At 35.3% G+C, this 60,948-nt stretch overlaps 2 protein-coding genes across 10 annotated transcripts; both read right to left on the bottom strand.

The window, feature by feature from the left end:
- Positions 1–1,157: 1,157 nt before the first annotated feature.
- LOC126688729 (uncharacterized) lies at positions 1,158–18,901 on the bottom strand. Of its 9 annotated transcripts, none has more exons than XM_050383529.1 (8): positions 18,667–18,901; positions 10,708–10,850; positions 9,905–10,395; positions 9,468–9,686; positions 4,329–6,564; positions 3,362–3,477; positions 3,085–3,197; positions 1,158–1,531 (listed from the first exon to the last, which is right to left on the bottom strand). In XM_050383529.1, exons 3-8 carry the CDS (start codon positions 10,365–10,367, stop codon positions 1,397–1,399), a joined length of 3,282 nt encoding a protein of 1,093 aa, XP_050239486.1. In that variant the 5' UTR covers positions 10,368–10,395; positions 10,708–10,850; positions 18,667–18,901; the 3' UTR covers positions 1,158–1,396. The 9 variants fall into 9 exon arrangements, with proteins under 9 accessions (XP_050239486.1, XP_050239487.1, XP_050239490.1 ...); XM_050383530.1 differs by having other exon boundaries at positions 10,708–10,763; XM_050383533.1 differs by lacking the exon at positions 10,708–10,850 and having other exon boundaries at positions 9,905–10,108; positions 10,175–10,395.
- A 21,218-nt stretch (positions 18,902–40,119) lies between these two features.
- On the bottom strand, positions 40,120–46,861 carry LOC126688728 (uncharacterized). The gene is made up of 6 exons (XM_050383527.1): positions 46,298–46,861; positions 44,345–44,507; positions 43,577–43,753; positions 43,382–43,465; positions 40,793–40,874; positions 40,120–40,684 (listed from the first exon to the last, which is right to left on the bottom strand). The coding sequence occupies exons 1-6, from the start codon at positions 46,669–46,671 to the stop codon at positions 40,251–40,253; spliced, it is 1,314 nt and encodes a 437-aa protein (XP_050239484.1). The 5' UTR covers positions 46,672–46,861; the 3' UTR covers positions 40,120–40,250.
- Positions 46,862–60,948: the final 14,087 nt, after the last annotated feature.

Genomic DNA, 60,948 nt, shown 5'->3' with positions numbered 1-60,948 from the left:
CACACTATTCTTCACTAACACACTGACAAACCCAATCCCAAACCCAAACCCAAACACATAATGTACCCACAACACTTAACTGTTCTTTTCCTCATTTTTTTTTTTTTTTTTTTTTTAGAAAGAACTGTTCAGTCTAGCAATGAGGAATGTGGATTTACAAAAAAAAATAGCAGGACTTTATAGGTGTAAATTACAGTTCGTATTATCAAATAATTCTAGTTAGCTGCAGTCTCCAAAGAATTCTGTATGCTATTCACCATTTCTCCCAATTTGATAATATGAACTGTAATTTACACCTATCAGAAAAATAAAAAGGAAAAAAAAATCCCCAAATTTACATATATATATATAATGACAACAGAGAAAAATTGAGGCTGAGCACTAACTTGATTGAGAAAACTTCATTTCCCCAAATTTGCAAATATATAGACTACAAAGTTCGGGGGTGGGGGTGGGAACACTGAATATTGCCTTCACTAACCTGAAAGTCAGAAGGAAACATTGAAACAGTTGGTGGAAATTCCTGTAAAACACAAGACCAAAATATCAAACAATCAAAACAGAGAGAGAGAGAGAGAGAGAGTTACCTGGCATTGGCAAGATGAGGATGACGATGAGTTGTTGAACAAAAAACGACGATGGTGATTGGCTATGGAGAGAGGAGAGATGGAGACCCAGAGGACAAAGACATTGACAGTGAGAAATGAGAAAAATATAGAATATTTAGACTTTAGCACTCCCAAATGGTGCCAATGCCTTGTAGCTCAATTAATTGACACCTCCTAGTGTTTTTAAGATATTCTAAGGTTCAAATCTTTCCTCCCTATCGTAATCGTCGCATTGAAAAGAATATAAATAAATAAAATAATTCTCAAATGGAAATCAAAACTCGTTTTAAGTATGCATAAATACGATGATGGTTTTCTTCGAAACTCCAGTTGTCTATAGAATTCAAAAACCCTAACCGAGCACCAAATCAGTTGATGTTGGTTTTGCCCAAATTCCGTTAGCAGTGAAACTGAGAACCTTCAGCAGCCATCTGAGGCTCTATCATTTCCGATCAGCTGCTGAACACCCTAAATTGTTGTGTGTGAAATGATGGTCACTATGGCAGAAAGCAATTCTTTTATCCACTTAAAAATATAGGGTAATCACGCTTAAAAAGATTCCTCCTTCACATGTTCAAGATGACATTCAAAATAGAATTTCCTACTTTCAACTAGACATTCATGTTTCACATGTACAATGTTGCAAACATAAATTTTTTTTTTTAAATTTTTACATATGCTACGTAAGAATGCTCGTTAACTGTCTCACTTCTCACTTTGCATTTGTGTGAGCTAGAATTTTAATTGCCGACACTAACAAAGATATGATGTCTGAAATCAGGAGATTCCTAGAAGCCTAAAACTTTTCTCTTTTTGACTTTCAATCTTAAATCTTCTTCAGATGGGATCTGGGCACTGTCACTTGAGGTTGCACTCCACCATGCCATAAGCTCATCCTGCAAAATGTGATGGCAATTTAACCACTTCACATTGAATGGGTAACAAGCAAGATTCAGAATATTGTCAATCTCACTACTAGGATAGAACCTTGCTAATCACCATCCCTCAACTTTGTGTACAGTAATTGACCCAATTGATCTAAACATTAAGAGTGACCATAAAGGTGAAATGTAATAAAAATTAGCAGTTGATATTATACTATATAATAATCCATTAAGAGATTTACATGATATGTAGCATTTTCAAAGAATTATGTCATCCAGTTCTTGAACTGATCATCATGAGGCATTTTTGACATTATACCGTTAGAATTTGCCAAGTTTGAGAGACAACGCCTGAACTAGCTTTAAGTTGCGACTCCCATGATTTTGAGATTCCATAATCGCTTCCAGTTCAAATGTTAAATTAAGCATTTATGGGTCAGGTTATACCCTTTTTTAGGGAAAAAAACAATTTTAGTCCTTAAAGTTTGGTCCATTTTCTAATTGGTCCCTAGAATTTCAAAAGTGACAATTAAACCCTTAAAATTTGTAATATGATTCAATTTGGTCAGTAAAGTCTTCACCGTTTTCCAATTTAGTCAATAGAGTTTCAAAAGTTTGTAAAATGATTAATCCCATTTTTTCCCCTTTTATATTCTTGTATTTTCCTCACATATTCTCATAAACCAAACATGGAATAGACAATTATTAAGCAGATTCATATTCAGAAAGTGAAAATTATTATTCTATTTTATTTTATCGTAAATTCCATGTGGTAATAATGAGCCATCATGGTTGCTACATGGCAATTTCTATCCACTTGGACTATTAGCATGTAATTTCTAAGCTACATAAACTTTTTTTTATTACATGACACATTAATGTCCAACTTAGAGTGTGGACCAAATTGGATAATTTTATAAACTTCAAGGATTTGATTGCTACTTTTAGACCTTTAGAGATCAAATTGGAAAATGGAGCTAACTTTAATGACCAAATATGGTGTTTGCCCCCCCCCCCCCCCCTTTTTTTTTTTTAAAATGTATACATCTATACCATATTTGACTGAAGGAATCCAAAACATTGCTTTGATGCAGATATATATATATATATATATATGAGATGCTTCTCAAAAATAAAAATAATAATCAGATACATATGAGATGGTTAATACACGCAAAATCAAATATACAAAGAGAATTCCAGATGGATGGTATTTTTGGTGTCATCAATGAACTGGATAAAATGATAACTAAAACTTTAGAAACTGTCGTACACAAGGTTCCCTGACTTGGAAACAATGTGCCACTTTAAAAGTACTTCGGAAGGGGGAAGAGAAGTAAAAGAAAAAACATAACTATTATTTGACTTATTCATACCATCATGCATTCTAAACACGTGAATGGATGTGTCAATAAGGGAAGAAAACCTCAAGTAGCCATATAAATTTTATGTAATGCTGTTAAATATTTCAAGCTTGAAAGATCTAGAGAATAATAAGTGAATTGAGCTTGAAACTGAATACTAGTAGCTTAGAAGCATATCGACAAATATAGTGTGAGGAAAAACTAATATGCTGTCAGATTATTACTTACCTCAAGGAAATCATGGTTGGAGACATATTGACTCTCAACCAAACCTTTGATTCCCCCTAAGTTTACATAGATAGAATTTTCTGCATTTTGTGGCGCATTCTCTCTTTGCTTCCCTGTGCGTCCAGAAAAATAAAAACGAGTCAATTATAAAAGTAGGTCTTAAAGAAGTGCATTATGATGATCCACAAATTTGTTAACAAGTATGCAAATTATCTCCCTATCAAATTGATTAGTTATACAACACGATAACAAAATAAAGAATTAGTTCAACTTATACCAGTTATGTAAGCCACATGGTATCTAGTTCCACCTAGTCCTTCTTGCCACTTCCGAAGCCGTAGACGCAAGAAAAAACCATCAAGAGGTGATAGTGACATATGGGAATTCATCCATCTGGTGGCCATGCAACATAGAAAAAATCATTTTTTTTTTTTCATTGCACATAGAGAATATCAATTACAGAGACGATGTACTACAGCAAGAATTAAGTTTCGAAGTCAGCCCTTGCAAGTGCAGTACTCTAAACTATGCATCTACTAGAAGAACGAGTTCTACCACAATAAACCAAAATTCAAGATTGAAGAAAGAGGCAATTTGTAATTTGGTTGATACCAAAAAGGTATTTTTGGAAGACAAGCATTTCATTAAAATTGAAGAGTAGCAATTAAAATTAATCCTCCCACTGATAATGGGGTTTCTGATGTCCCTTTTTGTCATGTAGACATGCAACAGTTTTTCTAGACCGCTAGTATTACTATGTCATCCCAACCATAAAAATAGGCTTAATTTATGTAAAACGAAAAAAGAAAAGAAAAAAGTGCTCCAGAAAAATAGGAAAACTCTATTGCCTACCATATACAAAGAATGACACACAAGCACAGGTGTACTCATGACACTGATGAAAACTGAGGATCCTGAGGACTCAAAAGAATTGAGAAAAGATCAGATCAAAAGCACAAAAAAGACCACCATATCTGTTTAGCTTGAATTTACATGTTTGTAAATATCCTATGCATCAAACATACATTTATAGGCTGACTACTGTATGGCGTTCATATCATAAAGGGATAATTAAGCAAATTGTTAATTTTGCTGTATCCTTGAAATGCATGTGCAAACTGTCAGGGTTAATATCAACTGTAATTGAACATACTACTTGCCATATATAAACGGAAATTCCAATCAAACGAGTAATTAATAATGTGAGTTTACCAATGACAGGTTAATTAGTATGATCTACTTACTTTAGGATATCTGAGCGAGACAAACGAAGGCTTTTTATGGCGTTAAAGATTCCTTTTGGTACATCAGAAAGTTTCCTATTGATAGGCATGATCTGATTTTCTTTTGAATAGTTTTCCACAGGACTTGAAGCAATGTACTTCTTCAATGAATTTGCATTAGATCCTATTTCTTCAGGGGCTATCATTTCATTTGGTTTCCAATTAAAATTATGGTCTGATATTCTTAGAGCACTCCCATTACAAGCAGCTTGAAATTGACTCTTCCAACCAGTTAGCAGCTTTGAGTTTTCTTTACCTTCCGTTTTATGCTGCATTTCTCTAGGACCAACCAAAGAAGTACCAAATCTTGTTTGATGTTGCCCTCTTGAGGATGTACTGGGACATGCAACAGCCCAATGACTGAACTGGAAACATCTAATGCACAAGCAAGGCGATTCTTCTGCCCCAATATAGGAATCGATATTCCTTAGAAGATCCTCAATCTCACTTTCTGTTATCTCAGAACACTCTTGTAAATGGTGACCCTTTATGCCACAATAGAAACAGGTTACAGTATCTTTTACATCTGATGGTATGATGTGTTTTAAGGCATCCAATCTTCTTGCAAAGATAGAAGCCATTGCCTCTGAACTTTTAAACTTTGGAGAAGGCAATTTAGGGTTCAATTTATTTACAGATTTCTGATCATTGTGGCCTTTGATCCAATTAAAACCAACAACTGCGTCAGTATCAGCAGGACACTTCTGTGATTCCTTGCCCAAAGCAAGCATTGGACCTTCAGCAGAGAGCTCCCTTACTGCCACACTTTTGTGGTTTTTGGAAAAGCCAACATAATTCTCAGGACAAGGAAGAGGTCTTGTGCAATCAGTGGAGCACTCAAGACCGACACCAATACTCTGGATGCGATCATCCACGTTTAACACAGGGCCAGAAGTTTTTGCACAAAACCGAGTTATCCACAAGCTATTTCTGTGATCATTAGTTGTCTTCCCTTCAGCTAGCAGATCAGAATCAATGTTCTCAGCACTGATAGTTCTACGTTTACCCAGAGAAGAATTGGAGCTTATTCCATCTTTCTCATTTCCAAAGTCCAAGTTGCATGACTTTTTATTCTCCCCGGAGTTAATCTTGCTATCTTCCTTACTGGAAACAGATGTCACTGGAAATGTTTTAGGCTGGTTTAATGAATCTGCTCCATCTCCAGAGGTTGATTCATCAAGCTTATCATTTGGCAGCAGAATTTGTCTGCATATTTTATCACCATCCTCACAAATGGATATTGGAGTAGCATTAATGTTGCACATCTTGTTATCCAGCTCATGCTCCTTAGATCCTTCTCCAGTTTGATAATTGGCATTAAACAATGTTGTTTCTCCTCCTGCCTTTGGACAATATAAGGACTGAAAAATTGACTGAAAACCATTATTTTTGAATCCTGGATCATGATTCTCGTTGCATGTGAGAAGATTCTGATGTCCATGATCAGGATGTGCAATAGCAAGAGCACGAGCAGGTGCCTCACCTTGCATTGGTTTTGAGAAACCCTTCATCATGTTCGATATCCAATTCATAAAGGAGCTATCTTGTTTAACATAGGATGTTGAACCGGGTGTATCTTGAATTTGGCTTTTGATTCTTTTACTCCCAACAATCATGTGTCCTTCAACGCTCCACCTCTTCTTGCCTGTTGAAAACAACCCACTGTTGCAGCTTTCAACACTCTCATGGCTATCATCTTCCTCTTTTGACAATCTTCGATCAATATCTCCATTAGATAAAGCCTTTTCCTTGCCTTTCCTTCGAGGCATACGGATTCTGCTGTTAGTTAAGAAGACTTCAATCGGAACAGCCTTGTTTATGTGAAGTACAACTTTGTCTGGCTGAAAGCCAGTTTTACCTTCATTGAACTCTGATTCTACAATCTTATTCGCTGCACCACAAGCGCTATCACCAGTCAGAGTTCGTAAATCATTCTCAGCAGTGAACTCCAGCATTTCCAAAGGTCTTTTGCCTGGGGAACTAAGATTCTGGACTGAAGTTTCAGAAGCTTTGCATTTATCCACAGGGAGAACATCAGAGGCCAAATTGATATTCTTTCCCAATATTTGATTGCCACTTCCAAAATCTCTGCCTCCACCTCTAGAGTCCTCAGAAAATGGTTCATTTGCCACCATGTCAGGTTTAGGTTCATCTATTTCGGTTGGTATAATATCAGATGTTCCTCCATATACCAGACCTGTTGGTAAATCAGCAGGTTAAATCATGTCAGATGTCAGGAAAATAACGAATGCTCCATCAACTTTGAGAAAAGTAAGATATAAATAAAATGTCCACTTAACATGGAAGGAAAAACAGTTTGCATGGCTTGTGCGTTTGAGGCGAAATAGGAAGTGCCAAATATTTTGATGGTTCTTGCAGAAAGCATATGGCCCATTCCTTTTGTAAAAATAGAAATAAGAAAATAAAGAGATGTACAAGGAGAGAAGGTAGAACTGTAGAAGCAAGAAGAATTAATGTGGTTTAGCCTAATGGTACGTCCTTTGTGGAAAACCCATAGCAGCTACATTTTTGCCATTTAGAATTGTGTATTACAAGAATCCAATATAGGGTATATACACACAATGGTTGGCCATTGATTATGCCTGGGATCAAGGAACAGGACTAAGGTACGTACATAGTAAAACGTAGAGACTCAAACAAAGCATGTGCACATACTAACACCCACCTCAAACTCAAGGGGAATTATAATCTCACTAGCCGCGAACCCGCACGTGATAATTATTTTTATGGTGGTTTTATTAAATTTTTTTTTTTACAATTTAAACTAATCTAATATTGAGTAATGTATTTCGTAATTATATTTTTATTTATTATAGGAACAATCCAAAACACCAAAAAAACGCAAACTAAAAAAAATTAATACAACTTAACAATGATTAATTGAACCAATATTATGATAAAATTTTGTTTTTTATAATCTATTAAGATTATTTTCTTTGTAGAAATTATAATTTCGGCCACCCAAAACATATTATCAAATAAACAATTATTAGTAAAATCTAAGAATTAAATTTCTATACATGCATTGTTATAAAATAATAATAATAAAAATAAAATTAAAAAAGTTAAAATTTGTCACCTATCCGATTATTTTCATTTGGCTAACCTTTGCTTTTCTTTAAATAAATGGTATTATAGAGTACTTCTAATACAACTATTAAGAGTACTTTGTCCACCACAAAGGATTAGAAAATAAACAAAAATTAGTAAAGTCTTATAATTTAACATCTAAATTGAGCACTATAAAAAACCATGCTATGTAATAGCATATTATTATTTTTTTATATGCTATATTTAATTCTTTAGAATGCAATAATAGGATAACATTTAACAATCAAAAAAAAAAAAAAAAAACAACCTAAAGTACAACAACAATAGCAATTTAAAAAACAAAACAAAATCGTATTAATCCAAAATAGAGTTTTAAAGAATATAAAAAATTATCAACCTAAAGTAGAGATGCAAGAAAAATAAAAAAATCCACCAAAATATTTGGAGAGAGAGAGAGAGAGAGGGAACCTTTTTTTTTTTGTGCGGGAAAAACTATACATAGAATAGAAGAGATAGTGACAAATTTATAGTAAGAAGGTGTGAATAAGAAGAGACAAAAATAAAGGAAGATGAAGGGGAAAAGGAAGAATGATATTAATGTAGAAGGTAGTGGGGAGATGAAAAGGTAAGGGTGGGAGAAAGATTGAAGAAATAGTGGGGAGATGAAATGGTAAGGGAGAGAAAAAGGTTGAAGAAGTGTAAATATTAAAAAAAATAAATGTTAAAAACAATTATAAGAAAATTGAAAAAAAAAAAAAAAAAAAAAAAAAACCCAAAAGCTTGGAAGGCTTCAACATTTTGTTTGTTTGTTTGTTTTTTTTTTTTCCTTCCTTCCTTTAAGCTGAAAAGGCTCACACAAAACCCTAAAACTGAACTGAAAAGGTTTTGGGTTAGGCTTGATAGTGGAACTAAATAAATAAAAAGTGGGTTGGATTAATTATACAGATTTATTATAGGGTGATAGTGGAAGTAAATAAATAAATAGTGGGCTGCATTTATAAGGCTGAAAATTGTAAAAATCATTTTAAAATTATAAGACAAATTATATTTAAAAAAAAAAAAAAAAAAAATGACGTGGCAGCTGATGTGGCGCAACGTGAGAGCAGCAGCATTAAATGTTACGCTTCAGCTTTTAGTATTATATAGATATAGATGAGGAAAACCATGACCATGAATGACCGGATTTGATATAGAATGGACCAGGCATAATGTGGAATGAATGTGCGAAATGCTGACAATAGTTGATGGCAACTACCAATGACAATCGGCAACCAGAGAACAGTTGCACCAGTGACCAAAAAGTAGCTCCTATGGTCGAAGAATGGCTACACTGGTGGCCTGAGGAATATCAACAGAGGATAACATTGTGGTGAAGCATGTGAGCAATTTGGTGGGTTTCACATAGATTGAACCTAAAAAGAATGAGTGATATACCAATTAGTGTGACTTTGGAGCCTCAAATGGGGAGATAGAACCCAAAATCGGAATCTGTGAAAAATGGACTAGGAAGGAGGTTGGGACAGTGGCTGGCAATGACTGGTCCAAATGATGATCAGCAGTAGTATCTGAGCGATGGTCGGCAGTGGACTACTTGAATCTTATTTAAGGCCACAGAAAAGTGCCTCTCATACCATGCTAAAATAGAAATAAGAAAATGAGGTGATGTAAAAAGAAAGAAAGTGGAACCAAAGAGAATTAACATAGTTCAGCCTAACAACCTACATCCAAAGCCAAAACTCTTAGCAGCTACATTGCTATTCAGAATTGTGTATTACAAAAACCCAATACAGAATAAATATACACACAATGGTTGACCTATAGGGGCCATTGATTATGCATAGATCAAGGATAATTGATATATCTTGATTCAAGGTATAATAAAAGGCCATGATGAAGGTACATACACAATAAAACACAGAGAGCAGATACATTAAGTCGTATAAAATAAGCGCATATACTACCATGTTTCTAGAACAATAGAAATAGATCGGTTGTAGACCAAAGACCAGAGTAACTTGAAAGGACTACCTAGAACTATCTTCTGGGAAAAAAGAGTCAAAAGATACGGGCATGCACCTGGCACACTAGGAGAATTGTTTTCTCTGGTCTCAGATATTTCAGCCATTTGAATATTGATTGGGGCACAAATATCATCACCTTCACTCTTTCTTAGATCCTCCTTTCGAGTAACTTGTAGAACAGATGATCCTACCATGGTGTTCACTTCCTCCATATTACGAACAGGTCCTGCCAAACAAGAGTCCTCAGGTTTTGTTAAACAGGTTTCGAGGGGAAAACATGAAACAATACATATAAAAGATTGATCTTGATAGGTCCACATTCATCAGTATACAACTTAATACCTATTCATAAACTTTTTCTCCATTACTAAGAAAAATTTAGACCAAATATCTAGCCCAACCCCACGTACCCTACAATTTAACATAAAAAATAATTTACCTAACCTGTCTTATGTTCATGATTTGGCTGAAATTCTGGCATGCCACCACCAGCACTTGTAAGAGATGCATTTGAAGTAATTGCACCAGCAAAATCTTCCTTTGTATGACTTGCCACTTGTGGTGTAATGACTTCATCTACAGGTTTGTCAGTTGTAGAACTCCCGCCCATAAAGCTTTGAGGTGCTGGAAAATCCACATTGCTTGGTCCTGCACCCCACAGAAGTGAGGGTTTTTTATTGGCAAAGCTGGAATCAGCACGTTTGAGACTCAAACCTTTATGAGGAGACCAAACTAGTTCAGAAAGGGGACCAGAGGCCACAAATGTCATGTCTATCCTTGAACCTGCATTTGCACCTGCACCTGCACCTGAATCAATGTTCATTGGTCTCTGAATACACTGATTAGAATAACTCGGTGCAAGTCCTAATTCAGTCACTGGCTCTATGTTCTCATTGTCCACATTCATGTTTGGTTGGATGGATTAATAGGCAATCCTGAAATGCCAACAGGGACCAATTAGTCTGCTAAACATGTGAATCATTAACAATCACAACAATCGCCTTTTTTTTTCTCTCTCTCTCTCTAGTTTTTAAATGGGGAATGCAAGTATCACAATATAAGGTGAATAATTGGAGTTTCCAGATTAAACATACTGTAGCAGCATTGCTTTGAAATGTGTCTCGCAAGTATAGGAGATGAATTAATCTTAATCTGTTTGTAAACCTTTTAGACAGAAGGTTAATAAGATTACAAAGACCCTACTAAAGAGAGGTGAAACTTATAATCCAATTTATGGAAGGAGATGCCTTAGTAACTTTCTCTTCCTTCTCTTAAGAGAGAAGAGCCAGAAAATAAACAGGACCTATATAGCACATCGAAAAAACAAAACCTCATTAAAAGCATCTTCGACCGTGAGAACTTTGATATGCCAAGCGAACGTGTTGAAAGTCTGAAAATCAAATGTAAATGACATTTGACAAAGATGTTATCTTAGAATATTATAATGGCAGGAATTGGCATACTGACAACGTATTGAGTTTGTACAGTGAAAACAAAAACCCGTTTCAAGAAAAAACTTTGATTGAGACATAGATTAGTGTATTAATCACTAGATTGCATCCATAAACAGAGAGAGAGTGAATAGTCATATTAACAGCCATTGAGGATAATCATGATACTAATTTCTAATAAATGAAAACCATTAAGTCAACCCACAGTTTTCTACTATTCTGTTGCTCTCATGCATATAAGCAATAATCCAAATTGCTTATGCAATCATTTTCCATTTTACCTTCTCATTCAATAGAAGAAGCATTTCAGAGAAAAATGTTTTGAATAAATATGAAGAGAGTAATTATAATTTAGCATGTAGTACGGTGAGGAATCCTTAAGATAGTAGAGAAAAGCATAACTTTGAATTCGCACAGTGACATTACGATATCAAAATACTGCAGGACAAATAATTCAAAAAATAACATGGAGCATCTTTTGCAGACAGAAGTAAAAATTAAATTTAAATAAAAAAATAACAGACAAACATTAGGGGAAGTACGAAGGTCCCTTGAGGGTACACATTATCCTTTGAATAACAAAACATAGGACTAACATAAATTAATACTGAGGAAATTCATAGGGAAAGTTCGAAGATTTCAACAAAAGTATAAAAAGATTGTCTGAAAATTTTGGAATTAAATTAAAATAGCAAACATAGGAAAGGAAAAGGGATTGTGGCCATGCAACTTGATTCAGAAAAGAAAGTCATTCTTATATTAGTTAAGATATCCTTCAAACTTCAAAGGATACTATAAGTATTACTTACAAGTAATTTAATTGTTGGGAAATTTAGGGGAAATCAAATGAAAGAACACAAGAACAAACAGGCCTACAGGCACGGACAAATAATTATCTTGAAGAAATTATTTTCCCCCACTTGAATGAGTTTCCTAATGGGTTGCAGGCAAATTGTCCTTAGTATACAATAAGCCAAGATTTCTACAACAGCAAACTTGGAGAATCCTATGAATTTCTCTCTAATAGTGTGCAAAATCTGTAAAATCTTAAAATTCCTTTTTCAAAATTATGTAAATAAATAAATAAATAAATATAAATGCTTATTTATAACTAATGAAGAGTTGCCAATAAAAAGTCACCTTTGAAGTGTCACCCACGATAGGAATGAAGAGTTTCCAGAGAAAAGTCACATTTAAATGTCATTTAATAATGGGTTTAGCACCCTAAAACGTTGCCGATGCTATTACTAGCTGTTAGGAACTCAAACAGGTTCATTTTCCTTATTTTTCCACATAATTATGCTGAAAACATACTTTCTGCAACTATTGCGCTCAAGCAAGATGAAGTGAAAATGCACTTCGCTCGGGCAAGCTGCCCTGCTTGCTTGAGTGAACTCTTCAGTAACCAAAATAAAACTCTAACAAAAAGTTTCGCTTGTCCCTTGCTTATCTCTTGCCTGTCCCTCGCTTGGGCGAACTTCAATCTTGCTCAAGAGAGATTCTTAAAACCAGTTTTTTATTACCTTTAATCTTTTGCCAATCTTCTACTTTTCTAGTAGAATCTTCTCATGTATAACAACCTACACGTGAATATCTATATATACAAGTACAACAATCCCCCACTAGGTTGTAATATCCATATCCAACTTAGGTTGACACTATGTCACGCATAAAGAAGGTGTTTTTCAACTTAAACCTCCCACTAGTTTAGTGCTCTCATGACTCCAAGAAGACTCATAGAAGTTAATGATGGTCAAAGCTCAAAGCAAAACTATTTGCCTCAAAGCAAGAGAAAACATGCATATGAAAGCATCCTTTACACCAAAAACTCACATCTTGTTAACACTATTATGGCTATGTGCTACTCCATGGAATCCTAACTCTAGTTTAAAAATGGCACTTTATGCTCACATAAGTGGAATGTCCTATGATGTCCCTGTTACACAAAAATTTAAATGTATATTGACCTTCATTAAGAGAATAAAGTCACCCTCTATAACGTAACAGTAAGCATTAATCTATTTTGAATGTGACTTCAAAATTTTAGTTCTCAACTAACCACTTATGAACATACTGTTGCTACCCTTTAAACCTCTTTAGATTGGATCTATTTGAGGTTCATTTCTTGCTATTGGTAGTTCTATTCAAAGGATTTTAGTCCCATTCAAATGGATATGGTATACCAATTCTCAAGACACACAATTGATAGATGGGTCTATTAAGTTGGTTTTAGATTTTACATAGACAACGGATAATCCCATTAACTATTACTTTTCTAGTTATTCTTGTCTGAGATTCATATGTCTAAAGTTCATTCATTTAACTATAGTGGATGACTACACTAAATGCACATATATTTACTTAATGAAACATTAATCAAATACCTATTCGGCTATTCCCTTTTATAATCTTTTGTCCAACTCATTGAGTTGTCAAAATCATCCATAGCGATAACAGACCAAAATTTGACATTCCTTTATATCATTCCTCTAAAGGCAATATACATGAAACTAGTTGCACTACTCTTTCAGGGCCACCTACCTAAATATTTTTGGTATTTGATCAATAGGACATGCATAGCCCTCCTAAAATTGTTTTAGGTCCAGCCCTCTTATAACCACTTAAAAGTTTTTGGTTGCCTTGGTTTCGCCTCCACCCACTTCCAAAAACCCTCAAAATTGATGCATGTGCTTCGCAGTGCATTCTCCTTGGTTATCTTGTGGCCAAAAGAGAAATTACCTTTGTCTCTCGGGATGTCCTCTTTTTTGAAGACCATTTTCCCTTCTCTCTTACAACTTCCCCCTCATTATCACTTCCATTGTCCTTCCCTTTTGACAATCCCGACATCACCCACCCCACTAAGCACCATACTCATGACATCTTTACCCCTATCCCTGTCCCTCCCTGAAAATCATCATAATCCACCAAGCTTCCTACTTACTTGCACGTAGGGGGTGACAATTCATGTTCGCATTGTCGGGTTTGTGTTGTGTCGAGCCATGAGCATTCGGCTATATGGGTTGACCTGAACCCAACCTTTTTTAGTAAACGTGTCAGAAATCCTCAATCCTAACACTACCTGTCTATTAAACAGGTCAACTCGACATAACACGTTTAACCCGTCAACTCGACATAACACGTTTAACCCGTTTAATTAACAAGTCATGTAAAGGTCAATACAAATGACCTGTTTAATAACCTATTGGATTAATAGGCCATATCTGATTCAAATAACATGTTATCAATTCTCTAATATCTAAAATTAAAATACAATACAACAATAAATATAGTAATAAAAATATAATTACAACCATAAATTAAGCAGTAATAACAAAATAATAATAACAAAAGCTAATATATTTACACGCTAAATAGATCAAACGGGTTCGCATGTTGAACATAAACATGACTCGTTTATTAAACGGGTCAATCATGTCAACCCAAATATGACCCGAACCCATTTAACCTTAACCCATGACTTGTTTATAAATGGGTTAGTCGTGTCGGGTTTGCTAGTCATGTCGGATTTTCCCACCTCTACTTGCACAATTTCCACCTTGGTCAAGCTCTCTTGACTCGGCCCACTCCCTCATCCAACTTAGCTTTAATTAGCTCCTCTGGTATTTCTTACCCCTCCTCTCTCATATGATAATTTATTGCTCTCACCAGGCTTTCACATTTTATCTCTCTCTAGAAAAAACCTAAGTTTTTCTTGCAAGCTATGCAAGATCCAAAGTGAAAAAATGCCATGTGCGCCAAAATTGATGCCCTTAAAGCCAACAACACAAGGACTCTCACTGATTCTCCACCCAACAAAAAGCCCAATGACTGCAAATGAGTTACAAGATCAAGTACCATCCTTATGGCTCTATGGAATGTTATAAGGCTCTCTTGATTGCTAAAGGATACAATCAACAAGAGGTCCTTGCGTACTTTGAGACTTTCACCCTAGTTGCCAAGTTAGTCACTATCTGTGTCTTCCTTGTCCTAGCCACCACACACAATTGGCACCTTCACTAGCCAGATGTCAAAAATGACTTTCTATATGACGATCTTGATGAGAATGTCTATGTGCACCTTCCTCCTAGTTCTGAACAAAAGTGGAGATAAGAGTATGTAAACTCAATAAATCTCCATATGGTCACAAACAAGCTTCCCAACAATGGTTTGCAAAGTTTTTTTCAACTATTCTAGATGCAAGATACAAGAAATCCAAAGCAGATTACTCATTGTTAGTTTGATCCTACTAACATGAGTTTACCACTGCCCTTATTTATGTTAATTACATCATTCTAACAAGGAACATTTTGGAGCATATAAGAACTCAAGAAATTCTTAGGAGAACAATTCAAACTTAAAAACCTTGGAAACCAAAACAATTTCGGGTTTTTGGGGATAAAGGTTGCACAATCAAAGAAGGGAATATCCATATCACAACACAAATATGCACTTGAACTTCTTGATGAAATAGGGTTTCTGGGAGTAAAGCCATCCTAGTTCCTAGTGGAGCAAAATTTGCCACTCAATGAGTGTGAAGGAGACTTCATTATTGATCCCTCATCATACCATTGACTAATTGGGAGACTAATATGCTTAACCATTACCAAGCCAGATTTGACTCATATAATGCATATTATAAGTTAGTTCACGGACAAGCCTCGAATACCCCATCTAGCTGGGGCACATCAAGTATTGAAATACATCAAGCAAACACCAGGTTTAAGGAATTTTCAAGGATTCTGGTAAATTAGTCACTAGATACTAAATATTACTTGGCCAATCTCTCATTTCCGGAAGACCAAGAAATAAACAAATGTTTAACCTTCATCAGCTGAGGTAGAATACAAATCCATGGAGACTACTTGTTGTAGGAAACAACTCTTGGTAGACCCCAATGTCTCACACCTAAAACCATCTAAGTTATACTACGACAACAACCCCTTCATTCATTTAGCTTCAAACCAAGCCTTTCATGAATGCACAAAACATATCTAGAGAAATCGTCATGTGATGATAGAAAACTCCAAGTTGGCTCATCCAAATTGCACATCTCTACAAATCAACGGCTAGCAAATTTGTTCACTAAAGCACTTGAGCATTGACAAGCTGAATTTCTACTTTGCAAGTTGGGTGTCCTGAATTTTCACTTCAACTTGATGGGGAGTGTTGAAGATCAAACATATAAGCAAAACTCACCCACCAAATTTGTTAAGGAAGGCTAGATCAGTATGGAAAGTTCACCAACCACATCAACATCTCCATGTAATTAGCAAAATCAAGCTTATATGGAAACTAACGGCAATATCAATCAAAGTAGATTTCACAAGAGTAGGGATTTTGTTTGTAAGAAACATGTATATATCGAAACCTATAGAATAGAACAAAGCATTGCAAAATAGAAAATAACACTAACTTTGTGGATGTAGGCTTGGCTTTCATAGCCGAATTACGTGCTCCCTTTCTTCATAGTCATATATGTTTTACAGCTTCATCATTATTGTACCAGGAAAATGGCTCAGAAAGGTCATTACCACAACTCTATAGATCGGAACGAAAGAGTCCTATTCTATGGTTCTCTTAAGATAACCAAGAATTCTATTGATCGATTTCCAATGATCAACACTAGGATTATTGTACTTTGAAAGTTTGCATGCTGTGAAGACTATGAATAGGAGCATCCACAATAGTGGTGCTAAAAAGCTAAAAAGCTATTTTTAGCACCACTATACACAAAAAAGGCACTACAATAGTGGTGCTATAGGTAAATATTTTACCTATCTTGCTACAATACACAACTATATATGGTTGTGTAATGTAGTTGAAAGCTAAAAAAAAAAAAAAAAACTTAATTTTTTATTCTACCTTTGATTAAAATATTATTATTATTATTTTTTTTTCAAAACTCTCACAACTCTCAACTTTCAGACCTCTCATGCCACCGCCCCCCCAACCCACGCCGCCAACTCACGCCGCTACAAACCCAACTCGCTTGCCCAACTCCGACCCACCCCTTCTGCTGACCCAACTCGCCGACCCAAGCCCCGAGTCCCAAGCCGAGAGAGAGATGTACAAGTAGAGCGATGAGATCGAAGACTATGTTAACGTATTCGGAAACCAAAGCATCGGTGAGGATGTTGACAGCGTGGGCAGCATCAACGCGGGGTTGATTCTCCACTGAACCCACAGTAACATCAGCTACAGCTCGTCGCAGAACATCAATGGTAATTTTGTTTGTAATTGGTGATTTTGTTTGTGATTGGTGATTTTTGATGTCTGGGTTGAGGAAAAAGATTGGGGATTTAAGTTGGTGGTTTTTTTTTTCCTACCGTGGACTAGTGGTGGTGGTGGTTGTGGTGGTGGTTGTGGGTGTGGTTGTGGCTGATGGTGGAGGTGATTGTGGTTGGTCACTGAAGTTTGCTATGGATGTTTTTATTATTATTCTAATGAGTTATTTGTATTATTTTAATCAAATAGCTAAAAATACAGATCCATTGATGTTGGGTATGAAGAGGTAAAATAGATAAAGTGGGTTTTATAGGTGCCAAATAGCTAAATTTTTAACTCCACTACTGTGGATGCTCTAATATGGTACAATGCATAGCATACACCATGCTACCTATAGCACTAGCATACTTGAGATTTACTATTACCCTCCAACGATTCTCACTTAACTTACTTTATGCTGGAATCAAAAGGTGTATTCACCTCTTTTATCTTGAGATATTCAGATCTAGTAAGCACTTTCTCAATATAATGAGATTAATATAGTGAAAAACCTGCACTATATTTCTTTACTTTAATTCCCATAATAGTATCCACTTCAGTAAGATCTTTCATCTTAAACATAGAAGTCAAACATTTAGGTCCGTTTAGGAATAGCTAATTTAGCTAAAACTGAAAACTTTTTGTTGAAAGTACTATAGATAAAACTAAAAATTAGCTGAGATAGTTCAATGAAACCCATAATAGTACCAAAAAGTGTAATGAGACCGATAAGCAGTAGCAGAAATAAGCTTAATGGTAAGGGAAGCTGTCCAATATAAGCTATCCCAAACATGACCTTATAGTTTCACATCCATCTTCAAAGTCAGTTCCAAATATAAGCATATTATCGTACCATTAACATAAAAGACACAATGAACTTGTAAGCTTTATTGTATTTAAACTTGGAAACTTAGGGCTAAACTAGCTTATTGTCCTTAAACCTATTCCTGATTACATTTTAATTAGTGGTAAAAGAACAAGATGATTGCAAGTAGAGTCAGAAAACCTGACCTTTACTACTAACAAAAATTTTCTGAAACACTGAGAGCACAACCATGACTTAAAAAGGCAAGATACTACAATTGATTTGCTAATGCTAATGGGCTGCATTAATTTAGCGTAAGATTATACTTGGACCTTATAAAATGAAAATCTATGATCTAAGTCTAACCCCTACTTTCATAGCTAAAATTTGAACTTCATGAATAATAGTACACAAAACCTCACACACACATAAACTATACATTGATTATTTATATATAATTTATTAATTTAGCGGTGGGGTGAATCTAGCGTAGGTTCTCTTGCTTCTTGTTCAGAATTAAAGCCCTGACTTAGAAATAAGGGAAAGATCATACAAGAAAACCATTGTTATTTGAAGAAATGGAAGTTTCAGAAGCTATACAGGATCAAAGCAATGCACTTGTGGCAAAAGCAACAGAATTAAGGAATATCCATTAAGTAAAGCATGATTTTTGGATACCCACATACCTGTTTTTCCTTAAATCAATGGAACTTGCTTTCCTTCTGTCACTTCTTTGTGCTACTTATGCAGGATACTATAAATACACTGCACTCCAGAAGGCTTAGTACAAACTATAAGAAGAAAAAATATATATGAAAGATTGTAGGAGAACAAAGAGTGAGTGAGAGAGAGAGAGAGAGAGAGAGAGAATGTGAATCTTTTTTCTTTAGAGAGAGAGAGAGAGAGATGAGACCAAACCAGTCACATAGTCTTCGCAAATGCCATGCGTCATGATAGCGAAGTTACATGAAGCTCACAGCCTTTTCCTGAAGATTCTGAGGTATGAGGTTAACAAAATGCCACGCGGCTCATTGTCTGCCAATCACATATTGTTTATTCTGTAGTAACATATTTAATAATTAATATATTATTACTAAGTGAGTACTGTCTACTTTTAGCAAAAAAAAAAAAAAAGTGAGTACTGTCTACTGTGTATAATATTATCAGCTGCCAAAAGTTCGTGTTTCCTTTTTGAGCGTATATATATATATATATATTTATATATATATATATATGGATTTTACTAATGTGTGTTCTTAGGACATATATTAATTTTTATTTTTGAAAAAAATTTCTCAAGAATTGAAAAAGTTGAATTTTCAAAAAAATATTTTCAAAAATAAAAAACTTAATGTGTTCTCTAAAGACACACGTTAACCAGACTCATAATTAATATATGTGACTCGTATGTATATTGCATTCTCTCAATTAACAAACCATCTCGGGAATGCCATCTTTTTAACGTTATTTGACTTTAGGCTCAAAAGCAAGCAGGTAGTTTTTTTTTTTTTTTTTTGTTACAACTATCATTACCACCAAATCTAAAGTACAGATTTTGTCACTAACAAAATGATGGTGATTGTCAAAATAATATATATATATATATATATATATATATTTGAAGAGTCTTTTTAGATACTGTTTATTTTGTTAAAACTGAAAATTTATTATTTAAAGTACTATAGATAAAGATAAAAGTAAATTAAAATTATACAATAAGGTTATGAATAATATCAAAAAAATGTAATAAAACCCATAAATAATAACAAAAATAAACTAAAAAGTAAAATAGTTTTCATTTTTAAGAGGTTTTCAAAGGGAGGCGAAATTATTGAAATCTTTAGAGAATCATCTAAACAGGATTTTGGTTTCGGGATGGGAAATTATTTTAGTTTTTAGTTTTGGACATCCATGTTAAAAATATATATATATATATATATATATATATTATAGTTTTTATTTAAAGGGTAAATTACCCTTCTAAGAAAAAAAATCATGGATAAATTATCATTTTGGTCATGTATTAATTTAGTTTCTAATGTTATAAGGGCCATGTTAACAGTGTTCTTAGGACAATTGTAGGAAGACTTTCATCTCGACCCCTAATCAGGTATTGTCCTCTTTAGAAATGGCGTTGAGCCTTAATCCTCAAGGATTTGCTCAATCCCACATCGGGGAGAAACGCCTCCCACTAACGCGTTATAAGCCTTTGACCTAAGGATAAGGGTACCACTACTACACATGCGAAGTAGAGCAAGTCTCAAAAATTGTTAGCTCATGCTGTGGTAGTGCACTCCTTCGGGTCACACATAAACCTACGAAGGGGGAAGGTAGGGGTTTCCCCATAAACCCCAAAATGCACCTTTTTGTGGGTGGACTTTCGAAAAACTCTCTCTTGGAGATTTGAACTCCGGCCTTTACCCCCCACACCCCATAAGTACTTATACTTGTGGAGTGACTATCGCACCAAGGATATACAGTGGTGTCTATTTGTCTATTTGAGACATCTACAACACTAAAACTGATAAATCCTCTTAAAAGCAGCTCCAAGGACGTTATCTAGCCCATCCAAATTGTTATAGATGTCACCAACTACAATGCTTGAGCTGAAAGCATGTTTCTCTCTCTTTGCGGTCAAAATTTTTGAGATTATGTCACTTGGATAGAAAAGTTCTTGGTTTTTACCTCTGATCAATGGCAGGTTTAGAAATTTTTTCCACATAAAATCTTATAATTTCCTTCTACTATTTTTGTTTTTTTTTGAAACTATTGCATAATAGTTTCACATTATCAATGTTGCAAGTTACATTTTTTTCAAAATTTTAGTTCAATAAAATTTTTCTTGGACTTTACCTATTTGTTTGTAAGGGTTTAATATATTATTAAGGAAATTAGAGTTTAATGACAAAGTTTGGTATAAACTTAGTTGCAACATAAGGCTACAACTCTCACTAAAAAAATTAACATGACTACATATTATGAAAATCTAACCGTTGCATTGCATGTTCTTTATGTTTTTAATACACAACTAAATTTCATGCCAATCGGATGTTGTTTACTATTTTATCCATAAACTTATTCTATATGTATAATTTTAGACTACGAAAATTAGAAATTTAAACATTTGATTGATGATATAGCTATTGATTTTTTATTTTATTAAAATTTTGCAAGTATGCAGGATTCAAGAAGAAAATGTAATTCAATAGTGAATTTGTCAAAATTCACAATCAATAAAAAAAAAAAAAAAAATTAAGTTGAGTTGTAGTCTTAGTCTAAAACCAAATTTGTTGCATGATTTTGTTCAAATTTTAATTATGTTGGGCCTAAAAAAATTATAAAAATTTTAAGTTTATATATAATAATCATTTTTTTTCCAAGTCAGGGTGGTCCTATGACAATGTGGAGCCACCCTTACCTTTAATGAATTTGAAAGTTCCAACTCATTTGTGTTTGTAGTTGAAAAGTTATGGGTGAGTTTGGCTATAGATTTTTGCTTTTTGTCAAAGTTTTATTTCAAATAATCTGATTTTTAGTTTTTTATAAATAAATTAACTTTTTATTTATTATATTTTTATCTCATATTATGTAAAATAAGCTGCCAGAAGTAAATTGTTTCCAAATAGACATATATTACTAAATAATCTCTTGATTTGCTAATACCTCTATTATTTTCGTTGGTATCACTTTTGGCAGCTTCCACGCCTCCATTAATACACCAGAGTTCAGAGTCTTTTGACTAAAAATTGCAAAAAATGGAGTTTATTGTTGTTATAGGTACTGTTCAAAGTTATTTGGCAAAAAGAGGAGAGAGACTGAATTTCGACAACGATGTTGCCAAAATTGCAAGAAAAAGTGCAATGTGTCAGGGGAGAGAGAAAATTGAATTTCGGTAATGAGATTACTGAAATTCTTGTCCAGTCCGCATTGCCTGAAATGGAAACCAATTGTGGCAATGGCATTGCCGAAAATGGGAGAAAAAAAAAAAGAATTGTGGCAACTAAGTTGCCGAAAATGAAGGGGAAAAAAAAAAAGATACTACGTTCACAACATTTTTCACAACAAATTACAGGTGATTAGTTGTTATTAGTTCAAATTTGAATCTAATATTAAGATTACTTTTTTGCCCCAACAATAATAATCAGTAACAACTTGCCATTTATGATTTTTTGTAAAAATGTTGTGGATGTATCATTTCTTAAAAAAAAATTGTGGCGCCGAAATAGAAGGAAAAAAAAAAAAGTGGCAAATTGTTTTTTTTTCCCTCTATTTCGGTAATGCCATTGCCACAAAACAATTTGCCACTTTTTTTTTTCCTTCTCTTTCGACACCACAATTTTTTTTAGAAATGATACGTCCACAACGTTTTCATAACATTTTTATAACAAATTCTAAGTGGTAGGTAGTTACTGATTGTTATTATTGGGGCAAAAAGTAATTTTAGTGTTAGGTTCAAATTTGAACCAATAACAACTAACCACCTGTAATTTGTTCTGAAAATGTTGTGAACGTAGCATCTTTTTTCCCCCTCCATTTTCGGCAACTTAGTTGCCACAATTCTTTTTTTTTCCCCCCATTTTTGGCAATGCCATTGCCACAATTGGTTTCCATTTCGGGCAGTGCAGGACAAGAATCTCATTACCGAAATTCAATTTTCTCTCTCCCCTGACACATTGTACTTTTTCTTGCAATAAATTCAGTCTCTCTCCTCATTTTGCCAAATAACTTTGAATAGTACCTATAACAACAATAAACTTCGTTTTTTGCAATTTTTAGCCAAAAGATTCTCAGAGTTCGTGATATTTGAAGGAAAATGGAAATGGAAATTTTTCTTTATTTTTTAATTTTAATTTTACTTTGACTGGCTTTTGTTTTTTAATTAATCTGACCGTGGTAGTCCATGGGGCATCCTATATGACATAAGAATTATTTTTTATGCATTTTATATGACATAATAATAATTTTTTATTTTGATTGTTATTCATATTAGCATTTTACTATTCATTATTTAATGCAGAAACCATTTGCACATAATACAAAAATGTTAGAGAATAGATTGATACATTTAAAATATAGAAATTATTAACAGGTGTACTAAAAACATTGGTTTATAATATATTTATAAAAAAATTATGAGAAAAGAGATAATATTTAATTTTTTTAATAATTTTTTATATTTTTCATGAAAATGATGTCAAAATTTTCTTAAAATAATTTATTAATAATTGTTGTGGGAGGACTTTCGTCTCGGCCCCCAATCAGGTATGATCACACACACTACGGTACACCCTTCCTTAAGTCAAAGGCTTATAAGGCAAGGGTGGGAGGCGTGGGATTGAGCAAATTCATGCGGGTGGGACGTAGATCGATCCTTGCCCATTCCAAAGCAAACAATACCTGATTGGGGGCCAAGACGAAAGTCCTCCCACATTTATATATATGGAAAATTTTACAATAAGCTCACATGTGATCATTAGGCCTATTTTAATACTGTCTACATGTGGTTTGATCTTTATCACTTTATTCACCTGAGGTATCCTCCATAACCCACCTCAACTTCTCATTGTTTTAAAAAAAAAAAAAACCCATAAATAAATAAAGATCAAATAGGTAGGGGCGATTTGGAGGATTGGAGATGGAAGAACGGCTGAAATCTGGGGTGACAAGTGGCTACTAGTAAAACACTCACCAAAGATTGTGTCTCCACGGGTTGAGATGCTAGCAAAATCAAAGGTTAGCAAATTGATAGACCAAGATAGATGCTGCTAGAACAGGGAGGTTATCAAGGCAACACTGCTACCTTTTGAGGCTGAGTTTGTTCAAAAAATTCCCCTTTGCAATATGGACCAACCTGATACACTCACATGGACTTTCAATCCCATTGGAGAGTATACCGTCAAGTTGGGGTACAAATTTCTGCAGACTCAACTCCAGAACACACGACCAGGGTAGTTTGATGGCTCTTGGCTAAGCCCCCTGTGGCAGACAGTGTGGAGTCTCACAGTACCGAGTAAGGTTCGAAATTTAACTTGGAGAGCAGCGACGAATTCTTTACCTATTGAGCAGAATTTGGTCAAGAGAAAAATAATGGGGCTAGTTGTGATATATGTCATAACAATCGAGAGGATGTGCAACACGCTTTATACAAATACCCAAAACTGGAAGCTCTGTGGCACAAGGTTCCCATCTGGAATCATAGTAGCATGAGACAGTCCACTTCCTTTATAGACTTGTTGGGGTGTGTTTTTGCAAAAAATAGGGAACCTGCATTGTTCTCAATGGTCATCTGGGCTTTGTGGACTCGGCGGAATAACCTTAGACTGAGAAAGAGTGTTGGCACACTGGATCAGCTCCTGAATCAAGCCCGAGACAAGCTGCATGAGTTCCAAATGCACAACATGGTAACTAGGGGTGTCAAATAGGTGGGTTTTGGTGGGTTTGGGGTGGGCATAATTGGATTGGGTATATAAAACCCATTTACCCATTAAAACTCATTTAACTAATTGTTTCTAACCCAAATCCAATCCAACCCAATTATTATGGGTAAACCCCAACTCACCCAATTACCCAATTATTTAAATTACCAAAATGCCATTAAAATGAAAACCCTAACACTTTTTTGGATTCTCTTTTCCACTCTTTCTAGTCTCCATTCTTGGGATTTAAAAATTCCACATAAGCACGTCCACATCAACAATTATATTAAAAATCTAAATAAAAAAATATTTTCTTTTCTTTTCTATTTTCTCTCACTTTCTTGGCAACCAAACAATGCAACAAATACAAAGAAATATCATTTCAAGCTCAAAACTTTCTGCTGAAAATGACGCAGTGTTGGATAGGATCAGTAATCTACTAGAATGTCTACTCATTTCACATCCTATATTTCCTTCCAACCAAAGAGTCAATGGCCACTAGCATCTTGTCAAAGAGGTGGAAGCTCCTTTGGAGTCTGGTACCAAAACTCGAAATCAACAAATTCTGTGAATCTGCAGATCATTTTTCCAGATTTTTTGATCTACACAAAGCACCATACCTCTAGACTTGTCGCATTACATATGACTTTGCTGATTGTTGTTTTGATCTTGTTGATACATGGGTTAATAATGTTGCTGCGCGTGAAGGTCTCCGATGATGTACGGATCAGCAATTACAGTGACGTGTACGAAAACAGCATCGTTTTGAGTGGCGGAGGATTAGGATACAGTGTTGGTTACGATGCGGTGGAGAAGAAAGTGATGGACGGCGGTGATGATAGGGCTAAGGTGGTGGCGTCGAGGCCGGTAGAGAGGAAAGATTCAATGGAGCTTTCGTTTTTGAATAATGAGAATGAGAAACCGCTGATTTCTGTGAGATTCACTCACCGAAAAGCTGTGAAAGCTAGTCCTGAAGGTTCTAATTGCTTTAATCATGAGTTCCATTAGATTAAAGCAATCTCTGAAGCTTTTGAGTTGCTGGGTTTCCGCTTTTTTTTTTTTTTTTGGAGAGGCTGGGTTTCTGACTTAGGACAACCACACTAACAATAGAACGAAAGATAAACCCTAGGAATCAGCACCTAAGGGATGCTTGGAGTCAGCACCAAGCAAATTGGAGTCATCACCAGTGAAAGAAAACACACGTTTATTTTTTTATAATTCTCAAAACCGTTTTACAATAATCTGAAAAAGTGTTTAAATAGCCAACAATAAAAAACCCTAAAGAAACCCTAATCATTAAATGCTCGAGATTGCTTAATTTCAAGCCCAATAACTAGTATGCTCCATCCATAAGGCCACAAGTTGGGTCGTCTTCTTTTTGCTCTTCCTCCTATACGTGCGTGTAATTGGGGGCTTGTACCTCGTGTCCGCACCAACTCCCCCCGGTTGAGAAGAACTCGACCCCGTCGAGTGGAAATCTGAAGAGCTCTGATAGTACTCGAGCAAATCAGGATCCAGTCACAATAGCTCATCTCGAGTAATCCATGTGCAATCAGAATCTAGTCGCCCTCGCCACCGAACTAAGAAACGGTGAACTCCTCCATTCCTGGTAGAAACAATCTGCTCATCTAAAATAGCATCAATAGATTCTTTATGTGCATAGGGCAAATTTAAGGGTAAAGGAGTGGGAATAGGGGTATCAATAGGATCAGGAAAAGACTCATCAAAAGGGGTATCAGGAATAGTTGTGGGGCTTTTATAAGCAATTAGATTCTCAATATTAAAGGAGGAACTAATATCATAATCATGAGGGAGGTCAATGACATATGCATTTGGGCCCATTCGTTTCAATACCTTAAATGGTCTGACACTACGAGCCTGCAATTTCTTAACGGTCCTAGAAGGAAACCGTTCAAGTCGAATCTGAATCATGACATAATACCCTACCTGGAACTCTGCATGACGTCAATGAGTGTCAGCATGAATTTTATATTGAGAATTACTTGCCTGAATTTTTTTGCGAATCTCATTATGCAAATCGTGAATATGTCGTGTAAATGCCTCAGCCGACTCAGAAATCCTAACATGTGGGGACATGGGCAAAAGATCTAAAGGCTTCTTAGGTGTATATCCATGCACAACCTCAAAAGGACTAGCACCTATAGACCTATTGACAGAGCTATTATATGCAAGTTGGGCTACTGGAAGAATAGAATCCCAATTTCGATTGGCTTCACCCACTAGACACCGAAGGAGGTTGCCTAGACTACGATTAACCACCTCAGTTTGACCATCAATTTGAGGATAAAATGCCATGGAAAATTTCAATTTGGTGCCCATTAAATGCCACAAGGTCTTCCAAAAATAACTCATAAAACGAACATCCCTATTAGACACTATGGTTTTGGGAAGACCATAAAGTTTAACAATCTCATCAAAGTAGAGTTTTGTGATCTTAGAAGCATCAGAGATCTTAGAACATGGTAGGAAATGAGCCATCTTGGAGAAGCGATCAACAACTACTAAAATGGAATCATGCTTCCTAAAGGTGCGGGGCAAACCTAACACAAAGTCCATATTCACATCCTGCCATAGGCGATCTGGCACAAGTAGAGGTGTGTACAGGCCAGTGTTTTGCTTGCGATGTTTGGCTAGTTGACATGTAAGACACTGACCAACTATCTTAACAATGCCCCTCTTAAGACTAGGCCAATAGAATTGACGTTCCACTTCCTCAATTGTCTTGTCTCGGCCAAAATGACCTGCCAGGCCTCCCGCACGTATCTCCCAAACTAGGAAATCTCTCACTGAAGACCGAGGGATACATAACTTGTTGGCCTTGAACAAGTAACCATCTTGAAGGGTATAATCATCCAGGATTGGCCGTGGGGCATTACTTAGGCTAGTGTAGAGGTCCCCAAAATATGGACATGACTTATAATCATCCTTGAGTCGTTCAAACCCAGTAACCTTAACACTCATGATGGATACCAAAGACACCCTTCGACTTAGTGCATCAGCGGCCTTATTCTCAATTCCCGCCCTATGCTTCACTACAAAGTGGTAGCGCTGCAAAAATTCAACCCAACTACCGTGCCTAAAATTCAGCTTCTTTTGGGAATGGAGATAGCGCAATGCTTCATGATCAGAGTAGATAACAAATTCTCGAGACAACAGGTAATGGTGCCAATGCCAAAGAGCTCGAATAATGGCATAAAACTCTTTGTCATATGTGGAGTACTTTTGCTTAGCGTCATTCAACTTTTCACTGAAATAAGCAATTAGGTGACGCTCTTGACTAAGTACTCCCGCTATAGGCTTGGTAAAATCAAGGAGACGCATGACAGGTGCCTCAGTCATCTTTTGCTTTACCTCATTGAAAGCCTTAGCAGCAGCTTTAGTCCAAACAAACTCCCTTTGTTTCACGCAGTCAGTGATGGGGGACATAAGGGTACTAAACCCCTTGATGAACCGGTGATAAAAGGAAGTGAGCCCATGAAAGCTTCGAATTTCATGGATATTTTTGGGCTCGGGCCACTCCACAATCGCTTGAATCTTTTGGGGGTCGGCAGAAACTCCCTTAGAGGACACTATGAAACCTAGGAAGACGACTCTATTAGTGAAGAAAGAACACTTTTTGAGCTTGCCATATAAACTCTCCTTCCTAAGGGTAGTACAAACTTGAGTTAGGTGGTCTAAGTGTTGCTCCGTAGACTTACTATAGATGAGGATGTCATCAAAGTACACAACCAAGAATTTCCCCATAAAAGGCTTGAGCACTTGAGTCATCACTCTCATAAAGGTACTAGGAGCATTAGACAATCTAAAAGGCATCACCATCCACTCATATAAACCATCCTTCAACTTGAAGGCAGTTTTCCACTCATCACCCAAACGAACCCTAATTTGATGATAGCCGCTTTTTAAGTCTATCTTAGAGAAGATCATTGCTCCAGCCATCATATCTAACATGTCATCCAATCGGGGGATAGGAAATCGATATTTCACTGTGATCTTGTTGATGGCACGACTATCAACATACATCCGCCAAGTTCCATCTTTTTTTGGAGTTAAGAGTGCAGGGACCGCACAAGGACTCATGCTTTCACGTACAAAACCCTTCCTAAGTAGTTCTTCTACTTGCCTTTGCAACTCGGCATGCTCTGCAGGGCTTATCCTATAATGAGGCAAGTTAGGTAGGGCCGCTCCGAGCACAAAATCTATGGCGTGTTGTATGTCACGCATGGGTGGCAAATGATCGGGGAGTTCCTCAGGGAAAACATCCTTAAATTCCTGGAGCACTAACCTCACTTCTTCAGGTTGCTCCTTATTGGTCTCTCCACGTAGTTCCCTGGCAACTAAGACAAACACAATGGACTCTTGAATTGCTACCCTTTCAAATGCCCTTGGGCTTATGATGTTCAGGCCTTTTGCCTTTGGTGCTTCTGTCTTCTTGCTCATGTCAATTGGCTTGGGTTTCAAAGGATTGAGCACAATCTTCTTACCTTCAAAAATAAATGAGCAAGAATTGGATCACCCATGAAAGGTGACATCCAGATCATACAGCCAAGGTCTACCTAAGATGATATGCCCTACATCCATGGGAATTACGTCACACCATATTTCAGCCTTGTAGGTGAGGAATTGAAGTGGGACAACACATCTTTCTTTTATGGCTATGGAGGAAGTATCCACCCAAGAAACTTTATATGGGTTAGGGTATGGGGTCAATTTCAAGCCTAGGCGGGAAACAACGTTAAAAGACACTGCATTAATGCAACTTCCACTATCTATGATAACCTTGCAAGTTTTGTCTCCACACTTAGTGTAAGTTTGAAAGATGGCACTCCTTCGCCAATCATCAGTGTCTCTTTGCTCTGCCAAGGCACACCTTACCACATTCACTCTAGGGACACCAAAGTTCTTGGAGTCATCAACTTGGGGAGAAATGGCTCTAATGCATGCGAGATAGCTAGGATCATCTTCTCATTCTGCTTCAACATCTTGGGTTTCTTCAACATTTGGATCATACACCAGCTCCTCAACATCTTCTACCTTTTCATCACCCTCTTGAATGACAAGGGTCCTAGAGGGACATCTAGCAGTGATGTGTCCAACCCCATTGCATTTGAAGCATTTGAGGTGAGAGCCTAATCTTGAAGGCTCATTGACCACACCTTTTCCCTTGTCCTCTTTTTCTATTGGGGTGCTATTGGGGTTGACCTTGGGGGGTAAGGCAAGTCTAGGTTTGCTACCAAAAGGTTGAGGGTTGGCGGGAACACTTCAGGGCTTAGAACGTTGCCAAAAGATAGATTTGGATGCTAATTCACAATTCCTAGCGAGGTCATATGCTTCTCTTAAGGTAGTGACTCCTTGGGTGATAATCTCGCCTAGTAGGTTAGCATTTAAACTTTTCTTAAACCTATTGAGTGTGACAACCTCTTCCTCGACTATTTGAATTCACCTCTTGAACTCCTTGAACTTTTCTATATATTCAGCCACAGGAGCAGTGCCTTGCTTTAGGTGATCCCATTCCTCAAGGAGGGAGCTCCTATGAGTTGAAGGAAGATAATTCCTTGAGAGTGCACCCTTCATCTCAAGCCAATCAGTAATGGGGGGCTCATGTCTTCGCCTAATGCTATCCTCAAGGTCCTCCTAGAAAAGGTTGGCTCTTCCAATTAACTTCATCCTAGCATACCTCACTTTCTTATTCTCAGCCCAATGGTAGTAGTCAAAGAATTTATCCATCTGACGTAACCAATCAGTGAAAACCCACGGGTCTAGGCAGCCATCAAAGGTGGGTGCTTCTATCTTTTCCTTGAACATTCTATCATCATAATCCCTAGGGTCATTGTGATTATAGTGATCATGTTCAAAGTTTGGAACCCTATGAAAGTAACCGTGGTGATTTTGCCTAAGCAGGTTATCTCCTTCATGGTTAACGGTCTCTCTTTGAGATGCTTCAATTTGATCAACCCTATCCATTAAATTACGGACATTTTTTGATAGGTCTTCTATGGTTTGCTCTAAGGAGGACCTAGACTCAGAAGTGGATTGATGTTCAGAGTTTGACATGATGCGACCACTACGTAGATGCATACACACTATATTTATGAATGCAATTGAGATTCACAAAAGTTCAAGTAACCAATTCTCAATTTAAAATTAGGGTCAGGCAAGAGTGCATGTGAAGAAATTGCAGTCAAGTAGTGACAGTGTTCACAATATTGAGAGATAGCCCAAATAAAAGTCAATTTCCAATAAGCTCCACAATTAATAATGAGAATCAAATATTTCAAAGGCCCTTTTTTTTTTTTTCTTTTTTTTAATGGGTATTGAAAGAAACAGATGGCCAACACAACAACTAGCTAACAAAACAAGGTAAATTAAATAAACTAATGGTGGGGTATGCACTTTAAGAAACTAAAGATGTATTAAGAATGACAGATTGAAACTACCAATGAGACAAAGAAAGACCCTGATACTTGGAAAGGAAGCCCACTTGGATGACATGCTCTTGGGCTTGGACTAGTCTCTCACGGGCCTGGAATCTGCTTGGTCAGATTTTTTTTTTTTTTTTTTTAATGCAAAAATAGTAAAATACAGTACACGAAGGACTTAAAACTTAGAAGAAGTTACAGACTGAGACTGAACTAAAGAAACTAAAGAAACAAACAACGGACTCAAAACTGAGAAAGAAAAAAAAAATATATATATATATTTATATATATTTTCTCTGCGATGAGAGTCTTCTACCGGCGTAGGGGACTGACGCTAGTGGCAGCGTGAAGGAGGCACATACAACGGCGGGTGGCTGCTTGTCTCGGATCTCGGCAGTGGTAGTGGCTCGTCAATCTCAACAGCGGCAATTGATCGTCAATCTCAGCAGCGGTGGGTCGACAATGGGTTTCGGCGGCTGGGTCTTGCGGCGGTGAGTGTTGATTTGTGGGTTCCGGCGGCTGGTGGCTGATGGGTCTTGCGTGGGTTACTCTTTTTGATGGTTTTGCTTTCTATTGGTTGTCTACAGTTGTGTTGTATGGGCCGGAAGTTTTCTCTGATACCAAAACTGACGTAGGACAACCACACTAACAATAGAACGAAAGATAAACCCTAGGAGTCAGCTCCTAAGGGATGCTTGGAGTCAGCACCAAGCAAACTGGAGTCAGCACCTGTGAAAGAAAACACACGTTTATTTTTTTATAATTCTCAAAACTGTCTTACAATAATTTGAAAAAGTGTTTAAATAGCCAACAATAAAAAACCCTAAAGAAACCCTAATCATTAAATGCTCGGGCTTGCTTAATTTCAAGCCCAATAACTAGTATGCTCCATCCATAAGGCCACAGGTTGGACCGTCTTCTTTTTGCTCTTCCTCCTATACGTGCGTGTAATTGGGGGCTTGTACCTCGTGTCCGCACCAGTTTCCTTTAAAAACATGATTGAAGGCCAAGAAAATGAAAGAAAATTTGAAAATCCTAGTGAAATTGTCTGAGGGCTAGGTTTTTTTTTTTTTTTTTTGGGAGGGTTGGGTTGGATTTGAGTATATTATTTTTGGGTTAAATGGCCCCCAATGGGTTTTGAGTTAAAACCCAATAATTACTGGGTCTGATTGGGTTGATGTCCATTTAACCCAAATAATAATTGGGTGAGTTTGGGTTTAATTAGAATAGGTGGGTTTGGGTGGACAAATGAGTTTGGGCTTATTTTGCCACCCCTAATGGTAACAAGTACCCCACTGAGACATCCTCCTCCAAAGTGGCAACCACCAGGAAAACTCCAATACAAAATAAATTTCGACGGCGCCCTGTTTCAAGCAGAAAACTGTGCTGGCATAGGGGTGGTTATTAGGAACGAATGTGGACAGGTAATGGTATCTCTTTCTCAAAACATTCCCCTGCCATTTACTACTGTTGAAGTGGAAGCTCTGGCAGCACGTAGGGGTCTTGAACCAGCATTAGAAACGGGGTTGGGAAAGTAGTCCTCGAGGGTGATTCAAAGATCCTTATCACAGCACTCAAAGAACACACACAGCTTAGCAAATTTTGGTCACATTGCACATGACATTCAGTACCTTGCCTCACATTTTTCATCGATAAAGTATACACATGTCCGTAGGCAATGTAATAACGTAGCTCATTTGTTAGCAAGATGAGCAGTTTCTTATTCACAATTCCAAGTCTGGATGGAAGATGTACCACCAGATATCTCTCACGTACTACAGGCTGATGTTAACGGCCTTCATTAATAATATTCAAGTTCTTGTTTCTCAAAAAAAAAAAAAAAGGCTAGGGTTAGGTAAAAATCAAGAACAAACCCATTTTCTCTCAAGAACAAAATTGAATCTCAAGCACATACTCAAGATTCATTTCATTCCCTGAGGCAGTAACTCTCTCACTCACTATTTCATTTCATCAAACACCACTCAAACAAAAGATATGTTCGTCTTCTATCAAAATTTATTTCATTTGTCTTCTAACAAACCCAAAGGTTCATCCATTCATTCAAATCCATTTTATAATTCTTCTAGGGTATATATCCAATCCTTTTTCTTTCTAATTTTTGGAGTTCAATTTAATTCCAAATTTCCTTCTAATTTTTTAAATTATCGTTGATATATGATCAAATTTATTACTCTGTTTATTTCATCAATGCATTATTTATTTTGCTTGTAGAAAATTGCTTCCAAAAATTTGAGAAATCCAACAAGAAACCAAACCCACAAATAAAAAGTGAGAGAAATTGAAAGAGAAAAAGTCTGAGATGAAATTGGTGGTGGAAAAGACTGTGAAGTTTGGAACCTAGGAGGAATATAGCAATACCAATGCTGCTCTAAACCCAAACCCAATACCACATCCGTGAGGGTGATAGTAGTGGCAAGTCATTGAGGTGGATGGTGAGGGCTTGGGACTTTCAGCCATGGAGGCCCAATTTGATTCTTGAGAGAGAGAGAGAGTTCCAAAGACCGATTTGCATTTTTTGGTTGGCCTTTCTATAATAGTCAATTTTGTGATGTCTTGGAGGTGGATTTGGCCGGTTGTGGATGAAGGTTGGTGGCGGAGATTAGGGATTAAGGTTCTTCTTGTATGGGTGGAGGAGAGAGACATAAAAGGTGAGTAAAATGATATATTTACCCCTTGCTATTAACAGTAAGAAGTTGAGATTGGTTTGTAGGAGGCAAAATTTTAAGCCAATTATAAAATGCCACATCAGAATTTAATGGCAAATTCTGAATTAATGTCATTAAATTAATTAAATCAAATGATGACATGTGTCATCCAAATTGACATCACATTGGCATATCAAAATCTGCCATGTGTCATTTTGCCCACAAGATAAAGATAAATTTCCTATTCAAAATTTATGGGTAATTATCTTTATTAAAATAAGTAATAAATAAAATAAAGATAAATTTTCTATTCAAAATTGGTAGATAATTATCTTTATTAAATAAATTAAATAGAGATAATTATTTATCTTTGTTGATTATTATCTTTATCAAAATATGATATTTATCAAAATAGATAAATAAAGATAATTATCTCTAAGAAGAATTTGGGCTAATCAAAAGTCTACTACATACTTTCAAGTATATCAATTCGAAGTGGAGCTTATCCTCTAAAATCACTATAAATAGAGGACATCCCTTTTCATTTTCAAGACCAAGTTTTCAAGAGTCCTAAGGTTTGGAGAAATTCCGTCTCAAGAAACTTTGAAGAACTTTGAAGAATCTTTGAAGAACTTGAAGAACATTCGAAGAACTTGAAGAACATTCGAAGAGCTTGAAAAACTTGAAGGACAATAAATCTCTAATAAGCTCAAAGCTAGAGATTTATTGTGAAGACCGATCAATCTATCTTCCAATCAAAATCAAGAAGATTCTTGTTCGAGTTAAATTCAATGAAGACAGAATCAGAGGGTATTCTTTTGTAAAAGAATCAAAATAGAGATTGTACTCATTATACATCAATACAAATTTATATTTGCAAACCTATTTCTTTTCAATTGTTTGATTTTCTACAATTGAGAAAAATTTGTGTTTACATGGTTACAGAGGTGTGAGAAGTTAAGATTAGTTACAGAGGCATAACGAAGGATATTAGGATATCACAAGTGGGTAAAATGTTAAAGTCTAAATCATGGGTAGACACTATTAAAATAGGCTTAACCACATGTGGGTTTATAGTAACTTCCCTTATATATAATGATGAAATATGAACATATAATGACATTTATAATCTCAAATGGCCAATAGTTAGTGGGTTCCTATTAACTCAAGTGGTAAAATCTTTGATGATTGAATAAGAGATCTAAGGTTCAATCCTCACTTACACCAAAAATTGATTTAAAGAGTGCAATCATCATAAGCGGACCTAATAGGCTGAAACTCTATAAAAATAAAAATAAAAAACACACGGTTAACTATTAGTGTTGAAAAAAAAAATCTTGAAAGAAAATAACTTAAACTAGAAACAAATGTTAAACAAACTTTTAGTTAGACAATATCCATTCAAGATATAAATATTAGTAAATAGTTGGAAATTGGGAGGTCAAATGTGGATTCATGTTCAATGAAACTTGATTCATTATATGGTTTTCTTATTTATTTTATTTTTTAAAATAAAGCAAGTGTCTATATTATTGTAAAACCCTCCATTTAGGGGAAACGTATTTTAGGTGGGCTTCCCACATTAAGGGATATTAATCACGATCTCACCCACTCTCACACTATAATGGTGTTTGGTACATGCACTTAAAAACATGTTTTTTGTTGTTTGAAAACATATGTAGAAATACGTGTAGGTGAAAAAGTGTGTGAAAATACGTGTAATGTTATTTAAAAACTAAAAACATGTGTTTGAGTTGCCATACCAAACGGGCCCTATAAGATCCAAAACCAAAAGTCATGTTTTTTTTTTTTGAGGAACGATCCAAAAGTCATGTTTAGTAATTAGTTAATGCCAACTTATCATGTCCCTTCTAGTATGTTTAGGTCATTACCTAACAGCTTCAAACAATAATTGGTTGCCTGAATGTTTACGTTCAAGTTAGCCAACCTAATATTTAAATAAAACATTAAATACTTACATGCACTATTAAATAAAACAACCATGATAAGTACTTACATGCACTATTAAATACTTTAACACTAGATTACAAAGGTGGTCAATATCATTGACAACTTTCACAACCACCAAAATCCAAACCTTTTATGGCGAAAGAAACTTTGTATTGTGGATTATTCAACAACAACAGCAAATATACAGGTTCGTGCCTCACGCACTGTCTGAGTGGATAGAGTAGACAAAGCTTGAAAGAGACTATCGCACTGTCATACAAATAACATATGTAATGAACAAAGCATCTAAGTGGTAACACAATGGGTGTGGTAAGTCAAAAAAAAAAAAAAAAAAAAAAAAAAAAAAAAAAAAAAACACAATGGGTGTGGCTTGATAGTAGAGTTTTTGTCCCAGTACCTAGAGATGAGCAGTTCGAGCGATAGTCCCAACCCACACGTAATTTTAATCATTGCAAAAATATTAGCAAAAATAAACTGAATAGTAAAATAAGCTGACTTTTTAAGTTAGAGCTAAACATATACCAAGTGTGCGTTTGGAACGCACGTTTTCCATATGTTCCTGTGTTTTGCTAAAAAACAGTGGGTTTCGTGCATTGTTCATAGGACCCACAAGTACTTTTTTCAACAAAAAAAAACTTTAAAACTGAATCTAACGATACTATTTACACATTTAAAAATTATTTTGTTACAGTATTTTCAGTTTTCTATAATAAATTGAATCATTAAAAAAAAAAAAAAAAAAAAAAAAAAAAAAAAAAAAAAAAGAAGAAGAAAGAAGAAGAAGAAGAAGAAGAAGAAGAAGAAGAGGGAGGAGTAAAGTCTGGTGTTGAATGGTCACACTCAGACAAGGTTGGCGGTCGATATTGGCTTGGGCCCCAAGACCCTAATCTTGAAAAAAAAAATTGGGTTGGATTTCATTTCATTAGAAATGGGGGACCCACCTTGAGCATTATCTAAATTATTTGTAGAGATCAAATTCCTATTTCAAATTGCCAAATTGCCAAATTGCTTGTCTTATCATTTCTTCTGGATCCCTCAATTACATCAAAGCTTTAAATGGACACGACGTTTAATATCTTTTTTTTTTTTTTTTTTTTGGTAAACACGACGTTTAATATCCACTTTTTATGAAATGCTTCTTGTCTTCTTTTTTCGTCATCAATAACTGACAAAGTAAGGGCAGGCCAGGGGCACATGACCCGTTTGACTATACACGCCTTCCTTACAATTCTTCTTCTTTAAACCAAAAATATTAATATTAATTACAATTAAATTGTTTGTGGGGGTTGTCCTCTTAAGGCTGTGTTTGTTTTGAGTGAAAATCACTTTTGGAAATATTTTTTCATATTTACGGGTGTTTGATTAGGCATGAAAAATGTATTTTTCGGAAATACTTTTCAATTGGCCTGTATTGGGGTGTAAATTGATTTTCGTTTTTATTTTACCTTCAAATACCATTTTCTGGAAAACAGAAAGAGAGCTGAGTGAGAGGCGAGATCATGCCCGTGCGCACACAGAGAGAGAGAGAGAGAGAGAGAGAGAGAGACCGAACTCCGACGAACCCAGAAACCAACTCCGACAAACCCAGAAACCGGCTCAGACGAACCTAGAAAACCCAAGACCGAGCTCTTCGTCGCGTCGATCGCACCACCGGCGAGATCGTCGCACCCCAGCACTGATCCACCCAAAACCGATCGTTCTCATCGCACCCCAAAACCGATCGTCCTCGACCCAGATTCGTCGTCCCCGATCACGATCTCGCCTTCGCGCCGATTGCGATTGCAGTCGCAGCACCAATTCATCGTCCTCGATCGCGATCGTCGCACCCCAAAACCGATTGTCCTCGACCCCAAAACCGATTGTCCTCTCTCTCTTCCTTCTTCTCTCAATTTGACTGGATTATGATTTTTTTTTTTTTGGGTTTTATTTGTGTTTCTAGATTGAGTGATGAAATTATATATTTGTTTGGCAGCTGAGAAAATGTGAGCAACAAATGAAAATGTGTTTTCTATGGTATTTTCAACAACACAACCAAACACCAGAAAATATTTTTCACAACATTTTCTGAAATGCAACCAAACACTTAAAAATATTTTCCTTTCCTGAAAATAGCATTTAAACAAACACACCCTTAGTCTCAATACTTTTCCAAAATCTTCTTAGAAAAAAAATACTGATCCAAAAACAAGTGCTAGCTTTTTTTTTTTTTGTGTTCCACTAATTATAATTTATTATGTATATATATATATATATATATATATATTTTTTTTTTATATAGTCCCAACTTTTCACTCGTAGACTCTGGTCATGCTACCGGGGATGGGCTTGAGAAGGACTGGCCCATTTTCTTGAAGGGCTCTTACTGGGCCATCAGAAATGGTGTGTGAACATGTGAGTTTGGCAAGGATTCCCACAAAAGATGTTTGGTAGGGGAATTTGAATAATATTGTTTAGGTATTTTTGATATACGTGTTGGTAAAAAAATGTGTGAAAATGTGTGTTAATGTGTTTAAAATACTCTAAAAATTGCTTGAAATGATCTACCAAACAGGCCTTTGTCAGAGTTTTACTACCCCAACAAGACAATTTGTACTTAAAGATCTCCTCCTGGGCTATTGACAAGTTGTGAGTTGGTTGTTCTCTTTATTCAGACAACCTTGGGTTTTGTGACCGGCCCAATGAAACAATTTGGCATGATTCCCCAAATGGAAAATTTGGGCTTAAATCAACTTATTTACTCTTTAAAAAAAAAAAAAAAATTAATTATTGGAACTTATACTCGTTAGTTACATTAGTATTTCTAATGACGTTCCTTTAGTTGCCTATATTGGGACTTTTGTTTTGTTTTAGATATATTAACTATTGGGCTTACAATATACTCAGTTGGGCCATTAATTGTCTGTGAAATAAACCCATAAATATTTCTTCTCTTTTTGATTGGATTTCCTCCTTCCCCTCTCGCCTTACTTTTGATATATATATATATATATATATATCCTTAATTATAAAAATATTAAAAAGTATGGACAACCTGGAAGTTCTTTCTTTGGCTTCATCATGTACACAAATATCATGGTTGGGGAAGCCATAGCTTCTAGAAGTCTGAATATATCTCCATTGTGTACACGGGGTGGCTGGGGTACAAAATTAGTTATTCATCTATTGAGTGATTGTTGCGTCTAGAACATTTTGGAACCAACTAGGATCCTAGGGCACAAGAGTATCTCCTTTTGAGCTTTCTCTTCTAGTGTGGTCGCAAGCTAATTGCAAGTCTCTGGTCCTTTTTCATTAGCACCAAGAGCCTCAGTAATCATTTGGACTTGTAAGTTAGTTTGTTGATAAATTATTTCACAAGACCTCTGCATTCTTTTCTGTTTCGAAATTATCTCTGAACCCCTATTGCCTAGAACCTACTGTTGTTATGGGACCTCACCTAGACGGGTTGGTCAAGCTAAATATTGAGGTAATCCAGGACTAACGGGTGGTGGTGACTGGTGAGGGTCATTAGTGATTGCTGTGTTCAGTGGGTTTGTGGATTCTTACGCTATATAGCCTATATTGCCACGAGTTCTAATGTCAATAGTGATGTTACATTAATATTAATATTAATATTAATCACAATCTGTCACCTCAATTGTTCTAAAATTTTTCGTGGGTGGTATTGTTGAAACTTTAAACCAGAGATTTGGAATTCATTATTGAAAAAATCCAAAACAAGTTGGCTGGTTGGACAGCCAACCTCCACCAGAGTTGGTATCTGGTATAATGGCATTTATTGACAAATTGAAAGTTATCCTAAAGAATCTAATACTGCCCTACTTGCTAAGCCCTGCTGGCGAGTGAATCAGAGGAAACTGAATCCCATTGGTTTGCTAAAATGATCATCCATAAAGTACTAGCAAATAGGTCCATTCGGGCCTTTATCTAACCAACGAGTAAAATCTTGCAATAATTAGGCTACTTTAAATTGCTTTCTGGAATGGTTTTTGGAATAAGCTTGGCATTTCTGCATATTGCATTCAATCCTTTGGAGAGTCTTTTCAGAAACGGGTTTGTTTCCATTGTCAATTTTTACTGCCTCCCACAACTTTGCCCAACCTTGTAAATTTGCCTTTTCCATTTGGCCTTGGTGGCTGTTGCTTAACCATAACAACAGAAATTTTCAACCTGATCAAATTAATCGTGGTCTGGTTGCCTCTCTTGCATGAAAAAATGTTCCTTAGCTAATTCGCTGCCTATCCAAAAACCTATGATTGAGATAAGGTTGAAATGGAACAAACCACACCCTAGTTGGTCTAACCTCGTAACAGGTAGATCTTCCTAGGGAAACCAGGCTTGGCAAGGTGTCAGAGGGAGGGTACAAAATGAAAATACCTGGTCTCTGGAAGTTTAGATGCTTTGAGATGATGCTCAAGCCAAGCCAAGCCAATCAACCCCGGTAACATGTCATTCCTAACTCTCCAAATTGCCATGTACCTTGGGAAAGTGGTGCTAGCATCTCAATCTTCAAGAGTAAATAAATGAACAACTATTGCAAACAATTGACAGTAAAACCATAGCAAACTGAAGGGGCATATAACTCGGTCTGCATAACAATTTATGATTTATCCCAGCATACTTGCACAGTTAGCGCGCACACACCACAATAAAAGCCAAAAAAATTACTTAAAAAAAAAATTATATAATCTCAATAAATAACAATCAATGTGTTAAAATGTAATTTTCATGATTCCTCAAAACAGATAGAAATACAATGTCTCTTCTCCTAGGTTAACTCTCACCTTCGTGCAACTCTCTGCCCTGCTCCAAGTAACAAGGCTTTCCCTATTGCACCAGAGTGAAGTCCAAGAACCAGAGCCACAGTTCCACCGACAGCTAACCATTTCCAATCGATGCCTTGATCTTTTTCTCTCCTATTGACCACGCCTAGATTTGTTTCCTCTTCATCAGAAGCTTGCTCTAAATAGTCCATGCTTCCGCCCAAAGAAATCTTTGTGGTGAATCCTGCCATCCGTGCACATCTAGACAAAGGAGCCCCAGACTTCCTCGCATTCTGGTATGCCCTCATGCCAGAATGCAATTTCTTGACAGCTCCCCACATTCCATGACGGACCCCCAACTTTGCCACATCCTTGGGAATCCCCATGTCTTCGTAATGTAAAAGTGTAACCTCACATGCAGACAACTGTCCATCACCCTTACGAGATTCCACTGCATAGATTTTCCAAATTCAGCAAATGAGGCAGCAGCACTAATTTATCGCTTAACTTTGCTCACCAACTTGTTGCAAGAACCAATTAAATGATTAACAATTCTTACCAGCCCTAATAATCCAACTGGAGAAATAAAGCTCAACACGTCTAGGCTTGTCTTGCTTGGGCAAACCTGGAAAGGGCACCCCCTGCAATATTGTAGCTCACATATTAAAACACCGTCTGTATGCTGGAAACACAGCATGCATCAGCAACATCAACATCATGCATAAAAATGGGATTCAAGAATGTTTGTGAAGATTTAATACCAACAGGTGAATTATGGTTGGAGACTTGGAGCAAGGAGTCCATACTAGGAAACACAGATACAGACAGAGGACACCGGTACAGTATGATACAGATAAGGTGAGATGGTAGGACATGACATAACAGGGTTACAGTAATCAATACATATAATTTTAGGTAAATTTTATTTTAACTTTAGGTCTGAAGGATAAATTAGAATAATCAAAGTGTATGAAAACACACAATTGGCCATTGCTTTATATATATATATATATATATATATATTTAATGTTTAAATACATTAACTGGCACTAATAGCATCCTTTGTGGTGCCCCATGTCTATGATTTTAACCCCATCTCCCCCCTTCCCCACTATCAACCTATCAAAATGGCAGCTCCTCAATGATGGACTCCAACATCCAAGTCCAATACACTTCACGTAACTCCACCATCCACCTTTTCAACCGATCACTTAATGGTTGTCAAAAATGATCCAAATATGTGTAGAATGATCCAATCCTGTCCATAAAAATGATTCAAATCTGTGTAGAATCTTTCATGAAGTAGGTCTGCATGGGATTGCAATCCTGGATGATGGAATGTAACATCCTAAAATCCTACTCTATAGAATCCTTATGATCTACCCCATAGAATCAATTTAGATCAGTATAGAATTTTTCTTAAAGCCTCTAAGCAACAAAACCGACATCCATTAAAATTATTTAAAATTATGTCTCTCTATGGTGAGATTAGGATTTTCCAGCCCAATTGATGAAGTTGTAATGGGTTTTGAAGGGCTTGGTATTTCTCATTATCTTAATACAATTAAAACATTTGCAAAATCTTTATAACTTTGGAATTGGGATGATTTTATTTTAGCAGTCAACGACAGATTTGTTAATTTAGAACTTTATGTGTATTTTTTATGTTAGAACTTGGAACTTGTAAGTTTGAAATTTAAAGTTGTCATTTATTCATGTATTGGTAATTTGGTATTAAGTAGTTAGTATCTTTTATGAGTAATTTGTGTCACATTTGCTTTTTTTCTTATGACTCTTTAACGTATATTATCATTACTAATGACTTTTCATTAGGTTTTATTTTACTTTATGGAAAGTAGAATCTTACAATTCTCGATCTGATCCTACAATCCGATCCATGAAACCCTCTCACCAATCATAGCAAGATCCCAATCCTGACTACTTTGATTCCTGTGCCCTCCCTCAGCATGCTGACCCTCGATAAAACAGTTACTTATGTCAACTCCACCATCTCTCTCTCTCTCTCTCTCTCTCTCATATCTCCGCATGCTGGCACTAATTCCACCAGTCACTTAAATCAACTCCACCTCTCTCTGATTCATCCGTTTCAGGATAAGAAAAGAAAGCCCCCAAATTAGAATGCAGCAGTATTGCTGCTGAGAATGATGTCGACAATGGCAGTGCTGCTTCTTGTGGGCCTATGATCAAAATCGCTGTATCCCACGGCTCAGTCAACCACGAGAGAGAGGGCTTTTGAGTTCTGAATGTTCAAACAAAAAAAAGCTATCCCTAAATCCCTCCTTGCATCCTGACCTTATCCACCCATATCTGAAATTAAAAACATTTTGTCACCTGAAACCGCTCAGACATGGAGATGCAAGGAGGTTTGCTATGTCTGTTCTTCCTAGCCTCCACATAAGAACTATGTGCAGTATTTTCACCTCCAAAAGGAATAACAACAACAACAACAACCAAGCCTTAGTCCCAAATTTTGGGGTCAGTTATGATTCCCCAACAAGCTAGTCAGGGTCTCCCACATGACTTCTTTTCCACCATGCTATTATATAAAAAAGGCAATTATATGATAAAAAGAAGAAGGCTCTATGGGAGAAGGTCTTTAAAACTTGTCAACGGAACAAAATAAAAATTCCCTGATAATTAATAAGACAAGTCCCAGTAACAAAATTATTCCATAGCTAGGCCAAGTGAGAAAAAACGCAAAATAAATAGTGAAGGCAAGTTTCTGTAAAGAATGGCACAAAATAAGAAATTCCTTGACAAAGAAGGCCAACAAGGTCGACTCATAAACACTATATTAGGATAAATTGGTAAAGGCCAGTAGCTTAAAAATCGTTTTACAGGAACATATCTGTTATAACCTATACGAGTTTATCTTCTTTGTCATATAATTGCAGCTGGTCCTTTCTCCTTATGGATGTATTTTAACCACCATTTGGGATTGGACATATAACATTTTATTCCCTATTGTAGATTTACTGATACGTTAGACTAAGGATAAAGAGGAGCAACCCAATCCTTATGGTCATAACATGCTACAAGGGCCCTTTCCCAAGTGGGAGGTAAAGAAGCAATAGAGGATAAAAATATCTATGTTCAAATGTAAATGATCAGAAGATGCAACCAATACCTTTGTCACGCAATAATACGTTTTCCCAGACTCCCATATTCTTCGACCAATGATATATTCTCGATCACTGCAGAAGAAAGGGAACTGCATAGAGGAGGGAAAAAAAATTAAGGTATTATATGCTGTCTGAACTAAAAAGTGGTATTATGAAACCAAGATACACAAACAATCTTGCAAATCCTGTGATCTACAAACCTTTTTTATCCAGTGAACAACTGATGTCCCTGTATGTGGACATTCATCCAATATTTTGAAGTGTGCAAGCATGGTATCCCATTTAGGTCGAAACTCATCATCCCAGAAGAAATCTCTAACCACCTCTGGAGTTGCATCCTCAAAGACCGTTCTACTGCGGTAAACTGTTAGGCCTGTCTGATAACAAACTCACCATCAGATATTGATAGACTATTCAGTCAAACTACAACAAGAATGGGAAGGACACACAAAATTCTGAAGAGAATTACAATAAAGAGATTCATGATTATACATGAGATAGTATTATCAGACAAGAAACAAATAAATGTGGCAATGTTGGCACTGAAGCACCAAGCTTCTCAGGCATCATTGAACCTCACAAATTCACACGTTAAAATATGGATAAAGAAAGTAACATACGTATACCTTCTGCCAGACTAGAAGCCCAATGATTTCAATGAGAAACAAACACCATGCTTTTCATATGATCTCAGAATGAGTAGTCCCAGCATAAAGGAACATTTCACTAAATGCAAGCCATGCATGCAGAACACAAAGATCAACTGAAGATTGCAATGAAAATGAAAAAAGAAAAATAATGAAGAGGCAGATGAACAAATTAAGCATGCCTTTTATCATTAGCAAATTTCTCCATGACTTAAAAACATAGCCAATGTTCTTCTTGTTTACACTAGATTCAAAAAATACTAGTATGCATCATATCAGCACATTAAGGATGATTTTTCATGTATGTCAGTCAGAATCTACCTCTGGCTCATGGCGCCAAGCTTGGTATGACATGTTAGGAGTAGACCTCTCCATCATACTTTGCCATTCCATCTCTCCGTCCCTCCCAAAAAGATGCAATAGGTGTTCTAAATCATTCTCTGTGACAATGTTCTGCTCTCTCTCCTCAGCTGTTGTGCTTGGGCTGCAATAAATTTAAGGTATCATTAACCAATTAATCCAAGAATAAGAGACGTCATTACTCGAGCATTAATAAGTCATTCTGATAACAACAGTATTTTAAGGCAACTCTGAAAATTCATGATACTACTACTAAGACAGGAGGATCATGAATTGACTTACCTACCCTTAATGGTCAAAGCACACCACACCCTTTCATTCTGAATTAAAGATTATTTTTTTAAGCATAGAATAAAAAAATAAAATGCAACAGGAACTGTTTAAGCTCCAATGGGAGCAAATGCTGGGTGCACTCTGGTTATATGTGTCTTCTGTCAATCCAATTCTCATACAAGATTGTAAATTCATGGAAGGTGAAAAACTGCAGAGCATACATTCACAAGAGGTTTCAAATGCATATCATATTGCCTAATTATGTGGCTTATCTCATTAGAAGATCCAATCTTTCCTTCACAAAAGTATCTTATTAACCAACGCAAAAACAAGATATACCAAACTTGCCAGCTGCTTACATGATTACCATATTAATCCAGAAAAATTACTAAATGAAATCTTCTTAATCCAGATGAACGATTAGCAACAAAATTGTGATTTTACTTTAAAGAAATATCTCAATTTTATTTTATATGTATGTTTCCTAGGGAAAAATGTCTCAAATCTTTTTTTTTTGTTGACTAAACATCTACAAGGTATTGCCACTTGCTGCACCACACAGAACGCAATAGCATCACCTTCAATGGATCACAAATTAATTACGTATTGTTAAAAAGAGAGTGCATCCTCAGTCTATCGAATCATTGATTGTAGACCCAATACACAGACAGTAACCATCAATTCTTACCACCGACCTATTCACATTCAAAACAAGTAAACTTAATTCCAAATTTCTCAGAAAGATAGAAGTAGCACAGTATCCATTTCATAAGGCACGAGTCATATTCCAAGATATTTCATTTAAGAGCCAGACAAGCCTTATCAGCAATATATCTCATATCTTTTTGTAGTCATATTTCTTTGAGAAGGTTCACATCTCAATCTTCCCAGGTCCTAATCTCTCATAGCATTATGCGTGAGCAACCTGACTGTGCGTTACATGTGCTAAATTAAAGCATTGGAAGCTCCCACACAGTAAACCTAGCGTCGTCATTGATAAAAAAAATATGTAGAATCCAATACACCAAGGCCAGCCCACAGTTCTATATATCAATACATCAACCATTGGATAGGAAATTCAAGCACCAAACTTTGACTTTAGCTCTAACTTTATACGACAAAGAAGCACCAACTATCCCCCATCTCCCAATTCCCACAAATAGACATTATCACACGCCCAAGCATTATACATATGTCTTGGTTACTAAACCCTGTCAATCTCAATAGCTTGTTAAAGCATTCGCGATTTCCCCCCAACTATGCGCAAAATTATCTGCTCTCAAAGCAGCCAATCCCCTCTCTTTTTTTCTTTTACTTTTTTTGATAATTCAATTGTTACAATGAGTAAGAGAGTTTGGATTTGAACCCTGGTTCTCATATAGAAGACCAGGCAATGCCACTGAGCCACAAGACTCTTAGCGCTAACTTTCGAAAACAGCTACCCCATTAAAGCTTTAACATAAATCCAATCTTCTACCCAAAAAAAAAAAAACCTTCCACAACCCAATCCCAGATATTAATTAACAACATTATTAGCTCAATTCTAATAGCAGACAATGATTCTCACTAAAGATCAAAATTTGCTTTATTTACTAAACAAACTTAAACAAACCCGGAATTGAATACACAAAAAACACTCACCCAACAGAGTCGCCATCACCTTGGTTGTTGCAAACCTTGGAAGTCGCTTGTTGCGGCGAATCTTTTCTTCGTCTGTCATTGAAATTGGACCAAATGGTGCGGCAAACAGAAAAGGCAGAGAGAGCAGTAAAGGCGAGCCATAACCGCCGAGCTCCGAAACCCGGCGGAGCCGTCCATAGAAACCGGAATTTAGAACGCAAACCTAAGAAGACGAGGCCGGTCCACCTGGGGCGCCACGACCACCCAATAACCAGTCCAATCATGACAGCTAGCCATATGGGCACTGTGCAAAGCAAAATGTCGACGAATGTTTCAGCGATCCATGGCTTCTTTAAAAAATCCACCAGATCAAACAAAGGCTCCCCCATTAACATCGACTTTTTTGAAAAGCTTTCCCCTACCCTCCACGGCCCTCACAAGAAGAAACAAAAAAGAGTTGATCTTGCGAAAGTGAGGGCTCTTATCTCGCCTTCTTCTAAGAATCGATCTACATGGATTATGGACAGATATCATATCAATACCAAGATCATAGATTGATTGATACATAGAGAGACTTTTGTTTAGGAGAGAGAGAAAGCTGTTGAGGGTGGGTTACGCGGCTGACGTGGACGTGGACGTGGAAATAGTATGGCCGTCGAATGGGAATGATTTGATGGGAGGTGTAGTTCACGCAATTGGAGGGAGCGTTGGGCTGGGAGGGGTGGTTTTTTTTTTTTTTGGAGAATCAGGTGGTTTTTTAAATTAAGGAACAGTTTGTTTTGTTTACGTATGGTTTTGTTTTTTTACTAGTAGTAGATATTTTTTATACTTATCCGTATTTTTTAGGAAGATGTTTTTTCTGTTTTGAACAGTTGCTGTTGGAGACGGAAGATATTTCTCTCTCTGTGTGTCGGATTTTTTTAGATTGGGTGATATCTTGTGAATGGTCATTTTTAGGTGGTTTTACCACTTATATTTGCCGCGTGGCAAGGAAGTATAACCATTTTTTTTTTTTTTTTTGGTAAGTGGTATAAAATACAAAAAATTTATCCATTTTGGATTAATACTATGTAGTATTACCGAGACTTTTTCAAAAACTCTAATTCAAAGCACACTTTAACGAAATTTGAAAGTTAACTAGTGTCCAAACAGTCAATGTTGATAAATCAACTAAAAATTGAGAAGAAACTTGAAGTTTTCAAATACTGTTAAGTGACAATTATGTTTAGAGAGATAAACTGGATATTTATAATAATATTTGGTAATAATATCTGTCATTAACTTAATGATAGTTTTTATATTTTATTCTTTCAATTTTTAAAAAATGTTCCTATACTTTTATTTAAGGGCTTTCAAGCTGTGGATTTCAAGCTCGTTTACAATCATGAATTCTAAAGTTGCTAAAAATTAGGACATTATCTATCTATTTTATACTACTATTTAAGGATTTTCAAGCCATAGACTTTAAAGTTGCTAAAAATTAGGACATTATCTATTTGGTCCTAAATTTTAATTTTTCAAAAAGAAAACTATAAGCCTTATCCCTTAACTACAAAGAAACGAGCAATCCCACTAAATCAGCAATTTTTTTTTACAAGACTAAAGACTTATCCTTTTTTTTTTTTTTTTTTTATAAAATCCTAGTCAACTAAACGGCTAAAATTTCCTATTAAAAAAAAACTAAAGAGTTAAAGCTTTTTTTTTTTGGGCTAAAGCTAAACCACTACACTACCTACAAAATAGAACCACTCTCCCACTAATCCATGTCTTCAAAACAACATTACTTATCAAAAAATCAAATTACTCAAAAAAAAAAATAGTCTATACTACTAATTTATGATTTATTGTTAAATACAACCAAACATGCATGTGAAGCTTCTTAAAAAGAAAACACTTCAATTGCCAAGAGCTTTTGGTAAGCACCAAATGCCTTTTTATTTTACATTCTCTAAAAAAAAAATTTATTTTTAAATTGGGTAAAATACAAATATCATCCTAAGATTTTGGCTAATACTGAATACTACTAAGCCTTTTCAAAAATATTTAATTTACTTCTAAAATACAAATGACACATAACACTCTTGAAAGCTCCCTACTCCAATTCCTTTGCTTCCTTCCAATAGCTTGCCTTGATTGCATAGTGTCTGCATTATAAAAATGGGTTGTTGATGAGCACTATCTTTTTACCATTAGATCAAGACACTAATGGATTTTGTAGATAATATTGTATATATAGATATATACACGGATAGGTTGTAATAATGATGTTTGAGTTTGGAGAATATTGTTTCATAAAGTGGAAATTCAAGTTCAGAAATTTTCTAAGTGAAAATTCAAAATTCAGCATTTTCAATCAATTGAATCTTTGACTTGATCGATCGAAAACGGTAAGAAAATAATCCTGGAGTCTTTGAATGTCTCGATCAATGTTTGATTCTTGTTTGATTGATTGAAGAGAGCACTCGATCAATCAAAAGGAACTTTCGACTGATCGAAAGTTGAAAATTAGGATTTTCTGGAAAATTTTATGATGACTGTTCAGAAAGGTTGAAAAGGACTCAAGCCTTATAAACGGTTTCATGAAACATTTTAACTCTCTATACGTGCCTTTTAATAAAATATAACCCTATGAGTATAAATAGAGACTTATATTCACTTGAAAAATAAATAACTCCACAAAATAGTAAGTTGGAGAGAAATATAAGAAATCCTGTGGTCATTCTCCAAAATTGCTATCTGTAGAACCCAACATCTTGGTTGTATCCTAGGGAAAAATTTGTAATAACCCTTTAGCAACAATAGTGTGGGGGGCAAATATTGTCTAAGGAAAGCGATATTATGTCTTCAAGTTATCTATTTTTTGTTTGTCTTTTATGTTAACCTTGTTATTTCATTATTAATATGTATAATATCCCCAACAATCTTAGACAATATTTCCTACAATGGAAGAAATAAGTGATATTTCAGCGTTGAAGATGTTGAATCATGAGTTGGTGAAATTGGATTGCTTTGATAGAACCAATTTCTCTCGATGGAAAGACAAGATGAAATTCCTACTTATTGCACTGAAACTTTTCTATGTCTTGGACCCGAATTTGATGTCATTTCCTACTGTGAGTAATGAAGACACTGATGAAATAAAGGTACAAAGAAAGAAACGGGAGGAAGATGAATTGATATACAGAGGGCACATTCTCAATACTCTTTCGGATCATCTTCATGATCTCTACACATCAATGAAGTCACCCAAGGAGATTTGGAATGCTTTGAAGGCAAAGTACAAAACTGAGAAAGTAGGTACGAAAAAGTTTATTATTCAAAAGTATTTTGATTATAAAATGCTTGATAATATCTCAGTTTTGGATCAAGTGCATGATTTATAGATTTTGGTCAATAAACTCTGTGATTTGTCAATCAATATTCCTGAATCATTCCAAGTGAGTGCAATCATTGCGAAACTTTCACCAAGTTGGAATAGTTTTAGGAAGAAGCTTTTGCATATGTTGGAAGATCTCACTTTAGAACAATTTGGACAACATCTTCGAATTGAAGAAGAAAGTTAGGTTAGAGATGGGACTAACACTGATTCTAAAGTGAATGTGAACAATGTGAGCAATGTTTAAAGTGGGAGTTTGAGTAAGAAGGATAAGCACTTGAAAGTAAACAAAAGTGGGAGTAGTTTCAAGAAGAACAAATCCAAGAATCCCAACAAGGACAAGAAGAACGTGCTTGTTTCCATTCTGGAAAGAAAGGCCATTACATTCGCGAATGTAAACTCTTAAAAAACATGAAAAATGATGAAGAAGGTAATGTCATTGAAACGAATGTCATTGAGGACATTGTTGCTATGGTAAGTGGCATACATATTGATATGATTACTAAAGTTTATATGGCTGTGATTGCAAATCCTTTTAATTGTTGGTTCGATTCGGGTGCAACGGTGCACGTGTGTAACAACGAGCAATTCAAGACTTATAATAAGTCTTCCATAGAACAACAAGTGCTGATGGGCAACCACAATAAAGCAAAGGTTCTTGGAAAGAGCACTGTTGACGTGAAAACGAGTTCCTCCAAGATGTTGATCTTGACCAATGTTTTCCATGTACCCAATATCAAGAAGAATCTAGTTTATGCTAATTTGTTATGTAAGAGTGGTAGTTGTACTTGAATAGGACAAGTTAATCTTGTCTAAGAATGAGATATTTGTAGGAAAAGGATATGCTACTGATGACATGTACAAACTAAGTATAATTGATAAAGAAGTTTCTGGTTGTGCTTATATTGTTGATTCTTCATATTTGTGGCATGCTAGATTAGGACATTTAAATTTCAAATAGTTGAAGTTTATGTCAAAGCATGGTGTGATTTCATATAAGCATGATGATAAAAAGAAATGTGAGATTTGTATTCAAGCAAAGATGACAAAGAAACCATTTTCTAAGTCAGATAGAAATTCTATTATGCTTGAACTTGTACATTCTGATATATATGAATTGAATAGTGTATTAACTAGATGAGGTAAAAGATACTTCATTACATTCATTGATGATTTCTCTAGATTTATATATGTGTTAAGAAATAAAGATAAATCATTTGACATGTTTAAACGCTATAAAATTGAAGTAGAAAATCAAAGGAATAGGAAAATAAAGATCCTACGAAGTGATAGAGGTAGTGAATATTTTCCTAATGAATTTTTTATGTTTTGTGAGTAACATGGTATAATACATCAAATTTTAGCTCCTTATACACCCCAACAAAATGATTTGGCTGAAAAAAAAAAAAAATAGGACTTTTGTAGACATGATAAATGTTATGATCTTAAGTGCAGAGCTTTCTTTTAGTTTATGGGGAGAACCATTGCTTACAGCATGTCATGTGCACAATAGAGTATCTTCCAAAAAGATTAAAGTATCTCCATATGAGTTATGGAATGGAAGGAAACCAAATCTTGATTATATCAAAATGTGGGGGTGTTTAGCCTTTTATAGAGTGGTTGATCCAAAAAGAACAAAGTTAGGATCAAGAGCTATGAAAAGTGTGTTTGTAGGTTATGCTGAAAATTCAAAGACATATAGATTATTGGACTTAAGCTCTAATACGGTGGTGGAATCAAGAGATGTTGAATTTATTAAGGATAAATTTAGTACATATTCCATGGATGCTTTGATACCTACTCAAACACAACAAGGTGACTCTAATCCTAATACTACTTTGTGTGGTATTAAAAGGATTGAAAGTGGTTCACCAAGTGAACAAAGAAAGAGTCAAAGGATAAGAAAAGTAAAGGATTGTGGTCCATATTTCATTTCTTATCAAGCTCAATTGTATCTTGTTGAACGTAATAGACAAGTGGTCCTAAATAAAATAACTATAGTGTTTAACACAGAGGATGATCCTAAAACATTTGAGAAAGCTATGACTTTTAAAGATTCAACTTTCTAAAAAGAAGTTGTAAATGATGAAGTTGACTTAATATTATCCAATAATACTTGGGTCCTAGTGGATATATCTACTAACTAGTTCTAAACCAATTAGTTGTAAATGGGTATTTAGAAGAAAATATAATACTAATGGATCAATACAAACCTTTAGAGCAAGGTTAGTGGCAAAAGACTTTAAACAAAGGAAATGAGTAGACTACTTTGATACCTATGCACCGGTGGTTAGGATCACATATATTCGTGTGTTGTTAGCACTTGCATCCATATATAAGTTGATTGTACATCAAATGGATGTAAAGATAGCTTTCCTAAATGGTGATCTTGATAAAGAAGTTTACATGGAACAATCTGAGGGTTTTGTACCTCCTAGAAATGAAAAGAAAGTTTTCAAATTAGTCAAGTCTTTGTATGGCTTGAAACAAGCTCTAAAACAATGGTATGAGAAGTTTGAATCAACAATTTTGTCGGAATCAAAATTAAAAGACATAGTGAAGGATTTGCACTGTGTCAATCTCATTATGTTGAGAAAGTACTTCAAAAATTTGAACATCTTAATATAAAGGAAGCAAATACAGATTTTGATCGAAGCATAAAATTGGGTGAAAACACTAGAAGAGTAATTGCATAACTCGAGTATGCTAGTGCTATTGGTAGTATGATGTATGTTATGCATTGTACAAGACCAGACATATGATTTTTAATGGGTAAACTTTCTAGATTTACAAGTAATCTAAGTGTGGATCACTTGAAAGCAATTGGTAGAGTTCTTGGTTATTTAAAGAAAACTATAAATTTGAAACTCTTTTATTCTGAATTTCCAGCTATGTTGAAAGGTTATTTAGATGCTAGTTGGATTACTAGTGTGAGTGATAACAAATCCACGTCTGGTTGGATATTCACTCCTGGTGGGGGTGTCATCTCTTGGGCATCAAAAAAACAAATGTGTATTTCACACTCTACCATGGAATTAGAATGTCTAGCCTTGGCAACAGTAGGCAAAGAAGCAGAATGGCTAAGAAATATATTGTTAGACATAGAGTTGTGGCCACAACCAATACCAGCCATTTCAGTGTACTACAATAGTGAAGCCACCTTGGGCAGAGCATACAGTAAAATGTATAATGGAAAGTCTAGACATATAGGTCTAAGACATGATTACATAAGATATGGTTAGGTTAACATCCATTGAAATTGGATTAAAACCCTTTTACTTAGAGAATCACCAATAGTGGGAACCCAATCTCGAATTAATTTAACCTAAGAGGTTTAAAGGGTAACAACATGCTATTAATAAGAGTACTAATTTTGTGTCTCATTCAGGATGGATTAGTGCAGACTGTTACAATGAAATTGAGGATGAGTTTTATACTCTTAATGAAGTTCATAAAGTATAAATGTCTGTGTAACAGGAACATAAGAAGAAACTTCACCTTTGTGAACATAGAAGTGGTGCTGCTTCTAGCAAGAGTAAATGGTTTTCTCTTGTAAATGTTCACTAAACCGAGAAGAGCATAAGGCCATAATAGTGCTAACAACAGTGGATTTCTAAATGTGTCGTGGATGTTCTCATGTGTGTGTTGTTTTCAGTTTCAACACATAAGAGTTTTGGTTTAAGCACCAAGCCACCATTAACTTTGTTGATTTCTTAAGCAATTGCACTAAAGGGAGGTTTAAGTTGAAAGACACTTTCCATTATGCATGATAGGATATCAGTCAAGTGAAACATATATTATTCCAACATAGTGTATATAGGTATATATATGGATAGGTTGTAATAATTATATTTGAGTTTGGAGAATATTGTTTCATAAAGTGGAAATTCAAGTTCTGAAATTTTCTAAGTGAAAATTCGAAATTCAGCATTTTCAATCAGTCGAGATCTTTGGCTCGATCGATCAAAAATGGTAAGAAAATAATCCTAGAGTCTCTGGATGTCTTGATTGATGTTCGATTGATCGAAGAGAGCACTCGATCGGTTGAAAGTCGAAAATCAAAATTTTCTATAGAATTTTCTGGTGACTGTTCAAAAAGGTTGAAAAGGATTTAAGTCTTGTGAACGGTTTCATGAAACATTTTAACTTTCCATACGTGCCTTTTGATGAAATATAACCCTATGGGTATAAACTCCACAAAATAGTAAGTTAAAAAGAAACACAAGAAATCTTGTGGTCATTTTCCAGAATTGCTATTTGTAGAACCCAACATCTTGGTTGTATCATAAGGATAAATTTGCAATAATTCTTTAGTAACAGAAAACGATATTGTGCTTCCAAGTTATCTATTTTATGTTTGTCTTTTGTGTTAACCTTGTGCTTCTATTATTACTTTGTGTAATATCCCAACAGATAAAATTCAATTACAATTTTTATTTGACAATAGGAAACTTTACTAGTTGAACTTGATCTTAATTCTGCGGCTGCATATCATGTTTCCTTTATTCTCTTTTGGTACAAGATACATAGTAATGCATGTTGGTGGTGGATATAAATTCTAGACATATTTAGCATTCCGGACACCCCCTTGACATTGACTTTAAGATTAATCAAGAGCTATCAAGAACAAAAAATGAGGTTGAGCTGACCTGTGTACCAAAAAATAATCCAAAGAATTGTGGGATTGACTTTAAGAGGCGTGTCCCCTGGATTTACTCCCCAATCTGAATCCTAATTGCAGTCAAATATCAAGAATAGTTGGATTTACCCTTAAAAATCAACCACCACACACCTTTTTATGTAAGGGTACATTGGCATCGATCTAAATTAAGCACAAAAAACCTTAGACATCATCTTGTAAGACAAAAAGACCAAGACCTCACTTTTGTTCACTTAAGCATGGGAGAGTTTCCTATCGATCAAAGCCATAGCTAGATCCGATCTGGTGCTATTTTCTCCCTTAATTCAGTTATTCATTAATCAAGGTCAGATAGTACCATCAACAAGTATGACAATGTATAAGGGCACCAAACTACTTCTTAGTGTGAATTAATTGTGAAACATGTGTTTCTATTAAAAAAAATAATTCATGTAATTGCAATGAGTTTTAGTACTACATAAAAGAACAAAACAAAAGTACTTGTCTAATAGATTTTTTACGCAAATTATGGCTTTTTGAGTTGTGAACAAAATAGAATCTTGAACGTGATTCGTAATCTGACCAAAAAAGAAAAGAAAAAAAGATCAAGTTGTTTACGTGAAGAAGTTGGTACAAGATCTAGAATAGAAGGCCTCCTATTCCCATACAAGAAGAAATTATTGAGGGATTCCTTCACCTCTGATCACATGAGAGGTGAACCCCACTGGACGGACCTAATAATTTCGCTACTATACTATAGTTTATATTAACTTTTGCTGATGTAAGGTATACAGATCCCATTCAGGTTTTTTACTTACGTGGCTAATCTTTCGAAAAACTTTGACATTGTTAATTTGTTTTTCTTGGGACAAAATGATTGTATGACTGTTGTTCTTTAAAGTGTGTCAAAGTGATCATAGGGCCATCAGAGGGATTTCGTGTAAGAAACAATATGGGTTTGAATAATGATAATTAAATATATGCATTACCAATCGTGTGCCCAATTTCATTATGATTTGTATCCAATCTAAACAGGTGTTCGATACTTGAGGTCGAAGATATGTTTGAATCGATCTTACAATCATGCGGATCATTATTTGCATGTTGTCTTCCATGTTCAACACATTTTTTTTTTGATAATCTGCAATGATATTAAGAAAAAAAGGGAATACAAGAGGGCAATCTTCCTTACAGACTGACTTGATGACATTTGGAAGATTGCCATTATTGAAAAAGAAAAACAGCCTAGATTGAATAACGTATATATCTAGCGGCCACATGAGCTGCTGAATTGCTACATTTGCGCACCCAACAGAAAATAACAGAAGGGAAAGACATAGACGGTGGTGGAATTTTCTCTCTCTGTCTCTCTTAATCAATTTGGCTTTGTTAAATGAAGGCACACATGGTTCTCACATGATTATTTTGTTAGTGACTTAAACGACAATCTAATTAACAGGTACATTTATTTGGTACATATGTAAAGTTTAGGGAGTAAATTGGCTAAAATATGAGTTTAGCTGGTGTAATGGCCACTACCCAATGTTTAGGGAGTCTCTTGGCATTTTTCCCTCATGTAGATCATTATTTGCATGTTGTCTTTCACATTCAACACATGAACTAATGATTAATTGACACTTCTCAGTGTTTCTTCAATTGACATATTTTTAATAATTAATTTCAATAAAAATGTGTAATATTCAAATTCCCTTTTTTTTCTTCTTTAAGATGTTTTAAAAAAACAGCTGACAAATTAAAATGGTGCATGCTCACTGCAGCATGCAAGTAGAATATATAAATTTTTTTTGGCTGAATATACAAGTAGAATATATTGATGCATTATATATCAAGCGCAATGATTATGAACTACCCCCTATATCCATCAAGAAATCCCTTGACGCTATTGATTTACTCTAAAATGTTAGTGGACTTTTATAACTTCGAAGAGAGACTTGCTGTGACAAGCTTTCCATATGCTAAATAGCTAGGTCGGTGAATTACAGCTAGTGTAAGATAATAACTAGTGTAGTGAGAATATAGAATTAATGTATCAAAAGGGAAAGGGGGAAGTATCTGTGTTGCTAAAACAATGTACTTTGTGCTTGCAAAAAATGGTGATTGTGATGGCCATTAAAATTTCTCTTTCACTCTTTTAAAATGGACTTTTCCAAGGATTTCCGATTTGCTGTTGAATGCTTTATAGAGTTTAGAAATTAATGGTCAAGTCACTAAAAAAAGTGACTAAAAGTAGTGTTTGGGAACCCATTTACTATATTGAGAAGGAATTCCACATATATAGCTTTATCGAGCATAGGAATTACTTTTTGTCATGAATACTCAAGATGTCTCTCTTCTCTTTTGACTCCTCTCTTTGGGGATCTCAAGCCAATTTTGCGAGTCATGGCTAGTATCTAAGAATCCAAAATAATTAATGCCATTTCTTATTGATTGTACGGATGCATTATGGTTTAGAAAATCAATGAAAAGGCTAAAGCAAGATTTGTCCGCTATGATTTTCGTTTCATGTACGCTACTTCAATTATTCACCCATTCATTTCATGCTATGATTTCATTTTCATATACTGTATTTCAATTCATCCATTTCAACAGACAACAATAAATAACCTAGTGTTGTTGCTACGTACTTATAATTTCCTTTGATGTAATACCCACGAAATACAAGTCTCTTTGACGGTTCAATACTAATTTTTTGGCCTAAAGTCCTTATTTGATTATGGTTAATTATTAATTAAAGCAATACATAAATGTCCAAAGTGACTGATATTATTATCATTATTAACTATATATGATGGATTTGAAAAATATACATTGTTGGAACCAGCTGTGGTGATGCGAACACGCTAACTAGTTTAGTATTTTTTTTTGAGAAAAAACTAGTTTAGTATTTAATCGTCGTTTTTTGACATTTCTTCCAAGTTGTAATTCTTGGTCATGTGGCAACAAACATGTGTAATAAATGTTTCCAATGACAAATCAAAACAAAGGAAATGTACGTTGCCTATTGAACAATTTCCATGTGCCAAAATTTCATTTGAATTCCAACAAAATGCATAAACTCATCATATCATATCATATTCATATATATATATATATATATATATTTTAGAAACCACATTCATATATATAAATGGGTCACTCTCGATATAGTAATTATAAATTTAGAATATAATTTTTAATGTCCACTTTTCTACACTTTCAAAAACAATTCTATTATCTAATTAAAATTGAGACAAATTAAGATTATAAAGATAAATTGAAATTTTTAAAATTATTAACTTTGAAATATTATATTTTTATTAAAAAATAAAATAAAAATATGAAGCGTTTCTAAACATGTGTATAATATATTTTTATCTTCCACCAAGATATGAAAACACTAGAAATCTAGAATATTAACAATGAAGTTTAGAAAACTTAGGCCCCTTTTTAATTGTACTCTGGTTAAATAACAACTACAATGATTAAATAATATATTATAAATTCGATTTAAAATACTAATATTATTATTCTTGTGTGTGTTCTAATAAGTATTATTGTTTACTCAAAAAAAGTTTAGAAAACCTATTGGATGCCCTACTTTTAGTAACCCTATGTTAAAGTGGCTTCTCAGTTTCTCCAAATCCTAGAGACAAAGATGGAATGGAAGTACATAATCAATTTTAATTTCTTACGAACTTGTAGAGTCAAATTCACAAAAGATTACTAGTTATACACATCAGAACTTTTTGTCTGTAATTTTTGTTTCTTCTTAAATTTCGCACATTCAAGTGACATATTGGTATCGTCTTTATGACTTGTATATGAACCTTTTTGATAAGGTGTTAAATACTTTCACATGCATGTATGAGCCACACAGTAGAAAATAGTGGGGCATAGCCTAAGAGTAAGATCCAGTAAGAACAGACCCACATGGTAGTATAGGATTTTCATGCACAACCCTGACCCACATGAAGTTAAAAAGTGAGAAACGGGCTTAGACTAAGGAGATGGTTATGATGGCAGTCTTAAGGTGAAAAAGGAGTTAATTCAAAGCTCAACTTTGATGGATACACCCAAAGAATATCTCCCCTCCCCTCCCCTCATGCAACACATAAAGTGAAAGCTCCCAAGCTTATATTCTTTGCAACTCCCTGCAAGCAAAGCCAATTTGGCTAAAATTCAACCACAAAAAGATAAAACACAACTTTGTTTTCATTCATTTGTTTTTTTTTTTTTTACTTTTCCGTCATTTTTTCACACTAGCACAGTTTTTTCAACGAATTTGGTAAAATCAAATATATGGTGTGCAGACTAGGGGAGCATTAATTTGAATCTCCTAGAAAGTATGATTTGACAATGGTTTGTTAAGTGATCTTCCTGACCTTTTCAAAGAGTTGAAATAGTGAAGCTGAAACAGATGACTTCAAGAAATTTCTCTCTCTTCTCTCTTTCCAAATTAATTGTCCTAGTTTGCTTCTCATTAACAAATATAGTCTGTGCATTATCTTGTGAGACTTAAATGACCCCTAGTTTCTAGCAACTTGCATGATAAAGTCTTTCTTTTGATCAGGAAAAAAACAAAACTAAGAAAAAATAGCTTCAATAATACAATTCAATTTTATTTAAAAGCAATGGTCTTGGTAGACTACATCCCTTTTGAGACTAGAGTTTTGGTGCACTTCTAGTTGCATGTTTCGAAGGAAAAAAATGATTTTAACTTTTTTTAATAAAATCACGTTAAAAATTCCAGGAATCATTGAAAGTGATGCTTCCTAGCTAGGCCATGATATTTACCTGTTCGGATGGTGAACTCCAATTGCAGCTTGCCTCCCTCCTTAGAAAAAAGAAAAAGAAAAAGGAAGAGATGCATAGTATGTATAAATACAGTTGAAACAAAAGTATATTGAAAAAAATAAAAAGAAGAAGCTAAAACTTACATGTTAAAACAGGAAATGATATTGGATCCTTTGATGTTAGGCCTTGCGAATATAAATGAATATTGATGCGTGAAGGGTTTAGAGCTAAGTGGTGAATGCGGCAGAGTAATTTATGAGTTGGGGGGAATGAAGCCTGGTCCGAGATCATTTGAAGGATGCTCTCTGTGAGCTTCAGAAGAAATGGTCTCGAACCAGACAGCATTCCCCTCAACAATTTTCATGAAGAGAGAGAGAGAGAGAGAGAAAGAGAGAGAAGACTGTTTTATTTTGATTTGGCCATGCATAGTTTTTTCATGGGCCCTTATATACGTGGGAAGGAGTAGGGTGTCTTTTGCGAGTCAGGTGACTGGGAGTCCCACATTCTACAGCTCCCCCTATCTAACTTTTCACACTATCAAGTATAAATTAGATTAAGGCTGTGTTTGGCTGAGTACCACCTAGATGGGTTATTATTATATATAAGGAAATCGTGTATCATCCTTTTGGTTGAACTATTCCAATTTCTATTTACTAATAGCTCGAAAATTCCATGAACTAATAGTATGATAGATGAAACTTGGAATCTTAAGAGTTATACTCACTATTTAGATATTTCCAAAATGATAATAATTGAGTTATTCTTTTGTATAACAGTAGCATGTTAACATCTCTCTCACATGGGTGTAAACCTCACAAATATAAGATCTATTCTTATGTGAGAGGAATTTATATGCAATTTTAGAGCGAATAATACATACACATGTACACACTCTACCTAATTTTTTTAACATGGCTCTCCTTTAGTCACCTGGTTGGTCTTCTATTTGCTACACCAAAATTGTCATCTTGCATGCGTGGACAAATCAAAGAAATTCTCTAAAGTCAATGTTGATTTTTATAAACAGGCCCAAACAAACGTTTAAATTAGGGCAATAGATAATAAGATGTCAAAATGATTTATTGAAAAAGAAAATAGAATTATAGTTTGGTGAGAGAAGTTAAAACCACTTAGCATTGATAATAAATTTGGTCACATCTCTGAAGGATTAGTGCAAAATTGAGGTCAAAGCAAAGAGCTTTTAGAATCTAAAAAAAGACTACCAAAAGCTCTATTCTAACCCCCCATACCCTCTTTCAAAAGCATTGCCTTACAATTCCTCCAATTAAAACATGTGGCATAGCTTATCTCCATCCGATGGGCCAATCTTATCACAACATTGATCATAATTGCTTAGAGATTTGAAGTTATTGTTGAAACAGAATGGAGCTTAAAGGAAGAGATTTGTGTATGATGATCTTGACATGGGTGCTTAAAGGAGGTCTCTTTTGCTTCCCACTTGAAGAAAAGGGGGAATATGAGAGTTGGTAGAACCGACATTCATGAAGGGCACGCCCCAAATAGTACGATTCCAAGCTTAAATGATAAGAAATAGAGGTTGGCCTATAAAGCTTAAGCAGAGCCAACATAGAAAAAGAAGAAATGGAAGTGGCCATTGGAAATAAAAGTAGAAAAGTTCATGAAGTGATGCCACTGATAATATTCATCTTTCTATGGTAAATAACTTGCTAATTTTTTTTAGAAAAAAGAAATCGAAAATTAATGAGGATATTGGTATAAAACTTTGAGATAATAATAATCCATCCCAACAAATAACCTATATTAGAGGGTCATAAACATTAGGAGAAAATGAATTGAGATCAAATCAACCAAATGCGGCAGTGAGTAGAACATCTCTTAGTG

The sequence above is a fragment of the Quercus robur genome, chromosome 6, assembly GCF_932294415.1.
Source record: "Quercus robur chromosome 6, dhQueRobu3.1, whole genome shotgun sequence".
Classification (NCBI taxonomy): Eukaryota; Viridiplantae; Streptophyta; class Magnoliopsida; order Fagales; family Fagaceae; genus Quercus; species Quercus robur.
This window is presented reverse-complemented; position numbering and strand designations above follow the sequence as displayed.

Coding starts and splice junctions, on each gene's coding strand:
- LOC126688729 (XM_050383529.1), bottom strand. CDS start 10,367: ATGAATGTGGACAATGAGAACATAGAGCCAGTGACTGAATTAGGACTT. Junction 9,687..9,904: donor AAATCATGAACATAAGACAG/GTTAGGTAAATT, acceptor CTTGTTTGGCAG/GACCTGTTCGTAATATGGAG. Junction 3,198..3,361: donor CCATGTGGCTTACATAACTG/GTATAAGTTGAA, acceptor CTGGACGCACAG/GGAAGCAAAGAGAGAATGCG.
- LOC126688728 (XM_050383527.1), bottom strand. CDS start 46,671: ATGTTAATGGGGGAGCCTTTGTTTGATCTGGTGGATTTTTTAAAGAAG. Junction 44,508..46,297: donor GGTGATGGCGACTCTGTTGG/GTGAGTGTTTTT, acceptor AATTTATTGCAG/CCCAAGCACAACAGCTGAGG. Junction 43,754..44,344: donor CTTGGCGCCATGAGCCAGAG/GTAGATTCTGAC, acceptor GTTTGTTATCAG/ACAGGCCTAACAGTTTACCG.